The sequence below is a fragment of the Euleptes europaea genome, chromosome 11 (assembly GCF_029931775.1).
Source record: "Euleptes europaea isolate rEulEur1 chromosome 11, rEulEur1.hap1, whole genome shotgun sequence".
NCBI lineage: Eukaryota > Metazoa > Chordata > Lepidosauria > Squamata > Sphaerodactylidae > Euleptes > Euleptes europaea.
This window is the reverse complement of record NC_079322.1, coordinates 50098216-50169894: the sequence shown is the minus strand read 5'-3', so window position 1 is coordinate 50169894 and position 71679 is coordinate 50098216. Positions and strand designations below refer to the sequence as shown.

The 71679-nt window shown below is 45.7% G+C and overlaps 2 protein-coding genes across 2 annotated transcripts in view; one reads left to right on the top strand and one right to left on the bottom strand.

The window, feature by feature from the left end:
• The window catches only part of DLX5 (distal-less homeobox 5), a 4507-nt gene extending 2287 nt beyond the window's left edge, over positions 1-2220 (bottom strand). The window contains exons 1-2 of the mRNA XM_056857645.1: positions 1866-2220; positions 39-223 (exon numbers count right to left, since the gene is read on the bottom strand). Coding sequence (XP_056713623.1) covers positions 39-223; positions 1866-2220 — 540 coding nt within the window. The remainder of the gene's footprint in view (positions 1-38; positions 224-1865) is intronic.
• A 41686-nt stretch (positions 2221-43906) lies between these two features.
• SDHAF3 (succinate dehydrogenase complex assembly factor 3) lies at positions 43907-68479 on the top strand. The gene is made up of 2 exons (XM_056857828.1): positions 43907-44089; positions 67999-68479. Exons 1-2 carry the CDS (start codon positions 43907-43909, stop codon positions 68200-68202), a joined length of 387 nt encoding a protein of 128 aa, XP_056713806.1. The 3' UTR covers positions 68203-68479.
• Positions 68480-71679: the final 3200 nt, after the last annotated feature.

Below are 71679 nucleotides of genomic sequence, written 5' to 3'. Positions count from 1 at the left end.
AACCGGCTGGCGACGGACGCCCAGGCCGCGGGCCTTACCTGTGTCTGGGTCAGCCCCAAGGACGCAGCCAGCTCGGCTCTTTCCGGCAGAGCTAAATACTGGGTTTTCTGGAACCTCCTTTGCAAGGCCGCCAGCTGAAAACTGGAGTAAATAGTCCTTGGTTTGCGCACTTTCTTTGGTTTGCCGTTCACCATCCTCACCTCGGGCTCGGCCACCTCTTTTTCTACAAGAATTGGTGGGGGGGGGGAGGGACAAAAGAGAAAGGAAGGTTAGACCTGGGCCAGACCCGGGATCCCGGCAAGGCGGCGGGCAGGCCAAGCTGGAAGACGCTGACACCCACCGGGCGTCTGCAAACAACCGGCCGATCGGGTTGAGGGGCGGGACGCAGGAAGGGGCCGGAGGGGAGAAATTGACCAGGAAATTGACCAGGCAGGGAAATTGACCAGGTGGCTTTCGGGCCAGGAGACCCTGCTGGAGGGCAGGCCGGGCCGGCCGGGCCAGCGTCTTAAAGATTATCTTGTCCACTCTTCCCCAAAAAATGTTTAAAGAGGAGGAGAGACGCTCGACTAGGTTTTGGCCCCGGCGTTTCCCAACAGTTAGCAGACCCAAGAAAGGGTTTCCTTGAGACGGGTTTCATGCGGCCCCGGAGGGACACGCTCTCGGCTCTCTCCCTCTCCCTTTGGGCCAGCAGTCCGGTCCGTTCTCGCAGCCCAACGGAGGAGGCTCTTCGGGCCGGGGAGGCGCGATCTCCAGGTCTGGAGAGTTCAAAGGGACCCCCAGCCACAAGGAGAGCCTTCTCCTTCGCCGCGGACGAAAGGAGCCAGATCCGGTCCCAGACAGAGAGTCGATTATACAAGATAATCTCGCTGCCGATCGGCCGAAGGGGGAATTTGGGGGGGGGGGAGAGAGACCGGTTCAGATGCGTCTGGTTACTTTTACAACGCGCCACTGGCCTTTTCCTTTGATTTGATGGGAGAGACCGAAATGTAGAAGCACCAAGAGAGGAGAAGCAAAATCTTTTTTTTTTTAAATTAAGTTTGAGATTATTATTTTTTAAGACCTTTGTGCATTACTGAAGAAGGGCGAGGCGGCAGTCGGTCGGAACCGCCGTGGGTCGCCGGGCATTTGCGACAGGCCGGTCCTTCGCACAGAGGTCGTGTGTGGGGTGGGAGGGGAGGGCGGGGGCGGCCCAGCGCAGCCGGAGGTGGGGGGCTTCCTGAGTTTGCCGCCGGAGGAACCGCAAGGAAGCTGCTTAACCGCGCGGCTCGGTGTGTGGTATTAACTCCTCTCCCCGACTACGAGTCAATATTAGCACGGTCGCTCGAGCTGTTTAGGGGAGGGGGGGTTGACATCGTTCCAGTCCTTTCCCCCCTCCGCATCCTCCTTCCCCCTCCAAAACTCGGCCTGCCCCCCCTCCAGCAATACAGATCGTCCACCCCACCCCAAAACTTCAAGCCTTTTGAAACAATCTCTCTCTTTTTTGCTGCGGGTGGTGGAGAATTGTGGCTATTCTCTCTCTTCTCAACTACTAACTTAGAACCCAATGCTGAAGGGGCGGACAACGCATCGGTGTCCTTTCCCCATTTCCCCAACCGGCAGCTGTCCAATCCGGAATCGGGTCTAGGAAAGGAGCCGGGGTGGCATTTTATCCTTCCACTCGCTTTGGAACGAGCCTTTGCAAAGCAGGAGGCTGAAAATAATTCCCCCCCACCCCACTCATTTCGGATTGAAGCTCCCAGTGGGACGAAATGGAGAGCGGCCGCACGCCGCCCCGGGCAGGCTGGGCGAGGAGACCCCTTTCCCGACCCCCGTGCCGGGCTCCTGTCGCCCACAGCCCCCCCCCCAACGGCCCGGCCGCCTCTCACCTGGCTGAGCCGCGCTCTGCGCCCTGTTGTAAGCCCCTCCGTACTGGTGGTAAGGGCTGGCGTAGCCGTAGTCCGCGTAGGCTTTGGCGGGGTAGCTCCCGGACCCGTTCATGCCGTGGTACTGGTACTGGTAAGGGTTGAGCGCCTTGCCGTAGGACGCCGCGGAGGGCGAGCAGTAGCCGTGCGGGGCTCCCCCGGGGGAGCCGTAGTAGTCGGGGTCGGTGGCCGAGGACTCGGGCAGGGTGGGCGACTCCTGGGGCGGGTGGTGCATGGCGGCGGCGGCGGCGCCGGGGAAGGGCGCCTGGAAGTCGCCGGCGCGGATGGCGGGGACTCGCCTGTCGAAGACGCCGGTCATGGCTGGGGGGCGGGCGGGCGGCGGGCTCTTCTAGGCAGCCATGGCGCGGGGGGAGGGAGGGAGGCAGGGCCGGGAGGAGGGCGCTCTCCGGGGCTGGCGCTGGCTCTGGCAGACTGCTGGCGGGGAGCGGAGAGGCTTGGTTAAATCCGTAATTGCGCTCTTACGCACAGCGGGGTGGATCGGGTTCCATTGGCCAGAGCCAGCAGCAGCAGCAGCGACACCCTAACTCGCCCGACGAGTTTCGCACAACAAAGCGCGGCGGCGCCTTCTTCTGCTGCGCCCTGGCCCGGCCTCTGGGGTTTTTTTTCCTTCTTCTTCTTCTTCTTCTTCTCCCTTTCCTCCTCCTCCTTCTTTTTTTTAAGTCTCATTCAAGCCGCCTTTCCAAGGGAAGACCGACAGCCCCCTTTTCTGGGGGACTGGGGGGGGGGTATTGTGGGCAGGGCCGGTGCTACCATTAGAAGAAGAAGAAGTTGGTTTTTTATATGCCGACTTTCTCTACCACTTAAGGCAGAATCGAGCCTGTTTGTATAGTGAATTATGCGTATAATGGTAGCATATAATGAATTATGCCTTCTCTTCCCCTCCCCACAACGGACCCTCTGTGAGGTAGCTGGGGGTGAGAGAGCTCGAAGAGGACTGTGGCCAGCCCGAGGTCAGCCAGCGGGCTTCGTGTGGAGGAGTGGGGAAACCAATCCAGTTCACCAGATTAGCCTCCGCCGCTCATGTGGAGGAGTGGGGAACCGGAACCGGTTCTCCGGATCAGAGTCCACCACTCCAAACCACCGTTCTTAACCACTACACCATGCCGGCTCCCATGCGGTGACCTAAGGCGCAGACCCCAGAGGGGCGCAGAACTGGCTTGAAGGGCACCCTTTTAAACCGATTCGTTTCTTGGAAGAAAAAAACGCAACTGACAATTTATATCTTTTTATTGTAAGAGAAGTGCCGCAACAGTGCTATGGAATATAATGAATTATGTCTTATAAAAAGTGTAGTGCTTTTATTTTTTCTACAAGACATCTGTTTTGAAAAATTGGTTAGCGATGGGGGGGGCGCAAGTAGATAGCCTTGCTTGGGGCGCAAAAAATGACTGGCACCGTTTGGATTGTGGGAGAAGAGCGCCGCCAAGCCTTCCGCAACCCGAGCAGAGAAGTCAATAGCTGGGGGAGCGGAGGGGATTCTGGTGTGTGTGTGTGTGGGGGGGGTGGTACCCGTAGGCCCCCGCCCGCTCCTTGGGACCACCTCTTTCAAGACAGGAGGAAGGAGGGGGTTCCCCTCCCCACAACAGACACCCTGGAGAGACCGCCGGGCTCTGGACCTCTCGGGAAAGCCGCCCGTTTTCCGCGCAAGGAGTAACCCCTCCCTTTGAGGGTCTGCAAAGGGGGCTCCCGAATGAGTTTGAAAGCGCCCCGGGCAGGATGGAGAGCGACTTTCCCACCCTCTCTTGGTTCAGCCGCGGAGGGCCCCCGAGTACTCGGCCTCAGTTCTTCCGTCTGTGAAATGGGGATAATAAAGACCCAGGAGGCAGAATCGAGGGGAATTGGGAAGGGGGGCGTCTCTGCACGCTGAAAAAACATGTGCATTTAATGAGTGTCTGTGATAATGGCTGGAAATTCGGCTCCCCGGACTACTTTGGGCCCATAACTCCGGATTTTAAAACCGTGGTAAATCCGCAGGAAACTTTCCCCAGCCACTCCGAAACAAAATCAAGGCTAGCTAGGGAAGGTGCCGGGGTCTGACGGAAGGGCTGTAGCATACCGGGCTTTGCCTACCGTTGCGCGTAACCTGCGCCCATAGATTTGGAAGGAGGCGGGTTGGGACCCAACACTTAATGCCACCTTCGGTGAGGCCCTCCCCCACACATTGTCCGTGGAAGACGCGGGGAGGGGGAGTATTGGGGTGTATGGCACCAGGGGAGAGGAGAGACCCACTGAGTTCCTGGTCGTGTACGAGGCTCCCTGGCGCCCCTCACCGCGATACCCACCCCCCAGCCCCGGGGGAGGACGGGGCCAGCTCATTCCCCCGCAGGAGACGCGCAAGGCGGGGGTCGCGGTGGTGCTCCGCGGGGTGTTTCATTCACAGCGGCTTCCCGAGACGCTGAAGTCGTGGGCTGACTCGGCGCGTGTCTCTTGGAGCCTGTTTTTTTTTTTTTTTAAGGAGGTGGGGAAGTCGTGGGAAGCGTCTTCTCCAAAAGAGGAAAGGGGAGGGGAGGGAGCGATTTGGGTTGCTACCGCAGCTGATCTCGGCAGCGTCTTCTCCAGCCCACGCTCTTGGAGTCTCCCCGACTATGCCCCCGATTTCATTCTTTTTTTGTGGGGGCCCATAGACTTCCTTTTCCAGCTGGATGAACCCCCACCCCAGCAAGGACGCGAGCTCGCGCGGTTCCTGCCCCCTCCCTCCAACGCCAACAACAGCTCCGAGAGGCGATTTCTATCGGGAAAGCAACGCGAGGAAGCATCCCCCCTCCCAACCGAGGCCCCGATTCTAATCGCCCCACCCCACGTCTGCTTGTTTGTGTTAAAATTTGCTACAGTTTGGCCTAGGACATGTGTCTTTGGGGGGTACTTTCACACATGCCAAATAATGCACTTTCAACTCCCTTTCAGTACACGTAACTTTCACACAGACCAAATAATGCGCTTTCAACCCACTTTCACTGCACTTTGAAGGTGGATTTTACTGTGTGAACTGGCAAAATCTACTTGCAAACGATCCTTAAGGTGCAGTGAAAGTGGATTGAAAGCGCATTATTTGGGCTGTGCGAAAGTGCCCTTTAACGATCGTTTGCAAGTGGATTTTGCCAGTTCACACAGTGAAATGCAGCTTCAAAGTGCATTGAAAGTGCATTATTATGTGTGAAAGTGCCACGCCCCCCAAGTTCACCAGCATTGCCATAGATGGGATCTCTTGAACACCCACCAGAAGCTGCGATTGCAATCCTCCGTACGCTTATGTGGGAGTAAGGCCGATTAAAGTCCGACGGGACGAGCAAGGGACCGGCCTGCGCCCTCCTTCGCACCCATTTTAGGGAAGGGGTGTCCTAGAAAGCATTTGGAAGCGCCAGCTTGGCAATCCGATCACAGCACAGCCGCCCTCCGGCGCCCAGAGAATCTCTCTATTCTAGAAATAGTTTCAACCCCCTTTCACAATTGCTGGGGGGGGGGGGGAAGGGAGGAAAAGATGAGGATTTTTTTCTTCTTCCTTTCACTAGACACCAGGCAAACAAATCCCAGGCTGTTTTCAGTGGCCAGGGGTGTTCGAGCTTCTTTTTTTCCCCTGCCCTGCAGGCTGTTTACTCTCCAGATTTAGACTGTTTGCTCTCTGAAGATCGCCTAGCCAGCTGGGTCAGTCCCGCGACTCGGCCGCGTGTGCTGGACTTGAACGCCTTGTTGGTTTTGGAAGTGGCCGCTGCTCTTATAAAATCACATTAGGCAAATCCCTAACCGTTTAATTATAGGAATCGCTTTACCTAAATCAATGGCAAATATATTTTTATGAGAGAGAGGGAGGGAGCGAGGAGGAGGAGGAGGAGGGTCTACGGGGGTGGACGATGGTGTTAAGCGTCTGTGCGACACCCAAGTGAACACATGAATACATGAAGCTTCCTTATACTGAATCAGTCCCTTGGTTCATCGAAGTCAGTATTGTCTACTCAGACCAGCAGCGGCTCTCCAGGGACTCAGGCAGAGAGGTCTTTCACATAACCTGCTTGCCTAGTCCTTTTAACTGGAAAGGCCGGGGGTTGAACCTGGGACCTTCTGCATGCCAAGCAGATGCTCTACAAACTGAGCCACAGTCCCTCCCTTGGCTTTTCTTGGGGGGAAGGGTGGCCAGATGTGGGGATGGGAAACCATAAATTCTTGCGAGGTGCATTTTCACAGGCCTGGGCAAGACAGAAACCTTGGGGAGAACGCCTTGAGAAACAAATGAAGCTACTGGGCCCCAAAGGGGATGCAGCAACCCGATCCCTCGGCCTACATCCACCTGGGGTCCACCGCAATCTCTTTGGCCAGTACTGAATGAAAATCTTCTCTCTGCAAAGCTTTATGGTTTCATTCCAATAGGTTATAAACAAAACCCAAACGGGCTCTTTTTCTCCCACCCCAACGGCTGACCTGAATTCGCTTCAGCGCACCACAAGGCCAGTCCCAGAACTGGGGCCCAATCTCGTTGACTTCGGTGTGACTTACTTTCAAGTAAGGGCACTTTCACACATGCCGAAAAATGCACTTGCAATCCACTTTCAATGCACTGTAGCAATCGTTTGCAAGTGGATTTTGTCATTTGACACAGAAAAATCCAGCTGCAAAGGGCATTGAAAGTGAATTGAAAGTGCATTATGCAGCATGTGTGACAGTACCCTAAGTGTGTTTGGGGCAGCAGTGGCCAAGGTTATGGGATTGCTTCGGATGTGGAGTACTGCAGCATGCCTTGCCTTTGGATATACTCCGGATCCCAGAGATCCGCATGCTTCCTGGCTATTTTCTTATCCGGTTGAAGCGGTCGCAGTTCGCGACGAGACTTGTGTTCGAAAGGTCCATCGGAATTCTAGTTGAGGAGAGCGAGTTGATCTGATTCTTATTTCATGGTGGGGAGGGGAACAACCACGGGGTGGGGCGCCCAGCCACACCCCCTACCAAGCATCTTTCACCTCCTGGTAATAAGCGCCTCTGTTTGCGGGGCTGCTCACTTGGCTCCGAGTAATTTGCACTTCCCTGCCGATCTCCTGCCCCATCTCCGCGCCAGCCCCCAACCCGATTGCTGGACTTTCTTTCGCTTCCCTCTGTGGTTTATATTGGGAACATCCGGAGCGGAGAGTCCAGGGAGCTTTCAGCAACCGAGCCGGAGCCCGGCTTGGTTTTGCACAATCTGCTCATTGTTTGGGGATCCGGGGGGCGGGTGGGGGGAGCTGCTGGCTGGCTGGCTGGCTGGCTGAAGTGGTCAGGGCAGGAGCCTGTGGCGGCGGCGCTCTGGGCTGGAAAAGCATTCAAATAAACCCCAACTCGTGTTCTGCTGAGCTGGTAGTTTGCTTTATTGGAGCAGCCTCTCGCGCCCGGGACAGGAAGGAACCTCAGTACCATCAAGACACGTAGGAAGAATAAGAGTCTTTTTTTTCTTTTTAAAGAAACTTATTTTCAGCATCCCCCCAAAACTGGGAAGAGATGCTGAAGCCTTTACTAAGAGTGCCATCTCGTGGCCGAGAGGCGCGTTGCTGCATGCACCTCCCCTTGCAGAGGTATGAAGTTCTGCAAACCTGGAGTCAACACAGGCGTTTGTAGAGGTAGTTGAAGGGCGATTCTTGTAATGGTGTAATGGCTAAGAGCGGTGGACTCTGATCTGGAGAACCGGGTTTGATTCCCCACTTCTTCACATGAGTGGCAGAGCCAATCTGGTGAACTGGATTTGTTTCCCCACTCCTACATGTGAAGCCTGCTGGATGACCTTGGGCTAGTCACAGTTCTCTCTGAACTCTCTCAGCTCCACCTACTTCACAGGGTGTCTGTTGTGGGGAAGGGAAGGTGATTGTAAGCTGGTTTGATTCTTCCTTAAGTGGTAGAGAAAGTCGGCATATAAAAATCAACTCTTCTTCTTCTTCTTCTACTACTACTACTACTACTACTACTACTACTACTACTACTATCCGGGCATCAGGTGCATGGGCATTAGGTTATGCTTACCCTTGCAATTGCATGGGCTGGCAGTGCCATTTGGAAGGGCCTAAAGGGCTATCTCAATCATCCATCTGACCCAAAAGGAACAAGATAAAGAGAATGTGCCTACTGTCCCATGCATCCATTGGTGCCATCCAGATCAGAATGTGCCAACAGCAGGGTTGACTGTTGAACAAAGAACTCCTGGTGGTGACTGTCCTGAGACAGACCCTAGCCCGGTCTGTCCGGGACCACTATTGCCGCCCGGGGGGGGCACCCCACTTGCCGCACCCGCCGCAGACCCGCGAGGAACCAAGATGGTGAGGCAAAGCATCCCCACCGTGACCACCTTACCCGAAGAGGCTGAGCCAAGGGAGAATTCTCGGCCTCAGACCATTCTGAGGGAAAGTCAGAGTCATCCTCTCCCTAGGTCTAAGCCAGGGTCTCTCTTCTGACAAGCACCAGTAACGAGACCTCTGACCTCCCAGGGCGGCGCGCCTCACAGTGACTCAGGCCAATTGGATAAGACAGGTCACACGTTATAAAGAAAAACAGAAAGTTACCACAAATTTAGCAGCAAACATTCAACAGTCTCAGTGTTTGACTGTGTTGATCAGAAGGGAGCCAGACACAGGGTCGGTTTGGTTCAGCCCTCAACCACTCAAATGCCTGCCGAGCACGTTTTCACCGGGTCCTTGCAAAACTGCACATGTGCAAACATGGCCTTGGGCCAGTCACAGTTCCCTCAGCCCACACAGAGGCAGGCAATGGCAAACCACCTCCGAACGTCTCTTGTCTTGAAAAGCCTACAGGGTCGCTACAAGTCAGCTGTGACTTGATGGCACTTTCTACCACACACACACACACACACACACACACACACACACACAAAAGGCACCCAAAAGAGAGAGTGAGATATAATTTAATCTTTTGTTAATTTAACAAATCTTTTTCTAGCTTCTTTTTTTTTAGGCTCCCTTTGAGCTTCAGGCTGTGGCCAAATGGCCCTCTTGGCTACCTTTTTGACTGCCCCTGAATTCAGCATGGAAACTACATGTGCTGCTCAAGTGTTACAAGGTAAACCCCTCCCTTTCCACGAGTAATTTTTTCCCCAAAAGGGGGTCCTAATCCAAATGATGGCCCATGTGTGGAAGCCCATTTCTGAATGAAAACGACCCTTTGGGTGCTTTATTCTTTAATATTCATCTACGTCTTTGCACAAGAGAAAAACAAGCCTACACAAGTCACCAAAATGATACATCAAAGGCCTTGGTTAAGTTATAAGGAGGCATAAAGTAGACTCAGGACATTCCTTGGCCACAATGACTGGCAGGCGGCCTTGACTTTCTGGCTCCAGATCTCTTTCTAAGGCATGCTAACTCAGAGTCCCATCATAACCTGCAGTCAGATCTGGCCAGGGCTGCCCACACAAGACATTGTGCTGATTCCAGAGTGAATCCCATCTGACAGGTGAATCCCAGGATGCCTTGCATTGTAAACAAGCTCTGATAAGAAGAACACAGAACTACCTTAATTGAGGCCCAGACCAAATCCATACCTCAAATCAGAAAATATACCACCAAGTCTAAGAAGATACCTGCTAAGTTGACTCAAGTCAAGGAAGCTACCAAAAGCAAAAAGTCTTCTTGTAAAAAGTGGAAGGTTTCCCCAAGTCAACAGAAAGGAGCACCATTTCTGGCAAAACAAATGGAAGTTGACAATAAGTTGACAGAAGCTTTCTGATATTGGTCCTTTGTTGAGCTCTTGCACTGAAAGTGGACATAGTTTGGCTCTTTAATTGTAAAAGTTTGCACACCCTTTTTATGGAATGGGGTCTTCACAAGCTACTTGCATTTGGTAAATCTAACAGAGCCTTTTACAATTTCTTTGTAACTTATTTTTTTATCATCATGATAAAAACATCTCAGTTGACATCAACCATAATTTTCTCCTGAAAAATTATTCCTTTGAAATGAAAAAAAAAACACACACACACCAAAACAAAACACTGACTGTAAGTTTTGAAAAAAGATAAATATTTGGCATGTAGAAGAAAAATCTTCACACAGAAAACAGTTTATGAGATACATTGATAACTTTTGTGTGTAGCACAAAAAAAGTTCCCAACGATGAGGCTGCAAGAAGAATGCTGGCACATTTATTTGTTTGTTTGTCGATAGCGTCTCTTTCTTCATGGTGCTCATCGAAAGGAAATAGGGATTGCTTATCAGAATTATCTACATAATAAGAAATTAAACCTGAAGATAAATATTTTTAACAAAAAGAAATGTATATAAAAATAGCCACACAACAAAACACTGCTATTGCAGAGATGTTGACTACATTAAAAGAACATACAAGATTTTCACTTTTAGGCCCAACTATTTTAAGGATATCAGCCAGAGATTCAGTAGTGGTTTATAAAAGAGAATAGATTAGGGCTGTCAAAAAAAAAAAATTCGGTACAGTTCGGATTCGGCCGAATTTGGCCCTTGTGGGTTTGGTACGTGCCGAAGTCCGAACTCCCCCACTTCGGATCCGTTCAATTCGGCGAGAATTCAAAGTTCGGAAAAAATTCGGCCGAATAAAGCCATTAAAAACACAATCGCGCCTTTCTGCGGCTCTGGGGGGGCATTTTTGGGGTTAGAGGTCCCAAACTTTTGGCAGAGCTTCAAAGGACGTATATTGAAAGACTCCCCAAGTTTTGTAAAGATTGGGTCAGGGGGGGCTGAGGTATGGGCCCTGAAAGGGGTCCCCCCCACCCTTAATGTGCATCTCTCAGCAGAGCTTCCCGCCCACGCACAAAGCTCCCAGCCCCGACAACAGCTGAGAAATTAGCAAAACAACTGCAAACACAACCTTGTTAAACAACACCTTTGCAACACACAACTGAAACCTCCCCCCTCAAACCAGGGAGCGAGAGACTCGAGGGGGAACACACACCCCAGGCAGAACCGACGAAAGCCCCCTTTGGCTTCCCCCCCACCCACAGAAACTGCTCCCTCCCCCCACACACACAGACTCTGCTTCCCCACACACACACACACATACACAGGAGAAAAATTATAGATTAAAGCCCCCAAAGGGGTCTTACTGTGGCTGTCTTCTGTTCCATCAAGAGGGGCTGAAGAGAGGACTTGTAATCCAAGATGATTCCAATTAGGCACGGAACTGGAGAAGATGCACAGGATCTGATCCATTCATCCCAATAGGGAAAAGGGGAAAGGGGAAAGCCCATATCTCGGGACCCCCTGACCCAATGTTCACAAAACTTGGGGGGTATCTTAAGAACACTGGTCTGAAACTCCGCTCAGTTTGGGATCTGCACCCCCAAAAATGCGCCCCCTGCAGCCATGGAAAGAGAAAAGGGGGGGGAGGCGATATTTCTGCCCCCACTGAACCCATCTTTACAAAACTTGGGTAGTATCTTAAGAATAATTCACTGAAGCTATGCTAAAAGTTTGGGGGCTATATCCCCAAAAAAGCACCCCCTGCAGCCACATAAATGGAAAAGGGGGGAGGGAAAAGGGGGAGAGCCCATATCTCGAGACCCCCTGACCCAATGTTTACAAAACTTGGGGGGGGGTATCTTAAGAACACTGGTCTGAAACTCTGCTCAAAGTTTGGGATCTGTATCCCCAAAAATGCGCCCCCTGCAGCCATGGAAAGAAAAAGGGGGGAGCCCATATCTCGGGACCCCCTGACCCAATGTTCACAAAACTTGGGGGGTATCTTAAGAACACTGGTCTGAAACTCTGCTCAAAGTTTGGGATCTGCACCCCCAAAAATGTGCCCCCTGCAGCCATGGAAAGAGAAAAGGGGGAAGGCGATATTTCTGCCCCCACTGAACCCATCTTTACAAAACTTGAATAGTATCTTAAGAATAATTGACTGAAGCTATGCTAAAAGTTTGGGGCTATATCCCCAAAAAAGCACCCCCTGCAGCCACATAAATGGAAAAAGGGGGGAGGGAAAAGGGGGAGAGCCCATATCTCGAGACCCCCTGACCCAATGTTTACAAAACTTGGGGGGTATCTTAAGAACACTGGTCTGAAACTCCGCTCAAAGTTTGGGATCTGTACCCCCAAAAATGCGCCCCCTGCAGCCATGGAAAGAAAAAGGGGGGAGCCCATATCTCGGGACCCCCTGACCCAATGTTTACAAAACTTGGGGGGTACCTTAAGAAGCTTCATCTGAAGCTCCAGTGAAAGTTTTGTGTCTGTACCCCAAACAATACGCCCCCTGCAGCCACAGAAAGGAGCGAATGTGCACAAGCACCCCCCCACACACACACACGAGGATTTCGCTCTCTCTCTCTCTCTCTCCCTGGCCGGGCCGCACATCAGCTGATTCCTCCAGTACTCAATCCTGACTGATTGGCCAGAAGAAGACCCAGCTTGCCCACCAATTGGCCGGGGGAGGAGAATGCTGCTTACTGACGGTTATGCTGCTTACTGACGGCCGAATTTGCCAAATTTATTCGCGAACTCTCGAACTCGCTGAATTCGGCCCCCCCGGTTGCCCGCCAGTTTTGAGTTCGGTTCCTCCCGAACTAAAAACAACCGAATCAGGGGAAATTCGGCTGATTTTCAGTTCAGGCCGAATCGAATTGACAGCCCTAGAATAGATATCCCAGAGACATATATCTTAAATTGAACCTAACCCAAACTTTGTATACAGGGGTTGGACTTCTGTTGCTGACTCCGGGAAGGGGGGAAGAAGAGTTGTTTTTTATATGCCGACTTTCTCTACCACTTAAGGGAGACTCAAACCGGCTTACAATCTCCTTCCTCTACCCACAACAGACACCCTGTGAGGTAGGTGGGGCTGAGAGAGCGTGATCCAGCTGGCTTCATGTGTAGGAGCGGGGAAACAAATCCAGTTCACTAGATTAGCCTCCGCCGCTCATGTGGAGGAGTGGGGAATCAAACCTGGTTCTCCAGATCCACTGCTTCAAACCACCACTCTTAACCATTACACCACTCTGGCTCTCAGGGAGGGGAGGGAAGGCAGGACTCCTTGGGTTGGATCAAACAACCTTTTCATTGGTAAAAAAGGGAGAAGGGGGGGTCCCCCTTTGACCATGAAAAGACTGTGTTGGAGATCAAGACCTAGATGGGCAAAAACCATGTGGGTGGGGATTGTAGTAAAGAGGGGGATGGGGTGACATGGAGTGAAAAGCTGGATCCAAGCCCTTGCATGCAGTCCAAATGGCCAAAGAAGGCTTGGCATAGCGGTGTGGAAGAAAGATCAGTTTCAATGGCATTGTTAGGCCCTCCTGAAAAAGAAAGCCTCCTCCAGCCTGGACACTGTGACACTTTATTTCCTCTAATCTCATTGAAGGCACACAAATCTCTCTGTGTTATATTCTATCCAGTCACTAATGACTTGTGGTGACCCTATGAATTAATGACCTACAAGATGTCCTATCACTAACAGCCTTGCTCAGGTCTTGCAAACTGAAGCTAATGCTGAGAGAGTGGGGCTGAGAGAGTGTGACTAGCCCAAGGTCACCCAGCTGGCTTCATGTGTCGGAGTGGGGAAGCAAATCTAGTTCACCAGATTAGCCTCTGCCACTCATGTGGAGGAGTGGGGAATCAAATCCGGTTCTCCAGATCAGAGTTCACTGCTCCAAACCACCAAACCACCGCTCTTAACCACTGTACCACGCTGGCTCTCCTTAGCCTTCTGCTGTCCTTTGCGCACTGTTCATGGTGACCTCCTTCAAATCCCATGGCTTTCCAGCATCACCTAGACACTAAGGACACCCACCTCAGCTTTGCTACCTCAGAGCTTCTCCCTTCAGTTCATCTCTGCATCTCCAGCCTCCTGCCTGATTAGTAACACATGAATGTTTCATTGGCATCTCAAATTCAGCATCCAAGACAGAGCTTCTCATCTTTCGGACTAAACTTTCCTCTCCTTGGGAGCTCTCTGTATTCATCTGACAATATCGCCATAACACCCTTTTGCTCGGGCACGAAGCCTAGGCTTTCTCTTTCATTACTCCTCCCCATTTGCTTCCTGCATTTAGGACATTGTTAAATCATGGTTCCTTTCTCTGCATGACAGTCAAAATATGGCAATTCATAGAATCATAGAGTTGGAAGGGACCACCAGGGTCATCTAGTCCAACCCCCTGCACAATGCAGGAAATTCACAGCTACCTCCCTGCCACACCCCCAGTGACCTCACTCCATGCCCAGAAGATTGCTGAGATGCCCTCCCTCTCATGAGCTGCCTAAGGTCACAGAATCAGCATTGCTGACAGTTGGCCTCTGCTTAAAAAACCTCCAGGGAAGGAGCGTTTACCACCTCCCGAGGAAGCCTGTTCCACTGATGAACCGCTGTTCCTCTATGCCCTACTCACACATTGGCCATCTCCCACCTTTATCACAACCTTCTCCTTTCTACCCTTCAGCAGTCATACCTCTTTCCTTTATTCCAAGCTCTGTTGCCAAAATCATTAATCTCTCTCATTATACCATGTGCCATCCCTTCACTGGCTACTTGCTTGCTCTGCTTCCACATCCAACACAATCTTGTCACCTGCAAAGCCTTCTATGTCTCATCTTTCCCTCTAGGTATCCTTTTATGTTCCTGCTTGCCAGCTTTGTTCTTCCAGCTTTGGCACAATCATAGAATCAAAGAGTTGGAAGGGGCCATACAGGTCATTTAGTCCAACCCCCTGCTTAATGCGGGATCGGCCTAGAGTAGACCATCCCTCTGCTTAAAGACCCAGTGATTCCACTCTCTAGGGTTGCCAGCTCTGGGTTGGGAAATTCCTGGAGATTTGAGAGAGAAGCCTGAGGAGGGTGGAGATTGGGGAAGGGAAGGATCTCAGCAAGGAATAATGCTGTAAAGCCCACCTTCCAAAGCAGCTATTTTCTTTGGGGGAACTGATCTCTGTTGTCTGGAAATCAGTTGTAATCCCAGGAGATCCCTAGGCTGTACCTGGAGGTTAGTAAGCCAATCTTTGCCCCTTTCTTCCCTGCTGTGCCTGGAATTCTTTCCTGAATACCACATTTCTCCCTTTGTTCAAACACCTCCCCAAAACCTTTTCTGTGAAACCTTTGTTGTATCTCTTTCTCATGATGCCCTATTAAAATAAAATCTGACCATGTATTCCTCTTCCTCTTCTTAGCACTAGGTCCTATTCCCATGCCACTCTTTAGCTTCAAGTTAAAAAATGTTAACTTAAAAGCTGCCTTGAGCAGATAACTGAAGGGGCAGCAGACAGAGTTTGTAAATAAATATATTTCCTAAGCTAACAAACCAACTCAGAAACATGGGAGCTGCTTGTATAATTTTGTTCTTCCCAGCACTTGGTAAACATGCCATGCCTAGGATGTTGCCCCAGCCGCTAAGCTAAAAGCCTAAGTCTGTGGCACTTACTCCTGAGTAAATGGGATTCCACTCTAACAATGTGATACTATACTTGATTACTCAGGAGTAAGGGTCCACAGAACATTCAAGTCACTAAACCCTTTTCGGACTGCAGTCGACTAGTGCAGTTCTCAGCAGAGTTACGCCCTCTGAAGTTCATTGAAATCTATGGGCTTAGAAGGGTACAACTCTGCTGAGGATTGCACTGTAGGGCTGCTAACAGTCCCCATCACTGTGCTAGAAGAGACAACAACTGCTCACACACTTAGGACATTTACAGCCATTCCTGAGAATTGGGCCGAAGGTTCTTTGGAGGTGGCGTGACCTCACTGCCAACGTAAGTGCATGTGATTGCGCGATTACACACACTTATGCTGGCGGAGAGGCCTCTCTGTGGTGCAGGCCACGGCATAGAGAGGCTGTGCCAGCGCAGGGGGGGGTTCCAGGGGCCAGCCGGGGGGAGGAGCCGCCGGTTAGGGCTTTTAGCCCCATTAAAAACCAAAAAAGCCATGAAACAGCTTTTTTTTCGTTCCCCCCCCCCCCAGCATGCGCGAATCAGCTTAGGAAGAGGCACCGCTGCACTTCTTCCCCGTCGACTCCGCACACCATTGTTTCAGGAATGGGCTGTTAGTAACATTGTGCTTTGCATTTTGGAACCTTCTCCTCCACACCTCTACACATTTGTGTAATTTTGGTACATTCAGACACAACCAGAAGGGAATAAAGATACCTTCTACAGCTGTGTTTACTATCTTTCATGTGTCTTTTCCCCCCTCATCGGCACAACCAGCCTGAGATAAGAGGGCCCCTGCTGTGTAACACATCATAATCAGTTGCGCCCCCGCTACCCACCTGGTGTACTCTGAGGCCTACAGAAGACAGAAGCAGTAGAATGGAAAAGTCAATAGTTTTATTTCCGCTAAGGGACATTGGAGAGGGCAACAGATTCACTGGTTCCTTAAAAAGTATGCAAGGCCTTGCAGCAGGAGTCTCGATTGTAGAGGAAATAAAAGAAATGGGCGATCTGTCCCTCCAAGGAGTCGCATCTGTTTCTTAAGACATCTATGACCTGGATAACAATCTAAACCTTTGTGAATTTGGCTTTTGCAAAACAGATGACAAAAGGCACCACATAATCGAACTGGGGAAATGTGTTGTCATAACAATGATATCTGACATATTTTTGTGTTTTTTAAAAAAATACATACTTTGCCCACAAGAGAAACACTTGGCTGATTTTTTGATGGAAGGTGTGGAGGAGTGGAGAATCAAATCCCGGTTCTCCACATTAGAGTCCACTGCTCCAAACCACCTCTCTTCACCACCACACCACACTAGCTCTCCATTGTCTGTTTGGTTGCTTGAAATGTGTTCCCAATGAACAACTTGTTGTCTTCTCAGAATTCTATGAGTTGCTCTTCTACTTCATTTCATGCTCCTTGCCCCAATTTTCTGATAATATTTGATTCCGCTTTGGTTCCTGCGTTTGCATTCTAGTCACCTGTGATTATCAGCACATCTTGTTCAGTTGTGTGATCAATTTCTTCTTGGATTCTTGCATAAAAACTTTCAATTTCTTCAGCATCTGTAGTTGGGGCATGAACTTGGATGGTGGTTATGTTGATAGGCTTTCTATGAAGCCTAATTAATATTATTCAGTCAGACTTCGCATTATAGCCTCTGGTTGCTTGTGGTACATCTCACCTTCGAGCAACTCTTTCTTCTGTGTTTGTCATTTCCCAAGTAAAACACTTTGTAATGTTCTGACTGACAATGTCCTAATGTCTTTTACATGCCAGGACATAATTTGGTATAGGGTTATGACCAGGAAACTACATGACAATTAGAATACTTAGAAGCTGAATCTCAAAAGTATGACTCCCAACTACATCCTTATGAAAGAATTAAAGTGACTGTCAGTACCATCTTAAGCAAAGTCACACCCTCCCAAATCTATTGAAATTAATATGCTCAGAAGGGTTCTTCTCTTCTTAGGACAGCACTGCAAGTAACCATATCATCAGATTTGTTCCCTAGAAACTGTCTGAATAAACTTATTTTTAGCTGACCTTGGTAAAGAACAGCACTAATCAAGATTTTAAAAAACCAATCTTCCTCACTGATTTTTGAATATAATCGAATATGGCTATTCAAAGAAATGGCTAATTTGTAGGAGAGCGTTATAAAAGCACCCCAAATCATTATATGACATCCAAAAGTGGGGAAAAGAGGATGAGGAAAGCTCATCCTCTATTCTCAGAACAAGAATCCCAAGGACAACGTTATCAATTAGAAATGAAAAGATCAATTTGTGCTATGTTAAGTTGTCTTCTTGATATAATGGCTGAAAATGGAAATGACTATAGTTGAAACTGAGGATTCGTATAACAGAAAATGAATTTTCGCTGCAATCCATAGTCCATTTCCTTCAGATAAGTCTTTTTGCTGACTATAATAAACCTTATTCTGAAGTAAGTGGGTTACGAATTGCAGCATCAGTTAGTGAAACAGATTTCTAATCAACCTAGGAGATTCTCTGCAACTTCTTTAATCGGTCCCGTGATATGTCTGCTAGAGTCACCTGTGGCAACGGAAGCCAACTCTTGTCCCTGAAAATTGGGTAAAAGAGGGAATGATAGCAGCCTGGAGACTTAGGTCATTTATGCATGGGCACTTGGACTCATGTTCAGCCCTGGTCTGACTCGGTTGTTCCTTGGAGCTCTGCACGAGTTCTGCGTCCATTAGAAATGACTTCACTGCCAGCCCTCACAATGTCCAGGTCTTCCCATTCCTCTGTTAATCCAACTTTTCCTTTTAACCGGAGCTCAGCCTGGCTGAAATCTCCATGCAAAAAAGGGCCACAAAAAGATTGACTTCTCTCACAGCCAATCACAAAGCTGCGTGTAAAGAGGTGGAGATTCAAATACTTCCTGCTTCCTCAGAGCTCTTTCTGAGCAAAAGAAAGGCATTTTGGATTTCTCCCCGCCCCCATTCTTTCAGATTGCTCTGTTTTTTGTTTTTAAAATGCTTTTTAATGCAGCAATTGGGTTTGAGAGGGGAATCTTCTCTCACAGTGAGCATTGCAATTGCAAAGCAGCATTTTAAGGGGCGGGGACTTGATTTGAGCTTGGAGGCTGCTGGTGCAGATATTTCCAACAGGAAAGTGTGGGTCCAGCCAGCAATGAACTTCAAGCAAAACTCCCATGCATAAATGACCTTTCTGTGCAATCTTATGCAAAGGTATTCCAATCCAGGCAACTCTGCACAGGATTCCACAGAGTGCCACTAGGAGATGGGAGGCCTTTGTCTAACGCCCCCCCCCCCCACACACACACACCATGAAATTGACTAAGGTCTTTTATGCATGGCTGTTTCGCTCGCCGTCCCCCCTCCGACGACTTCTGGTCTTTGTGTTGATTATGCATGCCGTTTCCTACCGTCAGAGGTTGCCTCGTTCTCCCCATGCGTTTCCCTGCATTTTGCTTGCGTTTTCCAATTCGAGATAAAACAGGTCTCTGAAAACACAGGCAAAACGCAGGGAAATGTAGGGGGAGAGGCAACCTCTGACTGTCAGAAACGGTATACAAAGACCCGAAGTCATCGGGGGGTGAACGCGAGGAAAACAGCCTTGCATAAAAGACCTAAGTGACCTTGATCCAGTTACTCTCTCTCAGCTTAACCTACCTCACAGGGCTGTTGTGAGTTTAACTGGAAGAGGGGAGAACCACGTATGCTGTCTTCAGGTCCTTGAAGGTGCAAAGTGAGGGGGGCATCGCCTTTGGAAGTTTTAGGAGGAACTTTAACAGAGTGTCGGCTGCAGCCTTTTCTTGGGGAGGTGGGTTAATCATGCTTTATTGTACTCAGCATATTTTAAAATTTGGAATTGTAAGCTGCCTTTAGCTGTAAGGGAAAGGTAGAGTATAAATATTTTAATAAATCAAAAAATCTGTCAAATTGATAAGTACAGTTTGTTATACAGTAAGAAAAAATATACTAGAATTCTCTTTTTGCCACAGCTTGTGAAGTTCCCCACCCATCTTTGCATGTATGTGTATGTATGTACTGTTATGTCTTATGGTGACCCTAGGAAGGGGCTTTCAAGGCAAGTGAGAAGCAGAAGTAATTTGCCATTGTCTTCCTCTGCCATTGCCTTCCTTGGCGATCCCCATCCAAGCACCAACCCCGCTGAGTTTCTGAGATCTGACAAGATTGGGCTATATCATACCCTTCCATATCTCCTGCCGTTGCATCTAGTCATCCTAATTTCTAAGGCTGAAATTGCATAAGCCGTCTCTAATGTGAATAAATGATTCTTTGCAGAGTCAAAAGTTGATTCTGAAATTAGCAAAAATGTTTTTTTAAAAAGTTAAGAAGAGTAGAATTAGGTGGACAAAGAGGCCTATGCTACCTTACAAACATATGCAACTTTTAGACACCTTTAATGATCATGGCTTCTCCCAAAGTCTCTTGGGAACTATTGTTTAGTGTGGTGCAGAAAATTATTTCAAGAGATCCCCAAGTTTTCCCCCTGTCACATGACTAATGTTCTTTGGGCAGAGGGAATGGCTAAGTCTTTGTTTAGATATGCCCTATCAGAGTCACTGAGATAATTTCTTAGCCCCAAATCAAAGCATCAGACCATTGCCCAAATTTTGATAATGGCCAGCATGGGACATCTCATGTTATACATTCACTCGTATTTTTCATGTAATATTAGCAAACGAAAATGTGAGCATATATTTTGTGATCCTACTTCGTGATTAGACAAGCTGCCCTCTCAGCTGCATTCTCAACCACAACCCTGTCTAACCAACCAACTTTATGTTCATGTCTCCTAGCGATGAAGTAACACACCATACTCGCGCATCAACAACCCCTTTCAAACATTAGTACTTCCTAAAGGAAGCGAGCAGAATTAGGGGAATGAAAGTTGAACATATCCATTTTGATTGCTTCATACAGTTTTGGAGAAACTTCTTGAAAAGCAAACTATTCTTCAAGACTACATTTCTCCCCTTTTAAGGATTTTGCAAGTGGCAAACCGTTTTATTCATTTTAAGATGTTACTGAGGAGTTAGACCATTTAAATATTCTGAAAGTGGAGGTCTCTGTATTTATAAATCATCTTGTCAGATTTCTTTTCTGTTACTGAACAATACCGATCATCCACGATTTCAGTATTGTACTGAAATCTATAACTGGGTGACTGAAGCACTAAGATTCCACCCCGCCCCTGCAAAAAGGGTGTCAGCTTTTCTATGTATTTGTGAACACTGGCAAGGAGAACATTGGCGGAATGACAGATTGAGATTGATCGCCCCAACAATTCAGATAGGATGGAGTGTCATTTTATCTCTATGAAAAGGCAGCTGCAGAGCCTTTCATGGAGAACTGAATGTGGTGGGCTTATTTTTATACAACTTTTCATATCCCTGAAGGAAAGGTGACCATTATTTTCAAATGAATCACAGACCTTAAAAGGACATCTTGAGGAAGAAACAAAAGGATATGACTAGCTGAAAATGGAGGAGGTCTTTTTAAAAATAAACACACACACACACAACAACTACCAGGTCCTATGCAAAAAAGGGGGAACATACCCATTTGGGATAATTTTGATGTTGGATAAAAGAGGTATTTGGCTGCTAAAAATACTAGTCTCTCTGTTAAAGATTTGAGCGCTTCTGTCATAACAAAACAGGGACCCAAATTGTGGAGCAGTTTCTAGCTTTACAATTTGTTGAGTGGCTGCAGAACACACACCGCTATCACTCCCTTTCATTCCTGACATTCTTATGTCATCTTTGTAGCTTGGCACCGACAGCATTTCATTTTGATATCATTCTATTACCTCAAGTGTTTTGCATTACGAATCCCGAGAGTTCCTTGTGAGGATGCTATAGAAGGCACTGTGGTGGAACAGATAAGCAAATGTGATTACGGAACTAAAATCTTGTGGAGCTTGACTACCACATGCTCCAGTTTTCCTTTAAAAATTATTTGAACAAATGATGAAAAAAACAACAACAGATATTACTGCTGACTGTGGCATGTATTGTGTTTGGTCACATGGGTCTTCATGGGGACATACCGGTAGATGTACCTGATAACTCACATGTTTTATTTGTGCTTCATGTGTTTCATGCGCTTTATTTGTGTTTCATGAAATTTAGAATGGCTGGAATGAATGCGAGGGACTGCAAACCCTTGAAAAGTCCATTGATTTCAATTGAGCCTTCCTGGTAGCTAAAATAACCCAAAGCAACATTTCTCAACCTTGGATGTTAAAATAGTAAGAAACCACACTTTATCATCTTCCGCTAATCTGGATGGCCCAGGTTAGCTCGATCTTGTCAAATCCTGGAAGTTAAGCAGGGTCAGCCCTGGTTAGTACTTAGATGGGAGACTGAGGTTGTCCAGGGTTGCTACACAGAGGCAGGCAATGGCAAATTACCTCTGACCATCTTTTGCCTAGAAAGCCCCATAGGGTAGCCATAAGTCACCCACAGCTTGATGGATGTGTGTGTGCCCATACATATTTCTCAAGTGTGGGCGCAACTGTGGATATCTAAATCTGTAGATCGGGCCCACACACAGAGAAAGGAGATTTTCCTCCAAACTTGGCTCCCCTAGGTTTGCAGAAAAGTCTTAAAAGTTAAAAAAATTATCTTGATAGATTTAACCTCCCAAAAAACAACGTTATCTGCACATGCGCAGATTTGCATTGTGTAGTGGTTAGGAGTGGTGGACTCCAATCTGGAGAACCAGGTTTGATTCCCCACTCCTCCATATGAGCAGTGGACTCTACTCTGGTGAACTGGGTTGGTTTCCCCTCTCCTACGCATGAAACCAGCTGGGTGACCTTGGGCTAGTCACAGTTCTCTTAGAGCTCTCTCAGCCCCACCTACCTCACAGGGTATCTGTTGTGGGGAGGGGGAGGGATGGTAAGCCAGTTTGATTCTTCCTTAAGTGGTAGAGAAAGTCGGCATATAAAAACCAACTCTTCTTCTCTTTCTGCACTGGCAGAGCTGTCCCCACCACTGTGAAGTAGGGCTGTCAATTCGGTTCGGTCCGAACTGAAAATCAACTGAATTTCCCCTGATTCTGTGCTTTTCTGTTCGGACGGATCCGAACTCAAAACTGGCGGGCAACCGGGGGGGGGGCGAATTCAGCGAGTTCGGGAGTTCGCGAATAAATTCGGCCAATTCGGCCGTCAGTAAGCAGCATAACCGTCAGTAAGCAGCATTCTCCTCCCCCGGCCAATCGGTGGGCAAGCTGGGTCTTCTTCTGGCCAATCAGTCAGGATTGAGTACTGGAGGAATCAGCTGATGTGCGGCCCGGCCAGGGAGAGAGAGAGAGAGAGCGAAATCCTCGTGTGTGTGGGGGGGGTGCTTGTGCACATTCGCTCCTTTCTGTGGCTGCAGGGGGCGCATTTTTTGGGGTACAGACACAAAACTTTCACTGGAGCTTCAGATGAAGCTTCTTAAGGTACCCCCCAAGTTTTGTAAACATTGGGTCAGGGGGTCCCGAGATATGGGCTTTCCCCTTTCCCCTATTGGGATGAATGGGGCAGCCGAGCCGATCCTGTGTGCATCTCTCCAGAGCAAAACGTTCCGTGCCTAATTGGAATCATCTTGGATTACAGCCCTTCCTGATGGAACAGAAGACAGCCACAGTAAAACCCCTTTGGGGGCTTTAATCTATAATTTTTCTCCTGTGTATGTGTGTGTGTGTGGGGGAAAGCAGAGTCTGTGTGTGTGTGGGGAGGGAGCAGTTTCTGTGGGTGGGGGGGAAGCCAAAGAGGGCTTTCGTCGGTTCTGCCTGGGGTGTGTGTTCCCCCTCGGGTCTCTCGCTCCCTGGTTTGAGGGGGGAGGTTTCAGTTGTGTGTTGCAAAGGTGTTGTTTAACAAGGTTGTGTTTGCAGTTGTTTTGCTAATTTCTCCGCTGTTGTCGGGCTGGGAGCTTTGTGCGTGGGCGGCAAGCTCTGCTGAGAGATGCACAACATTAAGGGTGGGGGGGACCCCTTTCAGGGCCCATATCTCAGCCCCCCCTGACCCAATCTTTACAAAACTTGGGGAGTCTTTCAATATACGTCCTTTGAAGCTCTGCCAAAAGTTTGGGACCTCTAAGCCCAAAAATGCCCCCCCAGAGCCGCGGAAAGGCGCGGTTGTGTTTTTAATGGCTTTATTCGGCGAATTTGTTTCCGAACTTTGAATTCCCGCCGAATTGAACGGATCCGAAGTGGGGGAGTTTGGACTTCGGCACGTACCGAACCCACAAGGGCCAAATTCGGCCGAATCCGAACTGTACCGAATTTTTTTTTTTGACAGCCCTACTGTGAAGTCCTCAGGTGGTTGGATACATACCCTTGAGGTGGAGCATTAACACTGTGTTGGATCCGAGTGTTTCTGTTTGATCTTGCTTGATTCTCCTTCTCACTGTGGCAGCCCTTGTCTCATGTGGCTTTTGTCTACGTAAGCTCCCCCAAAATAAAAAGGGCCCCTCCTTCCACCACCAGAAAATTTGGTAGGATACAACCCAATGTTGACGAAAACAGTTTCCCACTTGGAAATGGAGGCAAATGGCTCTGATTTTCTGTTGAGGTAAACTGAAAATCCTACACTGAAGTTGGGGGACCAATGGCAGTTTGCATCAGGCACAAGATTAATTCCAGTCCTCAGTGTGAGATTTCACCTTCTGACTGCTTTCTGCCCTAGGGTTTTAAGATTCAGATTATACATTTTTTTAAAAAATAGCGTATCAAAATAATTAACAACTAAAATTTCCATGCAAACCTAGAAATGTTTCCTGTTCATCAGAAAGTTGAGTCACTTTGTAAAACCTAGATCTGGGATGACTGCCAGGTGTTTGCAGCTGTATTCATGTTACATTTTAACCTCAAATGGAACTTGCCGGCTGTATTACAAATATTATTATATATTGTAAATTGGAAAACCTCTAACATTCTTTGAGATACGAAAAAAGAGATCCACTTCTACTTTTAACTGTTCTGCTAAACTGCTTGAAAAACATACTTTAAAAGTATAATTTCTTGATTAAAATGATGGCCATTAATTATTTTTCAAGGAAGTTTCATGGCAGTTAAGTCACGATGGAGATCTTTCTCTTTTCCTCTTGACATTTGTAGTAATTGTTACTAATAGTATTTTCCAGCTCATTTTTTATATGATTGGCTCTGCCTTTATTGAAACAGAGGTCCTTCCAACTTTTGCTGAAGACACTCGCAGCCTTTCCAAAGGACAGGAGAAAAAAAATACATGCACATTTTATTTTTACTGCCAGCAATCCTGATTAGGGATGCACTTCTTTTGTATGTTAATGGGAAGTTGCCTGTCTTTTTTCCATAGTAAGAGTAACAGCGGTTCCGGTAGATGTGTACTGGGGGGGGAAGTGACGCTCCTTTTACATGTGCTTTAAGAGGATGATAGAGCAGGGCCGAACCTTCTGGGGTCTTATCTGGACTCTTGGCATTGTATGTTCTCCTAGGGCACTGTGTGTTCTCCTAGTCCTGATCTCTTAAGCATCCATGAGAATTTGGAGGTGACTTCTCCCAGGAGACTGAAGTGGACAATCAAGTATGTGCATGTGAAGACACAGTTTTGAGTATGGAACACACAGGGAGAGACGCAGACAGAGGCTGCTGTGTGTTGGTTGAAGTACCTTCGGGTACAGAATCTCTCCCTGGGAATCTGTTCCTTAAAGGAATGTCTCCGCCTGTACTATATCTTTGTAAATAAAGCAACTATTACAAAAAAAAAAAAACCACTCAATCATAAGTCTACAGCGCTCTCTCCTCCAAAGGGAACAAACCCAAGTTGAATTGCCTTTGAACTTCTCCCAGTTCAGAGAACTGGGGTGCCCGTAACGACAAAACTGAATCAATGGGCAAAGAAAATATATTTGAACGAGTGGCATTTTGCACTAGGGCTGTCAATTCGGTTCGGCCCGAACTGAAAATCAGCCGAATTTCCCCTGATTCGGTGGTTTTTAGTTCGGGACGAACCGAACTCAAAAATGGCAGGAAAACGGGGGAGCCGAATTCAGCGAGTTCGGGAGTTCACGAATAAATTCGGCAAATTCGGGGCGCAACAGCATAACCGTCAGTAAGCAGCATTCTCCCCCGGCCAATCGGTGGCCAAGCTGGTTCTTCTTCTGGCCAATCAGTCAGGATTGAGTACTGGAGGAATCAGCTGATGTGCGGCCCGGCCAGGGAGAGAGAGAGAAAGAGCAAAATCCTCGTGTGTGTGTGGGGGGGTGCTTGTGCACATTTGCTCCTTTCTGTGGCTGCAGGGGGCGTATATTTTGGGGTAAAGACACAAAACTTTCACTGGAGCTTCAGATGAAGCTTCTTAAGATACCCCCCAAGTTTTGTAAACATTGGGTCAGGGGGTCTCGAGATATGGGCTCTCCCCTTTTCCCTCCCCCCTTTTTCCATTTATGTGGCTGCAGGGGGTGCTTTTTGGGGGATATAGTCCCCAAACTTTTAGCATAGCTTCAGTGAATTATTCTTAAGATACTACCCAAGTTTTGTAAAGATGGGTTCAGTCGGGGCAGAAATATCACCTCCCCCCTTTTCTCTTTCCATGGCTGCAGGGGGCGCATTTTTGGCGGTGCAGATCCCAAACTTTGAGCGGAGTTTCAGACCAGTGTTGTTAAGATACCCCCCAAGTTTTGTGAACATTGGGTCAGGGGGTCCCAAGATATGGGCTTTCCCCTTTCCCCTTTCCCCTTTTGTGATGAATGGATCAGCCGATCCTGTGCATCTTCTCCAGAGAAAACCTCCCGTGCCTATTTGGAATCATCTTGGATTACAAGTCCTCTTCAGCCCCTCTTGATGGAACAGAAGACAGCCACAGTAAGACCCCTTTGGGGGCTTTAATCTATAATTTTTCTCCTGTGTATGTGTGTGTGGGGGGGGGAAAGCAGAGTCTGTGTGTGTGTGGGGAGGGAGCAGTTTCTGTGGGTGGGGGGGAAGCCAAAGGGGGCTTTCGTCGGTTCTGCCTAGGGTGTGTGTTCCCCCTTGAGTCTCTCGCTCCCTGGTTTGAGGGGGGAGGTTTCAGTTGTGTGTCTTCTGGTTTTACCCTGTTGCAAAGGTGTTGTTTTACAAGTTGAGTTGCTTTGCAAACTGTTGTCGGGGCTGGGAGCTTTGTGCGTGGGCGGCAAGCTCTGCTGAGAGATGCACATTAAGGGTGGGGGGACCCCTTTCAGGGCCCATATCTCAGCCCCCCCGACCCAATCTTTACAAAACTTGGGGAGTCTTTCAATATACGTCCTTTGAAGCTCTGCTGAAAGTTTGGGACCTCTAAGCCCAAAAATGCCCCCCCCGAGCCGCAGAAAGGTGCGATTGTGTTTTTAATGGCTTTATTCGGCCGAATTTTTTTTCCGAACTTTGAATTCCCGCCGAATTGAACGGATCCGAAGTGGGGGAGTTTGGACTTCGGCACGTACCGAACCCACAAGGGCCAAATTCGGCTGAATCCGAACTGTACCGAATTTTTTTTTGACAGCCCTATTTTGCACCTAATCCTATATAATTTGGAGGAAGTAAACCCAACTTGCTGGGGGTAAAGTGTAGACGATGGGGAAAGGCAATGGCAACTACCCTATAAACATAGTTTGCCCAGTAAACCTTGTGATGTGACATCACCCCATGGGTCAGTAATGACCTGGGGCTTGCACAGGGGACCACCTTTACCTCTAAATACAAACAAGTTCAGTGGTATCTGGCTCTAAGATGGGGCTCCATGCATACATTTATACAGTTTGATTCTGCCTTAAGTGGTAGAGAAAGTCGGCATATAAAAACCAACTCCTACTCCTTCTCCTCTTTCTGCACAGGTTAAGCTGTCCCCACCACTGAAATGGACTAGAGCACATGTGAAGCTTGAAACATATCCTTGGTCGTGCCTCCAAGCTGTGACCGGCGTCCCTGTTTAAAGCTTAAGCATGCATGCTTTGAGGAGCTGTTTAAGAGAGAACCAAAAAGAAAAAGGACCCAAATGAAACCATCAGTTTTGCCATTCCTCCTCCTCCCTTTGCAGTTTCAGGGCTATGACGCTGGTAAGAGAACTCCTTAAAACTGACCCACGGGCAAGTTGTGTTGCTGCTCTTTTAGTTGTACGAAGGTAATTCTGTCACCGCTGTGACATCCCAGTGACACCTAGTGGCCAGCCAGATTTCTTGTAGGATTGTACTTTGAACATAACATATGAAAATGAAAACCGTGGCACTGTAAGATAAGAGTTACTGTGCTTACAATTCTACTTATGCTCCAGAAAAACCATGGAAAGGTGCAAATGAAGGCTACCATCCTACCTTCTGTGCCTTGTGAGCTGTACAGTGTGCATTATTATATTATTGTTTTATTTTTATTACAATGTTTATTTTTTAAAATGTTAATTACTTTGTTAATAATACCCCACCTTTCTCTGCAATGGAAACCCAAAGTGGCTTACTTCACTTTCCTCTCCTCCATTTTATCCTCACAACAACCCTGAGAGGTAAGCTAGGCTGAGCGTGTGCGACTGGCCCAAATGTCAATGGCAGAGGTGTAGGGTTTGCCAAGCCCTCAGTGGGAGCAGGGGATCCTCTGCCCCCAGGTCCCATTGCCTGCTGCCACAGCAGCGGCAGGAGAAAAGCTAAAAAAGACAAATGAGGCCTTGTCAATTTATAGGAAGTTCTTATCATAGAGTTTCTGGTGATTAGTAGAGCTACCTTTTGTCACTTCTGGGCAGCTGTAGGAATCACCAGGAATGCTAGAGAAAGAACTTCCTATAAGTAGATGAGGCCTTTTAAAAAAATATATATATATCCCAGGACACTGACCCCCTCATCTCTTCCACCAATTGCCAGCACTGTCTGGCAACAATAGGAATTCAAAGATCCTAGATCTTAGTCTGACACTCTAACCCCTGCGTCACACTGGCTCTTCTTTGTACTCTGAAAACTGCCTTAGGGAGTGGATAATGTAAGTTATCAGTTATAATCTTTAAAAGTAACATTATCAACAACAGGGCTAAGAGCTAGGGTTGCTAGCCTCCAGTTACTAGCTAAGAGCTAGTACTTGGTTAAGAGCTAGGGTTGCCAACCTCCAGGTACTAGTTGGAGATCTCCTGCTATTACAACTGATCTCCAGCCGATAGAGATCAGTTCACCTGGAGAACATGACCGCTTGGCAATTGGACTCTATGGCATTGAAAACCCTCCCCTCCCCAAACCCTGCCCTCCTCAGGCTCCGTCCCCCAAACCTCCTGCCAATGGCGAAGAGGGACCTGGCAACCCTACTAGGCAACTCTACTAAGAGCTGCAGTTCAGTAGCAGAGCACCTGGTGTACAGGAAGAAGGCCTCAGGAACAGTCCCTGGCATCTTCAATAAAAGGATCTCAGGTAGCAGCTGTTGACAAAGACCTTTCTCCACCTGAGAGCCAGGAAAGTCTCCACTAATCAGAACAGACAATACTGAACTAGATGGACAAATGGTCTGATAGTGTCAGGCAGCTTCATATGCTCACAAATAGTCCTCTTCTCTGTGATGGACAGGGATACCAGGGGTATGTCCCACTGAAATCATAGGACAGTTTTAATGGGATTTCTTAATTTAAAATAAGATAGAGAATTGGAGAAAGCCAGCGGTGGTGACATTTGGGACGGGACGGCCACTCCACTCCTTCAAGGTCCTAGACTGAAGGACGTCTCTAGTTCTGCTCATGACTGTAATGAACAACAGTTCAAAAGACCTTTGCCCCACACTGCATGCCAAATGCACAAATCCCCTTTTTTCATTTTTTTTTAAAGGGCAACTGTTTGACCTTGACTGGTAACATTGCTGTAATTATGATGAGCAAATGCAATGAATGGTCTAAAAATATAAGGGTTTGGTTTTTTTTGCATGTGAATCCCCAATAGATCCAAGAGTGGGCCTTCCAGTCTTGCTGCCGATCCAGGCCTTCCCAGTTGAAATCTCTTTGTGCTACCCCCCCCCCCCCATGAAACCTAAAATGCCCTTGAGAGCAAAGAGATGGGGGAGTGTTAGTGACATCTCAGTTATGTCACCAAACAATGCTCTTCCTATAAGGCTGCAGTCCTCTGCAAAAGTGGACGAAGAGAGAGAAAGACAGCAGGCAGGATATAAAGTCAAAAAGGAGAAACAACATAAGCTGGGCAAATGCAGAAGCCTCATCTGGTTATTCGAGAGATGTAAGATGCATGGAGGTTGAAATAATAAAATCAAAATACACAATCACAATGCTGGAAATACTACAGAGAATTCCAGGAACGCTGGCACAACATTTCAGACTCCAGTCTCCTCGCATCTGCCTCAGGGTTTGAACTTGACTTTAGATCCTGTTTGTAGCTACAACATCACAAGCTGCATTGGAGTGGGTGGGGTGGGGGGGAATAAGTTCCTCTTCAAATGGCTGCTCTCCGATTTCTTTACCAACATCATTCAGAAAGTGGGGGAACAAAACAGAAGCGCAGACAGGGATGGAGTCTGCCGGTGGATGTGACCTCTTGATATTTTAGTGTTCAATGGCTGCATTGTTATCTTGGGGTGGAGTGAGGAGACCACAACCTAGACAATCGTAACGACATCTATGAAAGGCTTTTTTGAAATTAAAAAAAGAAACACGTTAGGGGGTATGAAATTTCATGTGAAATGCTGGGGCATCTTGTTATTTATTTTTTTGCAAGATCAGAGTTGTGGTCAACGACAGACTTGTGGTCTGTCTGGGAGAAAGTCCTGGGTTTGAGAGGCTGTGGGTCAGCTAGATGGAACTGAACCCCTCTGGAAACACAAACACAAGCTTGATGAGTTGTGGGATTGTTTTATGTCCTAAGGTGTTTTTTTTTCTTGTTTTTTTTTTTTTGTTTGTTTTTTACAGAAAGAAAACTAGAAATAGTTAGTGGCTGTACTTTGGGGACGTTGGCTATTTCCACATGAGGATGATTCCGCAGCATGGGTGACACACAGCGTCCCCTTGCTTTATGTAGGAGTTTTCACACAATGTCATGCTCTTTCCGAGCACGGCTTGTGGGCTTCCCGGAGCTTTCCCTTCTAAGCCAGAGCATTCCACTTACAGGGCACTGTCTTAGGTTTGCCAGCCTCCAGGTGGTGGCTGGAGATCTCCCGCTATTACAACTGATCTCCAGGTGACAGAGATCAGTTCTCCTGGAGAAAATGGCCGCTTTGGCCATTGGACTCTATGGCATTAAAGTCCCTCCTTCTCCAAACCCCGCCCTCCTAATCAGGCTTCGCCCCCAAAATCTCCAGGTATTTCCCCACCTGGAGCTGGCAACCCTACACTGGCTGCAAGCAGAGAGTCCACGTGAAAGCTCTTGCCGCAGCCAATCCTGAGGGAAGTGCAACCAACTTGGCCATTTCCCCCTGATTTCTAAAATTAAGTCAAAATTTCTAACCCCCAATTTTCCATTTATTAAAAAAAGAAAGATGCAGTGAAGTCATTGTAAACCTTCTTTGCTTCAGCTTACAGAGCACAGGCTGCAAGCGGAGCATCCATGTGACAGCTCTTGCCGCAGCCAATCCTGAGGGGTGGGGGCAGAGCTCAGCACTGCCTCTAAAACAATGATGCTCAGCTCGGGCATCTCCCTTCCCTTTTAGCTCTTTAACAGGACTTAAAAAAATAACTCAACTCATTATCTCAGATATATATTTGTTTTCATTATAGAGTGTATGTATGTGGTATGCAAATACGCTACAATGATGTCTATGGGCGAAAATGCATGGTCGCTTTAGCCTCCTTTATTCCCTGTTTCAGCCAGGATCGAACACATGCGTTTTCACCGAACGTGCGTTCGATCCTGGCTAAATCCTGGCTGAAACAGGGAATAAAGGAGGCTAAAGCGACAGTGCGTTTTTGCCCTATGTCACAACATTAACATGAATCTTTAGGTTGATATTCTTTCCTTACTTACATTAGTGTAGGCATTTAATGTTCCAGCTTACTCTACAGGCAGAGAAGGCTGGGTTGGCTTGAAATGCTGGCTCTTCTCTCACTTTGTACCAGGAAGAAGGAAAGAGCTGTAGTGAGTGGCATAGTCTCATGCTCGGATGGAACACCTCCTGGTCAGTGGGAAGGAGTTACCAATGCTGGCCATGCAAGGTATAAAAGGTCAGGCTCCTTGGTATGGACTGTGCGGCAGGCATACTTAGTTTAGGTGGTGCTGGGTATAACCAGTTAATAGTTGTACCAAAGCCTCCTGGGAAAAAGCAGGACAAGAATGGCAGTCTCCATTGGAGAATGTCCAGGTCAGAGGCTAACCTGATGTCTCTTAGCACCAAACAGAGCAGAGGAAATGTGTGTTGATTGATTGCTCTCAGTCTTTGGAGGTACTTGTGTATTCCTCTTAGTGCTGGAGCCACACAACCTTTATCATCTAAAAGTATATGGCGGTACACAATGGCTGGCACTTCTTTCGTCTGAATCCTTCTGCAGACTTTTGCTATCTACATTTGAAAAACCGCTGCGGAGCCTTCCTAGGGATGAGCAACTGTTTCCTATTTCATTTCTTTTTCAATGTTTTGGTTAGCGGTTTCAGTTCTCTGGTTTTTTTGCTATGGGATTTGTAGAATCTTTTGTAATGTGCACTGTACTCCACTGCACAGATGTACATGTTGTGCGCTAGTACACAATTGTACAGGTACATAGGTTGTACGTTTTCGGATGCAATTGCTACAGTATTTATATGTTCAATATAGGCATCATTTGTGAGGGAAGGCTGCATGGTATAGCCCGACCTTATCAGATCTCTGGAGTTAAGCAGGGATGGTACTTGGATGGGAGATCCCCAAGGAAGTCCCCTGTAGAGGAAGGCAATGGCAAAACCACCTAGAATCATAGATTCATAGAGTTGGAAGGGACCACCAGGGTCATCTAGTCCAACCCACTACACAATGCAGGAAATTCACAACTACCTCCCCCCTTCACACACACCCCAGTGACCCCTACTCCATGCCCAGAAGATGGCCAAGATGCCCTCCCTCTCATGAACTGCCTAAGGTCATACAATCAGCATTGCTGACAGATGGCCATCTAGCCTCTGCTTTAGAACTTCCAGGGAAGGAGAGCTCACCACCTTCTGAGGAAGCCAATTCCACTGAGGAACCGCTCTAACTGTTAGAAAGGTCTTCCTAAAGTTTGGATGGAAACACTCTTGATCTAATTTCAACCTGTTGGTTCTGGTCCGACCTTCTGGGGCAACAGAAAACAACTCGGCACCTCCTCTATATGACAAGCCTTCAAGTCCTTGAAGATGGTTATCATATCACCTCTCAGTCATCTCCTCTGCAGGCTAAACATACCCAGCTCCTTCAACCTCTGCTCTCATTCCCTTCGAAAGCCCCTTGCTGGGGTTGCATAAGTCAGTTGCGACTTCACAGCACTTATTTAAATGTGGTGTAGTGGTTAGAGTGTTGGACTAGGATCTGGGACACTCCGGTTCAAATGCCCCTATGGCAGCTTGCTGGGTGACCTTGCTGTCACACGCTGTCGTCCTCACATACTTTGCAGGGTTGTTGTGAAGGGGGAAATGGCAGAGTGCAGAATGATGCCAACTGCTTTGGGTCCTCACTGGAGTGAAAGATGGGACATAAGTGAAGTCAATAAATAAATGGCTAATTCTGATTTACTGAAGAACAAATAATGTTGAAAATGCATATACTTTTATGCAAAAAAACAACAACAATCAATGAAAAAGCAAAAAGAATGGAAATGCGGAGGTCAAATGGCTAGGGATGAGAAAGTCCAAGGGACCCCTAACCTTTCCATCTAGAGGCCAAGCGTAGACTATTTCCTTGGCCTCTAGCAAATGTGTTTCTAAAAGATTCAGAGGCCAGCGAACATTTTCTTCTTCAATGGTGGTGTTCAAGCTATTTTTGACTGCTTCAGCAGGGTTTTGCTTTGATTCTCCTGAGGTTAGATGGGTGGTTACAATACTGGCAGAGTTATACAAACACGGCGTTCACAGCTCAGCAATCTTTGGATCCACATTTGGAGTTCAAGGTGGGTGGCATGTCTGCAAATGCCAATAAAGAGGCTAGAGCAAGGTTGTTACAGAGACTAAATGACTCAGTAACAGTCCCTTTGCAAACTTGGAATTAAAGGGCCAGAAGACTTTCCCTGATGACTGGAAAGCGATTAGCAAATCTCACTCGAATGGGATTTTTTAAAATGCTTGTTTTCATCCTATCTATGACTCACTCAAAAGATGGAGACAGGTGGCCAGCAGATAGGCCCATTCATACACAATGTTATTTCTCATTTGCTCAAGCATAAACAGTTTCAATTTTTTGGGGGGTGGGGTGGGGGTGAAATTCTAGGGTTACAGATGTATAAAAGCCCAGAGAACACATGAAGCTGCCTTGTTACTTAATCAAACCATTAGTCCATTGAGCTCAGCCCAGTCATCTCTGTCTGCCAGTGGCTTTTTTTCTGATCTCAAGCAGAGAAAAGTCTTTCCCACAACTCCCACCTGAGATCCTTTAACTGAAGATGCCAACGATTGTGCCTGGAACCTTCTGCATGGAGGACACCCCACATCCCAAGTCCTCAGCCAGCATTTGTATTTCTGGGCTGTTTGATGACCCGTGAAAGACAGGTGGAGGAGGAGGTTGCCGCTTGGAAGATGGCAGACGGAGGGTGTAGTCTGCTCCGTCTTCAGAGGTGTTAGCTGATTTGTGAGATTTTATACGATTCATGATTCAAAGAGACTACAGCAAAAAGTAAGTTCATTTGTCGTGCTTCAGATGGAGGAGGAAGAGAGATTCCGACCATCTCCATGACTCTTTAGCAACGGCAAGTGTGGTGTAACAGGGGCCTGGTCTGTGAAGCAGAGTCTCTGGGCCCCACCACACATTCAGTGATATCAAAATGGGACCAACCTTCTCAAGTCACTCTCCTTCCAACCTCATAGGATCTATTCTAGATGTTTCTGATTTAACAAGTCTCCCAACAGAATTGTTCAGGAGGACTTTTTAATAATGGCAATAGGGCTATATTATAACACAAAGGTTCAAAAGGGTGATGAAAAAAAAAGGGAACCAACTGTGGACTACACTTCTGTGCATGGTATATATTCTCTATTTGCCATATGTATTTTCACTACATTGTTCTCTACTGACGTAATCCCACTTTTTGGCACTGTGAACATATCATATCTAATACTTACGTTATGTTTCAGATTTCTGTAATCCAAGTAGTTTGTTACCAGATGTCTTATTCTGTTGATTGCACTGATTTACATAATGTAATTTGCCTTGAGTCTCAATGAGAAGGGAGGACTATAAATAAATAAATAAATCTCAGATACCCCACCCTTCCAACACTCTAAATCTGGCGGAAAGTTATCCGTGATTCTCTCACAATTGTACCTAAATCTGAAAAGTTTTCAAGCCTGGCAATGCTCAGATTTGGTACTCAAACTGCATAGTTGATACCTTCCTCTGTAGTATGTTCACTTTCTTTTTTTGTTTCTGAACTAGAAGGATATGTAGCTTTTGACTAAGTTTCAAGCTGCCTTTCTTTTGCTAAATCTCTCGTTCAGGTCTCTTCCCTGGTTGCTAAATTAAAAGGGTTATCGCTTTTCTGTGATTGAATGACTTTTACAGTTGAACTTTTTCAACCCCTTTACCAGGAATCTGGTTGCCAAAACTGAAGCAGCCACACAAGAGCATTAAGGAAAATGTAAAAACCTAGAAAGGGGAGGAAAGTAAACCAAATAATATTACAGTGTATTTACTCAGAGCAGCAACCTTGCCAAGGAAACCACATAACTTGCACTTATGTATAGCTTATAGAAAACACGTTTAATTAAAACAAGAGACGAGGCAATAAACTTTCTTTTAATGTCCCTTAAATGCATGTTACTGTTATATTTAATTTCCTTTTTGGAGTATCATAAAGTTGATCTTAAAACTAAAGCTGGACAGTTATTTTGTTGAACTGGTAGATTAATCGAGCGAAGGCATAGCTATTTAACTGGTAGGGGCAGGTTTTAATTGGCGAGGGAACGAGGGGCCTAGAAATGGGCACACTAGGACTCCCCCAACTTCTTTCAACGTGTGGGACCTTTGGGAATCTTGAAAACAGGTAATGGGTGCCACCCCAAAAATGGCTGCCCTGAAGGGGACGGCCAAAAACAAAATGGCTGCCATTGGGGCTGGGGCCAATGACAAAATCGTGGGAGGTCCCAATCCAAGAGTCCTATGATAGAGGCAGATATGCCTAAATGGGTGCTGCATGCAGACACAAAGCCGATGCCTTCTGTATTCTTCTGAATATTCTTCTGCTCCAGCGAGATGGAGGAATGCTAGGCCTGGTTGTGTGCTTTAGGGAAGAAGCCGTACTAGGAAACACACTGGGCAGGCACCATGGCAGCCATTGGCGCCACGTTGGGGACCACTGCATTGCACAGAGAAGTGGATGGACAGACACATAGCATTTATATGCTAAGGTTATTTTGGTTCTGATGTTATTGCAATATAAAATTAAAAATAAAAGTCTAAAAATGACCTTCCTTTCTAACAAGAAATGGTAGGTTACTTGTTAAATGTCTTGCCCTTCCTTCAATACCGTCATAAAGAATGCATGAGGGATTCTGTGGCATACCTTTTGGATCGGTTTTTAAACTGTCTGATCACACTGTACACTGCTTCGAGCATTGAGGAAAAGGTGCATAGAAATACAGGAAACAAACAAAATTGGCCACATTAGCCAGGGCCAACTCCAGGATGGAATGAGGTTGGGTGTTTGCCATGACTGCATGGGTGTAGTGGTTAGCATTTCAGACTAAGACATGGGATACTCAGGTTTGAGTCCCCACTCTACCACAGAAGCTCACTGGGTGCTCTTGGGCCAGTCACTCTCTCTCTCTCTCTCTGTCTTACCTACATCACTGGGTTGTTGTTGAGAGGCTGAAATTGAAGAAGGAATAATGGTGTAAGCTGCTTTGGAGTGGTGTGTGTGTCTGCTGTCAAGTCACAGCTGACTTATGGCAACCTCAGGTTTCCAAGACAAGAGATGCTCAGAGGTGGTTTGCCCATTGCCTGTCTCTGTGTCACGACCCTGGTATTCCTTGCAGGTGCCCATTCAAATACTAATCAGGACCGACCCTGCTTAGTTTCTGAGATCTGATAAGATCAGGCTGTGTGTGTGTAAAGTGCCTTCAAGTCGCAGCCGACTTATGGTGACCCCTTTTTGGGGTTTTCATGGCAAGAGACTAACAGAGGTGGTTTGCCAGTGCCTTCCTCTGCACAGCAACCCTGGACTTCCTTGGTGGTCTCCCATCCAAACACTAACCAGGGCTGACCCTGCTTAGCTTCTGAGATTTGACGAGATCAGGCAAGCCTGAGCCATCCAGGTCAGGGCGAAAGTGCAGGTAGGCTGAAAATATTAAAATGAATCAATCAAAGTGTCCTGAGAGCAACCACATTCAGATCAGGGCGAGCATTGGGAGGTCAGCCAAAAGCAAGGGCTCTGGAGCTGCAACGTGGAGATTGAAATCAGGCAAGACCTGACTTTTCACCTCCCCTCTCTTTAAAAAACAACAACAAAAACAAATAAACCAAGTATAAATATAGAGCAGTCAGCAGTGTTAGTGCATGACACCATCATTCTGCGTTGCTCCCCTCTGGCACCCTGCAAGCCTGTTTCTGCAACTGGAACTAAAATGAAGCTGCAATGGTGACTTTTGCTACTTACTGTACTGTACAGACCCTGACCTGGATGGCCCAGCCTAGCCCAATCTCTTTAGATCTCGGAAGCTAAGCAGGGGTTGGCCCTGGTGAGTATTTGGATGGGAGACCACCAAGGAAGTCCAAGGTCACGACGCAGCGCCAGGCAACACCAAACCACCCCTGAACGTCTCTTGCCTTGAAAACCCCACCAGGGGTCGCCACAAGTTAGCTATGACTTCACAGCCAAGAAAAATACTGTGTTGAGTACCACTCACACAGGGACACATGAGGAAGAAGCAACTGCAGGCGAGCAGGATCATAATTCCATCTGGCCAACTTGCACTGAAAAATATCAGCCGCGGGCGTTCAAAGGACACGTCCTTCGTCTCAGGCACAGACAGGGCCTCCCAAGGCACATTGCTGTCCCCCTGCAGCTGCAACACAGCGTCAACGAGGGGATCCCACGTCACACATGTCATGCTCCGTGACTGGCACATCCAGCCCTTGAGGGGGTCATGTGACCCTTTGAAACGGCAGCTCAGGTTATGCCCTCTCATGTTTACCCTTTTGGTTTCCAAATAAAACACTGTGTTTGCACTACACACAGGGCTTATATGTTCTTGCCAAACAGTACCTTCCTAGCCAAGCCTATAATTAAACATCTCCTGTTAAAATAGAATTTGGGTGGCAGAGGCAACTCCCCCCCCCCCGAATTAATATCCTTCAAGACGTTAAGGCTTAAATTGCACACAACCCCACCCCCAAGCACGGCTCCTTTGTGCAAACAGCCCCCAATCCCTTTAGAGTTAGCACTCTGCCTAACTGGTTTTTCAAGGGCCACATCCCATTTTCATCTGTGCAGTCCAACAAATGGGAAGCGAAAAGGACAAGATGCTGTTTTGTTTGACTGGAGGAAATGCACGCTGCAGTACGGGAAAGGGAGAGGACACAAAATTCTTTAAGTAAACTAAAATAAAAGAACCATCAGTTGCAGGAACGGGGGGCAAGAATGTTGGTGGCTTGCAAGATGGGGGAAATGTCACTTTTCTCTTATTTGAAGGCCCAGCGAGACCCATGCGCCTATGTTTTAGTGGTGCAGCATTCTAACAGATCTAAGTGCTTATGTTTATCCTTTCCTGCGCCGCTTTTCCTTCCCTTTTATTGTCTCCCTGTGTCAATTATTAATTGTAAATGTTTCAGTACCCGGAACGTAGTCTTCTGTTTTGTAAACGGGAATGTTTAACTGCATAGGAGCTTTGCCATTAAGAAAGTTGGCATCTGGTGTCTTCCCATCTGGGGTTAAGGTTGGGTGGCCGGATATACTTACTCTTTCGGCTTTTTCTCCCCACTAAAACCGGATGAAGGGTGTGTGTGTTGTCTTTTGACAAGAGCCGATCTCTCCCTGCTCCCTCAAAGCTCCACGGCGTTTTGAGGTGGAATAGAAGAAAAACAACAAATTGTGTGCAAATTTGAATCTACAAATGTAAATTGGAATATGCAAAAACTGGTACCATTTCCCCCTCCTCCCACCTTTTGGCCATTTATGCATGGGAGGTTTTACTTTGGATTTGCCGCTCCCTAGATGCCTCCGCATAGGGGGGCTTATTGTTGAGTTTGGAGAATTCGGATGGGGAAAACGTGCATCGAGAGAGCAGCGAATCCTGAAGTGGCAAAACTTATTGCATTAATAAACCAAAAAGAAAACATGGAATTTGTGGGAGAATGGGAGGCATGGACAACACACTGTGTCAATGAACTTAACTTGGGAAATATTAAGGGACAGGTTTTGATCTGATTCAAATGGTCTGAAGTAATTAAAGATACCGAAGTTAAAGATTAGATTTTAAGATAAGGGATCTGTTTTGATCTAATTCAAATTGTTTGAAGTAATTAAGATACCAAAGTTAAAGATTAGGTTTTAAGATAATGATAAATGTGGGTTATTAGAATGAATTAGACTTTAATTACGAAGAGAGAAATAAAGATATTAAATGGATAATAGAGGAGGGGAGAGGGGAAATTATATATGTATGTATGTATGTATGTATGTATATGTATGTATGTGTGTGTGTGTGTGTGTTAAGTGCCGTCAAGTCGCTTCTGACTCATGGCGACCCTATGAATGAAAGTCCTCCAAAATGTCCTATCTTTGACAGCCTTGCTCAGATCTTGCAAATTGAAGGCTGTGGCTTCCTTTATTGAGTCCATCCATCTCTTGTCGGGTCTTCCTCTTTTCCTGCTGCCCTCCACTTTTCCTAGCATGATTGTCTTTTCCAGTGACTCTTGTCGTCTCCATGACGTGACCAAAAGACGACAGCCTGTTTTTTTATATATATATTAGTGCTAAGATAGAAATTGTTCATATTATATACTACGATTGGAATGATATAATTGAATGTGAATAAGTTTGAAAAAAAATTGAATCAGATCAAAACCTGTCCCTTAATATTTTCCAAGTTAAGTTCATTGACACAGTATGTTGTCCATGCCTGCCATTCTCCCGCAAATTCCATGTTTTCTTTTTGGTTTATTAATGCAGTTTAGTGACCAAAATACGACAGCCTCGGTTTAATATATATTAGTGCTAAGATAGAAATTGTTCATATTATATACTACGATTGGAATGATATAATTGAATGTGAATAAGTTTGAAAAAAAATTTTTGATCAGATCAAAACCTGTCCCTTAATATTTCCCAAGTTAAGTTCATTGACACAGTATGTTGTCCATGCCTGCCATTCTCCCGCAAATTCCATGTTTTCTTTTTGGTTTATTAATGCAGTTTAGTGACCAAAATACGACAGCCGCATATTAGTGCTAAGATAGAAATTGTTCATATTATATACTACGCTTGGAATGACATAACTGAATGTGAATGGTATAATGAATGTGAATGATATAATGAATGAATGTGAATGATATAATGTGAATGTTATAATTGAATGTGAATAAGTTTGGGGGGGGAAATTAAAAAAGAGAGCGCGAGAGCGCGGCGCCTCCAAGGCGAAGCCTCCCCCGTGCGTCCAGGGCCTTTGTCCTCCGGCCCGGCTCTCTTCCGCCGGGCGTCCCGGCAAAGGGGGCGGCGGCTCCTCCGCGGTGGGAAGCCCGAGCGCGCTGGGCGGCCACCCGGCGAGGAGCCAACCGCTCGCGACGCCCAGCCCGCCCGCCGCCGACGGCGCCTGGCGCTGCCCACCCGGGGCGGAGCGAGCGGCCACACCGCCCAGCGACCTCGCAGCGCCCTGCGGGCAAGGCCGGCCGGGAACTCGCGAGCGCCTTGGAGCGCCCCGCTCTCCTCCTCCTCCTCCTCCTCCTCCCGAGGTACCCCCACGCAACCGCGGCCACCAGCGCCGCCTCCCTCCCTCCTTCCTTCCCTCCCCGCGCCGCGCCTCCCAGGGCGCAACGGTGCGGTGGGCTTTTAAGGGGTGGGTGGGACGGAGCGCGGTTTAAGGGGTGGGTGGGGGGCGGAGCGCGATCGGGCCGCCCTTCCTAGCCGTGGCCGCCCCCTGGTAGATCGATGCCGCTGCCCACTGGGGCGGGCGTCACCTTCTTTCCTCCACGCGTCCTTATGGGGCGGAGGGGGGGCGGGGCTCGACGAGTGGGGGAACGCCTTTCTTCGCAGGTTCATAGCCCGCTTTTGTGTGTGTGTGTGTGTGTGTGTTCAGTGCCGTCCAGTCGCTTCCGACTCGCGGCGACCCTATGAATGAAAGTCCTCCAAAGCGTCCTAACTTTGACAGCCTTGCTCAGGTCTTGCAAACTGAGGGCTGTGGCTTCCTTTATTGAGTCCGTCCACCCCTTGTCGGGTCTCCCTCTTTCCCTGTTGCCCTCAGCTTTTCCTAGCTTGACGGTTTTTTCCAGTAGTAGAAAAGGGCAAGAGTCCAGGAGCACCTTAAAGACTAACAACAATATTTTCTGGCAGGGTATGAGCTTTCGTGAGCCGCAGCTCCCTTCTTCAGATACCTGTCTTTTCCAGTGGCTCTTGTCGTCCCATGACGTGACCAAAATACGACAGCCTCAGTTTAGTCATTTTAGCTTCTAGAGTCAGTTCAGGCTTGATTTGGTCTATAACCCACTGATTTGTTTTTTGTTTTTGACAGTCCACGGGATCCGTAACACTCTCCTCCAACACCACATTTCAAAGGAATCTACTTTCTTCCTATCAGCTTTCTTCACTGTCCAGCTTTCACACCCATACATAGTAATAGGGAATACGATGGCATGAATTAATCTAGTCTTGGTGGCCAGTGACACATCCTTACACTTCAAAATATTTTCTGAGCCTTGCTCAGATCTTGCAAATTGAGGGCTGTGGCTTCCTTTATTGAGTCAATCCATCTCTTGTTGGGTCTTCCTCTTTTCCTGCTGCCCTCAACTTTTCCTAGCACAACTGTCTTTTCCAGTGACTCTTGCCTTCTCATAATGTGCCTAAAATACGATAGCCTCAGTTTAGTCATTTTAGCTTCTAGGGTCAGTTCAGGCTTGATTTGATCTATAACCCACGTTTTCCAGCATGCTCCCCTCTATTTCCGCATCATTTAAGACCTTGACTTTTATACCAAGTGGTTCTGAAACTCTGGATCTGCCTTGTATACGACGGTACATTTGCAACCCAGTGCTCTGTGCGTAAGGATCTATAGAGCGAGGAACCACTCGGAGGCTGTGGCCAACGGCAGGATAAACGTTAAATAAATAAATAATGCCAGCATCAGAAGAGGCCCTAAGTACAGTATATGAGATATCCAGGATAGGATTTCCCATGATTTTTTCCCTAATCTGATCCTCGCGTTCCTTCTCCAAACCAACCAAACAGCCAAAGAAAGAGGCAAGAGCAGAAGATGCGGCTGTGGCAGGAAGTTGCTGCATGTCTCCTTTTTCTTTGTGGCTTCCGTGCTCAACATAGCCATTTTGGTGCTAGCAGTCCTAAACATGCACTTTTGGAAGCAAAGTACTTCTACGGTTCTTGTAGGTTATCCGGGCTGTGTGACCGTGGTCTTGGAATTTCCTTTCCTGATGTTTCGCCAGCAGCTGTGGCAGGCATCTTCAGAGGAGTAACACTGAAGGACAGTGTCTCTCAGTGTCAAGTGTGAAGGAAGAGTAATATATAGCCAGAAAGGGGTTGGGTTTGAGCTGAGTCATTGTCCTGCAAAAAGTATCAAAGTTAATGTGCTAATCATTGTCCTGTAAGTATCAAGATAATGTGCTAATGAGGGTGTGGTATGTTAATATGGAACCACTGTATCCTGAAATGATCTGTTAACATGTGAAATCCAAAGCTAATCCGCATGGCTATTGTGGACTGTAGTCTTTGTTAGTACTTCTACCTTTGCTTGCTATAAGATCCTCTGCATCCTTAGAACCTTGTACTCCTCCTCAGAGAGAGGCCTGCCCCACAGTTTGGGAATAAAAGTTTAGTAATTCTCACTTTTTGAAGTGGGACTCATTTCAAGTGGGAGACAGCGTGGTGTAGTGGTTGAGAGCGATTGTTGGAGCGATGGAGTCTGATCTGGAGAACCGGGTTTGATTCCCCACTCCTCCACATGAGCGGCGGAGGCTAATCTGGTGAACTGGATTTGTTTCCCCACTCCTACACACGAAGCCAGCTGGGTGACCTTGGGCAAGTCACAGCTCTCTCAGCCTCACCTACCTCACAGGGTGTCTGTTGTGGGGAAGGGAAGGTGATTGTAAGCTGGTTTGAGTCTCCCTTAAGTGGTAGAGAAAGTCGGCATATAAAAACCAACTCTTCTCCTCCTTCTCCCCCCCCCCCTCTATCTTTTGGGGACCTGCCACTGCCATGCTAAAGACTGCCGGCAGTGCAGATCCAGCAGCGGGAGGTACTTCTGGAAGCAGAGAGTGAGCTGCATCCCTGGGCATGAATGGAGGTGCAGGGTGGAGGAGAGGAGGAGGAGGAAATGTGTTGGGTCCAGCTCCCCTTCTCTTTCCCACACTGCTAGGAGGACAGGGCAGTGGTCTTCTGTCTCCCAGCTTGTCTGACCCTTGCAACCCACCTACGAGATAGCTGCAAACCATCAGTGGGTCACAGACAGACCCAGAGTTTCAGAACCACTTGGTGTGAAAGTCAAGGTCTTAAATGATGTGGAAATAGAAGCTGCATGATGTAAAGAGAGCCAGCATGGTGTAGTGGTTAAGAGCAGTGGTTTGGAGCGGTGGACTTTGATCTGGAGAACTGTGTTTGATTCCCTACTTCTCCATGTGAGCGGCAGATGCTAATCTGGTGAACTGGGTTAGTTTCCCCTCTCCTACACATGAAGCCAGCTGGGTGACCTTGGGCAAGTTACAGCTCTGTTAGAGCTCTCTCAGCCCCACCAACCTCTCTGGGTGTCTTTTGTGGGGAGGGGAAGAGAAGGTGATTGTAAACTGGTTTGATTCTTCCTTAAGTGGTAGAGAAAGTCGGCATATAAAAGCCAACTCTTCTTCTAAAGCTTGACCAGTGTCGTCTCTACCCCAACCCTCTACTTGACAGACTTAACCCAAGAAGCTTCTGAATGTAATATCCAGGACCCGTGAGGGAAACAGGAAGAGAACAGTAACTTTTCTTTATTCCCAGGGATAGGGGAATAAGGGGGCTTCCGAAAAGAGGATAGAAACAGGTGTGGCAGTCTTGCTGGACCCACTCATTTATAAGGTGACACTTGATAATTGAGGAGGGCCGAGAGCAGTTGGCAGCCATGTTTCCCCCAGAAACTGGACTCTTAAGACACAGCAGTCTCCTGTTTTGATTTCTTCCAGCCTGCTTCTCTGGCAGTCTGCCCTAGTCATACCCCCCTCTCTCTATACTCCATGCTGTTTTCACCCCAGGCCTGCGGTGCTCTTTGGCTGCCCTGACCCCCCTGAAGTCCAGCTAACTTGCCTTTGAAATGGTTTCCCTAGAGCCGACGCCGACAGAGGAGCAATTCAGAAGCCAGTGGCCCTTCTTAGGGGTTATGCCTAGCGGTGTAAGCCATCACATGTCTCGGGTAAGGACTCTGTACCGGACGATTCTGCAGTTACACCGTTCCTTGCCGCTGGAGCTGAAGACCTTGGGAGATCAGTACGTGAAGGATGAATTCAGAAGACACAAAGCTGTCGGCGCTGCCGAGGCCCGGCGCTTCTTGAAGGAATGGGAGGCAAGTCACCTCTCTATCTTTTGCTGCGCTGCCTTGCTCTAGGTTGCGTGGTTTTTGATCTGTGTGGCTTATAACGCATTTATCTCTCCTTGTCTGTCCCTTCTCTTATTTCTGCCTTGTAGATCATGAGGATTACTAGCAGTGTGGTATAGCGGTTTGGAGCGGTGGACTCTGATCTGGAGAACCGGGTTTGATTCCCCACTCCTCCACATGAGCAGCAGAGGCTAACCTGCTGAACTGGATTTGTTTCCCCACTCCTACACACGAAGCCAGCTGGGTGACTTTGGGCACGGTTACAGCTCTGTTAGAGCTCTCTCAGCCCCACCTACCTCACAGGGTGTCTGTTGTGGGGAGGGGAAGGGAAGGTGATTGTAAGCCTGTTTGATTCTCCCTTAAGTGGTAGAGAAAGTCCGCATATAAAAACCAACTCTTCTTCTTCTTCTAGCAGGATGCTTCATAATCATTATTGCAACAAGCTTTATAATCATAACCATGACATTTGAACCCAGAGCTGCATAAATTTAAGAGCCTGAGTCTGCAGCTCTGGGGCCTGAGAGCTTTCAGGCAGTGATTTAGCATGCCCGTTACCACCTGCTTCTGGCCAAAGTGGGGAACTGCAGAGAACTGCTTAATAACAATAGGGCAAAGCATGCCAGGTGATACTCCATGACGCTATATAGGTTTCCAGGTTATGTTTGTTAGTGAATTACTTGACTAACACATCTAAGAAGGTACAACCTTCCTCTCCTCTAGAAAAACTTTTGATCTTCTTTGAAGAGTTGTAGTCCATCATAAACCACGTATGTTTTGTTTATACACCTCCCTCCAGCAGTAGCATATACGTGAAAGCCATTGTGTATAAGCAAACCAAGTAACTTGTTCTTGTAGGTTATCCGGGTTGTGTAACCGTGGTCTTGGAATTTTCTTTCCTGACGTTTCGCCAGCAACTGTGGCAGGCATCTTCAGAGTAGTAACACTGAAGGACAGTGTCTCTCAGTGTCAAGGGTGTAGGAAGAGTAATATATAGTCAGAAAGGGTTGGGTTTGAGCTGAGTATTGTCCTGCAAAAGTATTGTCCTGTAAGTATCAAGATAATGTGCTAATGAGGGTATGGTATGTTAATATGGAACCATTGTATCCTGAAGTGATCTGTTAATGTGTGTAATCCAAAGCTAATCTGTATGGCTATTGTTGAATGTTGTCTTTGTCTGGAGGTTTTTCAGGGCAGGAAGCCAAGCCTTATTCATTCTTAAACTCTCCTCTTTTCTGTTAAAGTTGTGCTGATGTTTATGAATTTCAATGGCTTCTCTGTGCAATCTAACAAAATAGTTGGTAGAATTGTCCAGTCTTTCAGTGTCTTGGAATAAGACCCTGTGTCCTGTTTGTGTCAGTCCATGTTCAGCCACTGCTGATTTCTCAGGTTGGCCAAGTCTGCAGTATCTTTCATGTTCTTTTATCCTTGTTTGTATGCTGCGTTTTGTGGTCCCGATGTAAACTTCTCCACAGCTGCAAGGTATACGATATACTCCTGCAGAGGTGAGGGGGTCTCTTTTGTCTTTTGCTGATCGTAGCATTTGTTGTATTTTCTTGGTGGGTTTAAACACTGTTTGTAGGTTATGTTTTTTCAAAAGTTTCTCCATCCTATCAGTGACTCCTTTAATAAATGGCAAGAATACCTTTCCTATGGGAGACTGTTTTTCTTGAGTTTTCTGATTTTTGTTTGGTTTAATGGCCCTTCTGATTTCATTCTTGGAGTAGCCGTTTGCTAGCAGTGCGTGATTTAGATGATTAGTTTCTTCCTTGAGAAACTGTGGTTCACAGATCCGTCTTGCACGGTCCATTGATGTTTTGATTATTCCTCTTTTCTGTCGGGGGGGGGGGTTGGAGTTTTTGTGTAAGTAGCGATCTGTGTGAGTTGGTTTCCGGTAGACCTTGTGACCTAACTGAAGGTTTGTTTTACGGATGACAAGGGTATCAAGAAATGGGAGTTTACCCTCAATTTCCTTTTCCATGGTAAACTGAATGTTTGGATGGATATTATTAAGATGGTTTAGAAAGTCCATTAATTTTTCTTCACCATGGCTCCAAATGGTAAATGTATCATCTACGAACCTGAACCAGACTGTAGGTTTGTGAGGTGCTGATTCTAATGGTGTCTTTTCAAAATATTCCATGTAAAAGTTTGCTATTACTGGACTGAGTGGACTTCCCATAGCTACTCCATCAATCTGTTCATAAAATTCTTGATCCCATAGGAAATAACTTGTTGTCAAACAATGGTGAAATGGTTCCATATTAACATACCATACCCTCATTAGCACATTATCTTGATACTTACAGGACAATACTTTTGCAGGACAATACTCAGCTCAAACCCAACCCTTTCTGACTATATATTACTCTTCCTACACCCTTGACACTGAGAGACACTGTCCTTCAGTGTTACTACTCTGAAGATGCCTGCCACAGTTGCTGGCGAAACGTCAGGAAAGAAAATTCCAAGACCACGGTTACACAACCCGGATAACCTACAAGAACCAATGAACTCTGACCGTGAAAGCCTTCGACAATATCAAGTAACTTGTGTCGGTGGAGGAGGAATCCACATTTCATCCTCACAGTCATGCTATAAAGTAGGTTAGGCCACCCTAAGGGCTCCCAGGGTGCTCTAAGGCAGAGTGAGGCTTTGAGCCTGGATCTCTTCAGTTCCACACATGAAGCCAGTTGGGTGACCTTGGGCTAGTCACAGCTCTCTCAGTCTCACCTACCTCACAGGGTGTCTGTTGTGGGGAGGGGAAGGGAGGGTGATTGTAAGCCGGTTTGATTCTTAACATAGGAGAGAAAGCCGGCATATAAAAGCCAACTCTTCTTCTTCTAAGCCAGCACTTCAACTACTAAACTACAATTGCTCAGGAAAAGTATGTACTCACTTCCAGTTATCAGTTCCAGCACTCTTGGAAGTTGAAAACTAGTGGCACATGCTTGATGTGACATCAAGAACATGCATATGAGTTTAACGGCCAATAGAATTCACTCCAAAAGTTTTGCTATATGGTGTACTTCCAGCCTGTCGAGAGTGAAATAACATCTTACTAAAGTTGGTCAGTTGTGTGTGTGGGACCCAACTGTAAAGGGAAGGAGCGGTTGAAGGAGGAAGCTGTAGTCTTTGGGGTTAGTCTAACCGCTGCTGAAATAAGCGATTCTCTGTTTATTTCTTTGCACATGGTTGATGTAGTGCAAAGTCTGATTGACTTCCTTTATTTAACTTTATAAACAAGTGAATTAAATGCCTCCCCCCCCTTGCCACTAGTTGGGTGGTCTTGATGAAATGGGAGGAGGCACTACAGAGAGAATGTGCATTGCCATTTGAAGTGCAAAATGGAGGGTCAAGCGCTGTTGTGATTAGGGTATTGTAAAACAACGGTTCTGTGTCCATGCAGATTTCCTGTGGTAACGGAGTAGATGTGTGCTTGAGTCCTTGAGGCAGAAAAATGAAACAAAGGATGGATTGTCCAAACACATAAACCCAGCCTCTGCCTCAAACCCTTTAGGAAGGAAAACCAATGGCCTTTCCCAGACAAGGGTTAAGGTCTTCTTGGCTTCAAGAATATTGACCCGAGGAGGAGGCATCTTTTAGCAAGGCTGCCGGGGCTTGACTAAACCAAAATGTGAGCAATGGGAGGGTGAGATTTTTACAACCAAGAAAGGGTCACCGTGTCCCCAGCTAATTTCCCACTCTGTCAACTTGTGCTGTCTTAGGAGATGCAGAGATTTCTTTCTCAAGTACAGGAGAGATGTTGCAATTTTGTTGTCTGTCTCATTATATAACTTCGCAGTTTCTGAGGATTGCCACACGGTGGCATCAGAGACCTGTGCCAAGCCACTATCGCTCAAATGACTTGAAGCACCAGCCTGGAAGGGGCCGGGATGGGTGACGGCAACAGATGCGCTGGCATGTTATCAGGCAGAGCAGCAGGATGTGTAGCGTGCACCCATGATTTTTGCTGGTGCATCGCACACAAAACTTCCAGGGAAATGGGCGGAAAAAGAGACTGGGCGAAAGATTCATTTGGCTTTTTTAAAATCATTTTAGATTGCATTTTCTGCTACTTGAAACAAGAGTGTGGCTCACGACTGTAAAATTCTGGTTACGCCTCCACTTTAAGGCAGATTACTCTTCCCTTATCTATTATATGCTCATGGAGTCACATGCTTCTAAGTGGCTTCAACATATTGAGAGCAAAATTAAATCTATTTGCTTTAACTTCGACTCCTTGCTTACGCTTACCGAGGGAGAAGCTTTTCAAAGGAGAAAATGCAGACTCTTAGATATAGGACTTCAAGAACTAAATAGCGCTGCTAATAAAACAGTCTCCCCATCAAATTTAGGGGTATCCTTTGACTTTTATCAGCCCTCCCCATACTTATCTCACTTGTGTGATTGCATTTGCGGGTTACAGACACATACCTGATGTGTATGTATATAGTTAGGGGATATGCAGGGGAACGTTGGAGCTTGAGTCTTGGGCGAAGGCTCCAAAGCCCTACTCACGCGATTGGCCAAAGCCAGCGCGCGTCATTGGCCCTAAGCCGGCACGTGCCATTGGTACCCCGGGGTTGTTTCCCCCCTATCATGGATCGGGGGGGGGGGAGTGGCCACAAGCGGCCAGAGGAGCATATAAGCAGGGCTGTTTCTACTGTGTTCGCTAGTTCTGTTCTGTACTGCAATAAACGCATTGTGTTGGAACTCCGTCTCGACCTCGTGTGTCCTCCCCACGCGAACTTAACACCTGATTTCTATGAATTATAGAACATGTGCACTTGGGTTTTGAATCCTAGGTCACAGTAGGGAAGATTGTGGGTTTCCCACAAGTAGATGCATAACATCTGGCACCCAAGATTTCCACCGTCAGCTTAAAGCATCCCTGACAAGTGTACTTGTCCATCGAATGACTCTCATCATGCCTCTGAGTTCATTAAAGTCTGCCCTATTAAAATGTGACATACATGTCTGGCTATGAACTTCCTTGCCCCCCCACAGCAACAGGAGTTCTGGGAGGACATGGTCACTTCCCTCTAAGGTCCCCACCACATTCACTTCATCTACCAACTCTTGCCTGTTGGTTAATATTAAGCTGAGTATGGATGAGCCCCTCGTGGCTTCCTCCACCATTTGAAAAAGGAAGTTGTCAGCCAGGCAAGTCAGGAAGTTGTGTGACTGTGGACAATTAGCAGATTTTGTCTCCCAGTACACATCAGGGAAGTTGAAATCACTCATAACTACAAGGCCATGTTGCTTGGATACGCTGTCAAGCTGCTCAAGGAGGGCAGCATCCACCTCCTCACCCTGGTCAGGTTGTCTGTGGCAGACTCTAACCACAGTACTGTTTGTCCTTCCTTTCCTTATCATTACCCAGATACTTTCTTCTGGGCTGTCACCCGCCTCCTCCAGTATTTCCTGACAAGCAAACCCTCTCCTCACACGCACTGGGCTGTCACTCACGAGGAGGGGCCATGCCTTAGTGGTAGAGCATCTGCTTAGCATGCAGAAGGTCCCAGGTTCAATCCCCAACATCTCCAGTTAAAGGGACTGGGCAAGCAGGTGATGTGAAAGACCTCTGCCTGAGACCCTGGAGAGCCGCTGCCGGTCTGAGTAGTCAATACTGACTTTGATGGACCGAGGGTCTGATTCAGTATAAGGCAGCTTCATATGTTCATGTGTTCACTCCGCCTCCCCTTAGACCCTTTCTGTTTTTCTTGAACAACTCTTACCATCCACAATTACATTCTGGTCATGGGAATCATCCCACCTAGTTTCTCTAATGCCAGCCAAATCATATCCCTCTGCCTGCATTAGAAGCTGAAGCTCTTCCTTCTTATTGCCCAAGCTCTGGACATTGGTACATGGCCTCTCCCCTTGTCATTGCTACCGCATCTCTCAGTACAATACTGTAATTGTTATAGCAGCAATTAGGACAGGAAATTTGAAGCTAGGGTTTCAATATACCATCTTAAATAGATGCTTTGGTGGCTAAATATTAATTGCAGCCGTACTTTTTGCTAGTACGTGTCCCAAAATTAAAGCCTGGAAAAATATTATGAAAAGCTTTCCAATATGAATTGCTGTAAGGCATTGTGGGAAAGCCCTATTATAATTTCATTGTCACAGAGGTGGTAAATTGCCACTGTCCATATTGTACATCTAAAACTTTGTGATAATGGTCTCTAGCTAATGAGCATCTAGTACCTCCATTCATCCATTTCTGGCTTCTTTTCCTTGGGAGAATATTTATTGCTTTTGTATACCTTTCTTTCTTGTTCTTTAATGTTTGGTTATTAAAGTAATGATCCAAAGTAGTCTCTCTGGAATGACTCGCTTTGATTTTAAATTGATTTTTGAGATAGGCTTACCTTATTGCATTTCATGGAGAAAACATTTATTTGATTTAAATTGATTTTAGATCAGGCCCACATTGTGCTTAATTCAAGGAGATGGAGGAAAATACAATGTACGTAGTTAATCATTTGTTCAGGTAGTGCGTTTAATTTATTAAAATCTTATGGTACTACTAAGATGATTGCCTGGGTCCATGACCAACATGATGGCCAATGTGCTGGCTGATCCAGGCTAGCCTGATCTCGTCAGATCTTGGAAGTTAAGCAGGGTTGGGCCTGGTTAGTACTTGGATGGGAGACCATCAAGAAAGTCCAGGGTTGTTATGCAGAGCCAGGCAACGGCAAGTTACCTCTGTTTGTCTCTTCCCTTGAAAAGCCCATGGAGTCACCATAAGTCGATTGCAACTTCATCACACTTTCCAGCACCATTGTATCGGATTATTCTGCTTTTATTTCACTGTCTTTTTTTATAGGGTTTTCCTGGCTTTATTTTGGCTCTTTAGGAGCCCGTTCTCTTTTGTCATAATGGCAGACAAAAAAAACAGAGCAGTTGCTCCTTACATGTAGCTGTGGAGGTTGTCATCCCGATGGTTGACCTTTCATCCCACCTCATGGTAAAGCTGGCGTTACGAGTATCCTATTTACCAGATTGTACCATCTCTTAATGGCAGACCTTTGCATCTTTTACCTGATGAGGTGGTTCTGGAAGAAGCTTAGATGTCTTTAGCATTGTACCTAGGAAGGAAGTACTTCCTCCTTCCAAGAGTATTGAACTTATGTATTTCATTGCTGCAGGATATGGTTTAGTTAACTTTAAAAAGACATCAGACAAACTAAGGAAGGAATGATCCGTTGGTGGCAATAAGGCACGATGTCTAAATGGAACCTCTGCATTCAGAGGCAGTAACTCTCAGAATACAAGCAATAGGAAGCAATGAAAGAGGAGGGCTTTCAACTCTATGCTTCCAGGGACAATTGGTTGTCCACTGTGTAAAACAGAATTCTGGGTTACATGAGCCCTTGTTTGGATCTAGCTTGCCTGCTCTTACGGTCTGATGTTCCTAGGTCGAGTCATCCCCAATCCCACCTCTAACACCCTGCCCCCTTCGTGTGCCTATTTGTTAGACACTTTAATTCTGCATCTGGTGGATTACGGTGGTTCCGTGCAGAACATTGCTGATCTACTGTTTTGTGCTATTACACTGCAAAAGGGCATAATGTTGTACTTCACAGAAGTTCTTCTGTACTGTACAAGTGTTCCCATTTCGAAAGATTAATTCCATTTATCTTGAAATCTCAAAATCAGGGACATGTATATGGATTATCAAAATATTAGTGTCTTGTATAAAGTTTAAAAAAAAACAGTTACTTGACATTGCTGTTAAATGAAGCATATTGCTGGAACCATTGACACATTTATGAAAATGTTTTAGTTCTAATACCTACATTATATATATTTTTATTAATCTGCTCGTGGTTATGGAAAAAGAAACCCCTGGTACAAAGGCCATCACCATTACTAAGACTGGACTAGTCAGTTTCAGTACTAGACTTCTGTGGCAATTCAAGATGTTAGCTGTCAGTTTTGGATGCCATTTTGTCTGACGCGCCAATCTCTTCCCATCTTCACGCTATCAAGCTTTCAGGAGCTGTCACTCCTGTGCAGGCATCTTCGGATCAGGGAGCTCTCTCAGCAGACCCTGAATGCAATTCTAAAAGCTTTAACAGATACCTCCTCTGAACTTCCTTCTCTGGGGTCAGTCTGCTTCCTACCTATTAGAGGAGTAACCCTCTGAGCCATTACCTTAGCAAAAGGAGGTCTCGGAGCAGGGCAGTCTAGCTATTACAGATGGAATAACTTGAGCACTCCACAGAGACAAAAATATATTAAGAACTATAACTCAGTTCGTTCCTCAAGAGAATGTAGGACTTCTCTAGGGCATCAGAATTCTTCCCAATTGCTGCCAGCAAATATATCAGTGGACATTTTTTAAAACTTGTTATATCAACCACTTGGGATCCATGCATGAGCAGGAAATATATGACATTCAAAACCGAAAGTTTCAATTAATCAGTTTTTTTTTTTTACAGAGCCAGATTTATTTATGTTGTGGTCACAGACCTTAACAAACCAACTACACCCAAAATAAAATAGAATAAAATAAAATTCAACCCACAGCTGTATTAGTTCAATATCACAATCACACCTACTACACATTGAGATAAAGATTTCCCCCATTAAAATCGTTTACCAGGATATTGTGGACCATATCAAGCCCTTGCATTACCTGTCTCAGACCTATTAAGACTTTTCCTTAGTTTAATTGCTATAATGAAAAAGAGGCCGCTCTCTGTAGTAGATCAATGTACATCAGCCAGCAAGAATCTTACTCGCTCTTCTTCCGAGACCAACATCTGTGGTATGCACTGAATCAATCTAGGTCGTATCATGGTGTACAGGGCACAGTGAAAAAGAACATGGGGCAGGTCTTCTACCTGGTCAGCAGAACAGGGGCAAAAACCATTGACCATATGGAATTCTACCATGTCTACCTTTAATAATTTCAATTATTTAAATTGGGCTTGTTTCTTTGTCATTTAAATCATAATTTACATCTTTTTTTAAAAAAAGCATCTTAATTTTAAACCAATCTACCCTGATGCTCAGAGAATTTATGGGCGGCATCTGTGCAAATGCTGTTTGCCTTTGCTGATGTGAATGCAAAAACGGTTTGTGTGTGTGTGTAAAAGTGCTGTCAAGTCACAGCCGACTTATGGCGAACCCCTTTTGGGTTTTTCATTGGCAAGAGGCTAACAGAGGTGGTTTGCCAGTGCATATACCCAGTGTATTACACTGCAAATGGGAACACACGAAAGGGAGGGATTTGTGCAAGTGTTGCTTAGGTAAACCGTCTCAAGAGGGCGTGTTTTGGGTACCTTTTCCATTACAGAGATAAAATATTAGGAATCCATTAACTCAGTGCATAAGCAAAAAACTACACGTGAGCTTAATTAGTAGACTAACAGAGAGACAGTAAGAGTGTAATAGATTTAATTGCATTGTGAAAGGAAAATTAGTTTGATTTTCGGCTTTTTTGCCTTTAAATGTATTCTGTCAGCCTCTTTTTTGGGTGGGCTGGTCATGACCTAATTAGCATATTCCATTTGCTAATTGAAGCCTTTCAGAGAGAAGAAGAGTCTATTGCTTTATCTCTCCCCCCCATAATTTTAACCTTTACATTGCAACCGTTCGGGGCCCCAGTCTGCTATAGTGTGGAGGAAGTGGGGGGGGGGTCTAACTCTTTGCCCCTGTGCCATTTCTGATGAACTGCCCCCTTCCCTGAAGACCATTGTGTGGCCCACGGGAAAACAGACCTGCGCCCATTCCCTTGTCCTCACATTTGGCCCCAAGCTGTGCTACCTTTAAAGAGACTTCCTCCATGAAGGTATGCATGAGGACCGAACTTTTAGGCGCACCTGGAGGCAGATTGCAGTACAACCAGTGGGCTCGATTCCAAGTCAAAGCTTTCAGAGCTGCAGTGGGTGTAACACTACTGCTGACTTGAAGCAGACTTTGCTGGATGCCAAACTGAGTTCTGGTTTTGGGAAGACTCGCCGTCTATTACTTTTTTGTGTGTAACGGACCCAAAAAAAAAAAATAGATAGTCCAAACTGGCCCAGGGCACAGATACCAGCAGGCGAGGAATAAGTTTGCATTGGATTTAAACTTCTGGGGAAGTTCTCTTCCTGAGCAGGATTAAAGGGGGGTTGGCAAGATTCAGCTCCACCAGGCACTGGGAGGGAATTTATGTGTAATCCTTTGCTGAGTCAGTACAGCCTAAACCCATTGAAACTGGTAGGTTTAGACTGGAGTAACTTTGCATAGGTTTGCACAGTTAGTTTGAGGGCCCCAAAATTCGATTTAGTGCCAGGTTTCACCACTGGCAGGTGTGAAGTAATAAAGGCAAAAGTGCTTTTGAGTATATGTTGAGTGTATTTTTCCTACAATTGAGTAACAGGAGGGAGAGTTTTCAGGAGAGAACAGATGGTTCCTAGGGAAGTATAAAGCCAAACCCATATTTAAACATGGATGATCTATTGGATTTTGTAAACGCCATAGTAAAAAAAATCAGCATTTAACAGTGCAATCCTATGCAGAGTTACTCCAGTCTAAGCCCAATGAAACGAATTGGCTTAGACTTGAGTGACTCTCTTTAGGATTGCATTGTAATACTCCTAACAATTAAAAGATTTTTGCTGTATTTTTAAAGACTTGATATGCTGGGTTTTAAATGTTTTCCTTTCTTTTCTTTTCTTTTTGGTTTATTTACATAGTAATTTACAAAGTTTATTTACATAGTAATTGTCTAGTTTTAAATGTAGCTATTGTGATTCCTTTAATGAGCTGTAGGTCTCTTGTAACATTAGAAAAAAAGCAGGATACAAATATTTTAAATAAGACAGAAGTAAATTAGAAGCTACAACTCTGACAAATCCGAGACAATACTAGAGACTATCCACTACCAAAATGCTTTAAAGCTTTATCTTAATTTAACTTTCTCCCAGTGATTACAGTAGTTCAGTTGAGACATCACAATAAGTCATGGTTGATGAAACTCAATATGACGTCTGAGTTGAAAAACCGTGCTTTGTGACTGATCAGCAACCCAGAATTGGAAACCATGGTCTGAAGTGGGCTATGGTTGATGTGAAGGCTGAATCGATAGACTGTGTTTATGGCCATCACTGCATCACCTTAGATTGCTGCATCATGAAAGCAGAACTGACGAAACTGAGGACAACAAAAGTTAGCAAGATAAGCCGCTCCAAATGATGGTTTGGAAGACCGAAACATAGACTGTGTTCTAAACCAGGGCTTCTTAAAAATTTTCCACTCGCAATCCCTTTTCGCCCGAGAAATTTTTACGCGACCCCAGGTATATAGGTATATAAAACAGGTATACAAATCAAACATTTACCAATAATTTTACGCGACCCCCACATTCAGTTACGTGACCCCACATGGAGTCACAACCCACAGTTTAAGATGCTTTGTTCTAAACTATGCTTAGAGCAAACCATGGTTTGGTGCGATATCTGAACTGAGCCACCATCATCCTCTTTTAGGTATTCTACTCCATTATCAAATTGCAGGTTACAACCAGGATTTTAAAAAATGGTTCTGGTTTGCTGAAGGGCTTCAGTACTCCCCAGGGTTTTTTTTTTTCTTTGAACAGCACAACCTGCTTGAGACTCACTCCAGTTTCAAAGTGGTTTGCTGGGCCCCGTGAGGGGGGGGGAGGCACAGCTGTTTGAAAAAGAGAAGCCGCACGTCTCACTTTGGGACACACAACAGCATGATTCCTTCTCTTCTGGCTTGTATTTAGCTTGGTCTGTATCTTGGCACAGACTGGATCAGGTAAAAGATAGGTAACAGAGAAGTTTACCCTTCCCATGTGAATCAAAACTCACAAGTAGTATGAGTCATAACTGTTCTTAATTCTAGGCTACAGAGAATGCATTATTTTACTAGCAAAAAAAAAAGTGTTGCCATGGCAGCAGAGGCAGCAAAGAAAGACATTGAAATTTCAATTTTATTTCAAAGATGCATTCATTTTAAACACTTCTTTATTTATGACTACTGGAGCGGCATGGTTTTTAAAGGTACTAGGGTTGGCACATTGTTCGATCTCTGTGAAGAGCTTAAAAAGGCTTTGAAAGAGTTTCCTTTTTTAAAAAAATGGCTGAACGCTACAAAATTGTATTGAAGTACAGATATGGGATTTTGCATACCAATTAATACAAATTTACATAACATTTTATCTCGGGCTTTGCCTACACCTTTTCATGAAAGTCATCATTCCGGGGACAAAATATTATGGCTTGGATCCTAAGCACCATCAGCAGAGTTGTGCTAGAGGAAAGCAGTTTCTCCTTCCCTTCTCCCACTCAGCCTTCTTTTCACCTAAAATTGTGCTCCTGTGGGTCAGTGAACCCCCAGAAATGGGGTGGGGTGGGGTTCCAAAATAGGAGAGGAATCAAGAAAAATTGCCCTCCCCTCTGCAAACAGAAATGTCTTTCCATCAAGAAGACTGAGAGGTGATATGGTAACCATCTTCAAGTACTTGAAGGGCTGTCATATAGAGGAGGGTGCCGAGTTGTTTTCTGCTGCCCCAGAAGGTTGGACCAGAACCAACGGGTTGAAATTAAATCGAAAGAGTTTCTGTCTAGACATTAGGAAGAATTTTCTAACAGTTAGAGCAGTTCCTCAGAGGAACAGGCTTCCTGGGGTAAGCTCTCCTTCTCAGGAGGTTTTTAAGAAGAGGTTAGATGGCCATCTGTCTGCAGTGCTGATTCTATGACCTTAGGCAGTTCATGAGAGGGAGGGCATCTTGGCCATCTTCTGGGCATGGAGTAGGGGTCACTGTGGGGGGGGGAGGTAGTTGTGAATTTCCTGCATTGTGCAGGGGGTTGGACTAGATGACCCTGGTGGTCCCTTCCAACTCTATGATTCAATGATTCTATGTTACGCTGATGGAACAGCAACTTCGGGTCCGAGCCTATTTTCTCCACATGAAGTCAGCATCAGAAATATTTAGGATTTGAATGCCGCACTTGCTTTTACTTTTTCAGTCAGCTGTTGCTCACTCCCACGTGAATTTCAGCAAATTTATTTCTTTAAAGTTATGTCAGATAAATATAAACTGAGAGCCAGTGTGGTGTAGTGGTAGAGTGTCAGACTCAGATGGGCAGCCTTGGGCCAGTCACGCACTCTCAGTCTAACCTACCTCACAGGGTAGTTGTGAGGATAAAATTAAGAGGAGGGGAATAATGTAAGTAGCTTTGGGACCTCATGAGGAAGAAAGGCAGTGTATAACTGAAGTAAATAAATGCCAACACTTGCTCCCCCACACACATACAACGAAAAAGGCTTGAGATAATGTTCAGGTTCTGCATATGATGACAATTATATTTGGTTGGCAGCGGTTTCTTTTCCCTCGTCTCTAATAAAAAGTAAAAGATCAGTACTGTGACTTGTTATATCTTTTGCTGTGGTATTTTCATATATATAGCTGGCCTTCCTCTACAATAAATCTGTGTGAAAGCAACGGCATTGCTGAACCCCCAGTGGAAATAAAACGTTTCTTGCCAAATAGGTACACTGAATTTAGAGCAAAGAAATGTGTGGAATATGGCTCGAAAGTGTTGTCTGGAATTAGTCATATTTATTTTCAGCGGGGCAACTGGGAAGTTGATGATGTTGGTGAGAAATTAGATTTTCAGTGCATGTTTTAAAATGTATAGGAAGTGATATACTTCTGCTCGCTACGGCTGTTATTTTTATGCCTGAAAGTACATGCAGTTGACGTTTCTGAACTGTTGTCACGATGCCAGTAAATATTCTCCGGTTGCCACTGGCCCATACAAAGGCTAGAATGTTTGTAAGTTGCTTGACACAGCTGGCCTGGTCTCCAGACTTGGAAACGTGTACTAGAGGGCCGGCTTTTCGATCTTATGTAGACTCTGGATGAGAAAACTCTGCCTTGTTTGTTTGGGGCTCATCTAGCTGTTTCACAAGAAATGTGCAAACATTCTAATGCATTTTTTTTCCATAAATGCAAAGCAGCCAAGCCAGTGCGAATGAAAGAGCAGCTGGGGATAAGAGCTGAATAACTGTCCAGCAGTTTTCAGCTCAAAATTAGCCCTCCCCAAATAATGTTATAGCCCAGGCTAGCATGATCTCATCAGATCTCAGAAGCTAAGCAGGGTCGACCCTGGCAGGTATTTGGGTGGGAGGCCTCCATGGAATACCAGGGTCATGATGGAGAGGCAGGCAATGGCAAACCACCTCTTACAAATACAAATAAACAACAAAACCATTTAAAACATCGACTTAATTACTGTTATATTATTAACCTTTAATGTTCAGTAATGTTATGTAAAGAATTCTCCCCTCCTCTGCTTTCTGGAGAGGGATCAGTCATCATGCCCAGGGTCAATAAAGAAACCTGGCCTAGGAGTATCCAACGAAGCTTTGCTAAAAGAAACACCAAACTTTGAGTCAGCCTTCTAAAACATGGGAAAACAAAACACAGTTTTTCATCCTTAGCAGAAGTCTTTGATGAAGTTCTCTCCGGTCTGCATGATGTGCCCTCCTCCAGTTTCTAATGCTGGTTGTATATTTGTGCAGCGCAACTAATCTGATTTGGGATCTGCTCGTCTTTGTGGGCAAGCACAAGCATACACATGGGTTTATCCGACTGACTTGTTTAGCACCTTGCAGAATAACCTTGTCCCCCTCCCCCCCCGGGAGGGGGGCTGGCATATACTTTGAAGATCCGGAGTACAGACAGGTTACTTTTCAAAGACCCGGATGCCTTTGAAGCAAGACGGTTTTTCTATCAATGGAATTTTCAAGCAGATCCTCAAATTAGTCCGGATCTACATTCATGTTTTATTTCAGTGAACGGGGGCACCTGCTTCCGTGACATCCTTGCTGTGAACTAGGAGTTTCATACCTGCTTAATTTAATAAGTGACTGTGGAAGACGAAGGCTTGATTTAATGTGACGCAGGCTGAGGCCGGTGGGTCTTCGCGTTCACACAGCATCTTATCTGAACTGGGCTGCATAGCTTTTTAGCAGTGTAGCAGGCCAGTTTAAACGTATTCATAGACCCACAAGAGAGTCTTTTTGCTTCACCAGCTAAACCCGGGTCTTAGAACTGCATTTCCTTGAAGTAGACCTAAGAGTCTTTGTCATTGACCTTAAGGAAATATGGACTGTCCAGGAAAGAGAGAATGATTTATTTATGGAGAAGCAAAGGGTAGAAGGAAGGGGGAAAAAACAGTACTTATTCCTTTCACCAGCTGGACATGCGGGTAAATGTATGCGTGCAGTGCATCTCTTGGCATGCTATCCAGGTACATGCCGAGACCTAAACTATGTCAAGAGGCTCCAGTACTTTACACACCACACAGAAACACAATAAAAGTATTTTTAAGCTAGTTTTGTAAAACTAGTTTTGTAAAACTTGAAATGTTTAGAATGTTTAGAAGCTCCTTATAATCCAAGGCCCTCAACTATAGTTTACTTAGTTTGTAGGTGAATCCAGCTCCCCCCAGATTATTGCAGGTCCCTAGTTGCATTTCCTGTCATGCAAGTGAAGACTCATGTACGGTCACTTAAAAGTGATCTACTTAGTGGCAGTGCCTGTGTTATTGTGAAACTTTTTGTCCATTCAGCTCATTGACCATTTTCACTGGTCTGAGTCTTGTTAAATCCATAATTCTCCACTTTTGAAGGAGGCCTCCCCAAACAGTCTGGCAGAAGCAAAATGTGTTTTCCGATAACTCCCTGTTTCCGTGCACATTGCGACTGAACTAGAGGATGGCACCCGGCAGTTTCCCCCCTTCCCATCATGCTTCCTGCTTAGATCTTTATACATAATTGTAAGAGGCACATGTCCCTTCTATCCGTGTTGCCCATTTTATAAGGATTGATGAGCTCCGGTTGTGCAATACTGATAGAGAGGGAAGAGTTTGTTCGGTCTTCAGCCAGTCTCTTCTGCACAGAGCCTATATGTACTCGGCAATGGCAATAGAAAGGGTACAGATCGCACAGAGAGGATAGATATGTACAGCTTCTACATATGGAGGTTCCATAGAGAAGTTCTGATGAAGGCCTTGAGGTCAGATGGGGCCAGTTCTCTTTATGTTTTATCAACAGAGGCATCACAGACAAATTGCAAAATGCCATAGTTCCTCTGTACGCTGCATTGGTCAGGCTGCACCTGCAGAAGTGTTTTCACTTTTGGAGGCCACACCTCAAAAAGGATGCAGACAGAATGGAGCGGGTGCAGAGGAGAGCGACGAGGATGATCAGGGGCCTGGAGACCAAGCCCTACAAGGAAAGGCTGAGGGGAATTTTAGTCTGGAGAAGAGGAGGTTGAGCGGGGGACATGATCCTGCCTTAAGCAGGGGGTTGGACTAGATGGCCTGTATGACCCCTTCCAACTCTATGATTCTGTGTTTCTAGTGAGTCCAATTTTGACTCCCCTGCACCATGGCTTGGATCCTGTGACTATGTTCTGTATGTGTGTGGCTCCAACTGCATCGCAGCGTTCTTTCTCTACCACAAGACCAGTGGTTTTCAATGAGTCCTTGCGCATATGGAAGTGCTAGTGGCAGAGGAAGCAAGCTTTGCAGAGGCCAGAGCAAAGAACACGTGGGACATGGTCATAGCCCATGGATTCGTCGCCTGAACAGGGCTGTGGTGCTAAAGATCAGTGGGGCAAGTGTGAGGCTTAATTATGACAGCTTGATAAATTATATCTTAATGCAACACCATCAGCAGTGTAGTGAAAAGCGAATCTCCACTGTAGAGCAATTAAAAATGCAACTCTTCATTTAAAATCAATGGGAGCCTTCTGTGGTATGTGGGTTGCATTCAACGTGACCGTTTCTGAAGCAGAGGGTTGAAGCAATTCACTGAAAAATCATTGTGTCCTGTATAGAAGGGATTTTTGATGTGATGTTGAGCACATTGCTTTCACTAACAAAGGCAGCTTGAAATAACCCGATGATAAATTGCTGCTGGTGAGTTGGTACACGAGTTCAAATTGAAATGCAAAGTAGCTGTCAGTTGAAATTAGGTGTCCTAATAAATTATCTGATTTGATCTACTTAACAACAGTCATTTGATCCTTTTAATATGTTGTTTTGAATTGGTTAGGGAGTGTAGGTTGTTGCTGAAGTATACTGGCTGCAAAAGAAAAAAAAATTAAGGTAGCAAGTTAAATTGTGGGGCTGGTAAAGTTTTCCCTTGTATTAACCTTTAGTTTTTTGAATACAGTAGTAAAAAGTAGAGCAATGATTTTCAAATATACTGAGTAAAAATTTTGTTTAAAATGACTGCTTCAGAATTCATCTTTTGCAGGTTGTATTAACTGTATTTAAATTTTTTTAAAAAAAAATCAGCACTGCAGCCAAGACACAGCACAATAAAATTACTAGCAACTAATTTCTTAAATGTATCTTTTCCAGATATCAGCTGAATACGGAGTTATGTAAGGCATATGTCAAATATAGTCCTAAAATCACTGCCCCTTTTTTGTAATACTACGATTTAATTGCATGAACTTCAGTGGATTTAAAGCTGCTGAAATAAGTACTTTGGTTTATCTGGTTTGTCGATTAGGCTAGCCATAATTTTCTAAAAAGGAAAATTAAATTATAGCAATGGGACTTAATGCCACATAATATGATTTGGGTGAGCGGCTGCTCTACTAAATAGGCTTCCTCAGAATTACAGTTGTTGGCCACAGTTTAGCACACAATTCCATATGCTTGCAGAACACCGCAATCATTGAGGTTGAAAACCAGTGCAGTTACAGTGTGCATAGCTGTGCTGAGAGCGGAGGACTTAATACTGTATCAGTGTTGATACCATGAGTTGGCGTGCCCATCAACTGACTACCTGTTATTCGACTATGGTCCAATTCTGTCAAGGAACCCCGTGGCGCAGAGTGGTAAGCTGCAGTATTGCAGCCCAAGCTCTGCTCATGACCTGAGTTTGATCCCGACGGAAGTCGGTTTCAGGTAATCGGCTCAAGGTTGACTCAGCCTTCCATCCTTCCGAGGTCAGTAAAACGAGTACGCTGCTTGCTGGGGGTAAAGGGAAGATGACTGGGGAAGGCACTGGCAAATCACCCCGTAAACACAGTCTGCCTAGTAAACGGGATGTGACGTCACCCCGTGGGTCAGTAATGACCTGGTGCTTGCACAGGGGACCTTTACCTTTTACCAATACTGTCAGCTATTCCATGAATCCAAGAATGCCAGTGTGTAGATGGCACCTTGCCATTTAAGCTTCATTAAAACGTCTTCTGTTGTTAGTGACGGCAGGAGCGAAGGGTGGCTGCCCCCTAGCCCTGCCAAACTTGGCCAAACCAAACATCATCCTCTTGGCCAGATGCTATAACAGTGATGGTGAACCTTTTAGAGACCGAGTGCCCAAACTGCCACCCAAAACCCACTTATTTATCACGAAGTGCCAACACGGCAATTTAACCTGAAGAATCCCCTTGAAGGAACCATGCAAAATAACAGCGGCAGATTAGCTATGCACATACTAATGGCTATGCAAACAGGAACAAAGGAGCAGGCGAGTGGGAGGGGTGGAATTTCTCCTTTTGCTTCGAGACTGTGAATAGGCAGTTTTAAAGTTGCATTTTTAAAAAGAGCTTTGAGTGAGCATCAAAACTGACCATGCATAAATGGCCAGGGTGTCTGTTGTGGGGAGGGGAAGGTGATTGAAAGCCGCTTTGATTCTTCCTTAAGTGGTAGAGAAAGTCGGCATATAAAAACCAATTCTTCTTCTTCAAAGTGAAACTTTATATTTGTAACTGAACCGTCAGGAAAAGAGGTAAATGATTGGTGGGGGACACCTGGCAACCCTAAGGCAAATAGATGAAGCAAAACCTGGTCTATGTTCAGAGGGTTCCGTTCGAAAAGAGGGGTATGATTTTGTCCCGAGTCCACGGCCTGGGATGGGCCCTTGGGACTACTCCCCAATCCCAACACCGAGCCCTACCCTCCAGGAGACCATCGCCCCCAGGAGGAGAAGCTCTATGTACCTGGCTGGGAGGAGGAAGAGACGGAGGCGACCCCGCCCGCAGGCGGCGCCTCCAAAGCCGGGAATGTCTGTGGAGGCGCAGAGACGCCAAGCACCAATGTTGCCCCTCGAGAGAGAGAGCACCGGGGACGAAGCAGGGACGCCCGCACACGAGGGGGCAAGCTCCTTGGGACCCGGGGACATGGTGGAGGGTGGGATTCGGCGCCGCGTCCCTGCGGGAGGGGGAGAGAACGGCGCGGGGGGAGATGGCGTCCGAAACACTCAGCTGGAGCAAGAGGGGAGGGGGAGGAAGGCAGCAGCTGCAGGAAGGAGGGAGACGGGAGTCCGCTGGGCCAGACAGGGCGAGGAGCAGCACCACACCAGAGCGGAGGAGCGAGCTGCACAGAGCCACCCGACGCTGGCGGGAACATTGAGTGGGAGGGGCCAACCCCAGGCGGGATGGGGCAGTCGCGCGCGGCAGCGAGACCATGGGAACAGGGGAGGCGAGAGTCTGATGGCCCAGGGAAGGCGGGGCCCAGAGGGCTTAAGGGGGTGGAAAGCACATAAAGGCGGAAGTGGAGGCAGAGGAGGAATGAGACAGTGTGCCGGGTGAAAGCCATAACACCCTCTGCTGGGAGGAAAAGCAGAGGAGAGCGTCCTAGGCAGACGTGACGGCTCCGCGCATGCCGGCAGAGAGGGCTACGCGTGCCGAATCGGGCACGCGTGCCATAGGTTCACCAACATGGTGCTATAACCAGGGCCCGATTTAGGTTTGATGAGGCCCTAAGCTATTGAAGGTAATGGGGCCCTTTATATGTCCAGCTGTCCTTTGTCAACAACAAATTGTCACTGTTTTTTGTGTTGAATATATGCTATATGGTAATTTATGGACCTAATAGGTATCTAAAGCCATTTGCACATAACAAAATATGTATTTTATCAAAGTAATTGTTGAACTGAAATACAATTAAGAAGAAGTATATTAATAGTGAAATAACTATTATTTCCTTTAAATTTTTTGGGTGGCCCCAAGAGAGTGGGGCCCTAAGCTATAGCTTGTTTATCTTATACGTAAATCTGGCACTGGCTATAACTTTAGGCCTCTCCAAACAGGAAGAAAATGGCCTTCTGCCAACTTGCCTTATAGCCTTTAAAAATTCTTTTGTTTTTAATATTTGCTTGCTGCTTTGTTTTGTCCTTGTTCTGATTTGATGTTTTTTGGGGGGAAATGTTGAAACTGTAGGCTGCTCCCAATGTTCCGTGAGAGAAGCCAAAGAGAGGATCTGTCTGGTGAATCATTCACATTTACTTAATACTGTTCGTTAACAGTAATAATTCATTACATTAAAAATTATTAGTTTCATTGCTTAACAGTTTACTTCTTCTTTTTTTGCAATTCACCTAAGGATCAAAGCTGTTAATTAAAGTGACTTTCTGCTTTAAGAAAGTGGCTTTCTGCTTTCTTCTTGACTGGTATTTGACTCTCCAATTGACCAAATCCTTCTTGATCAGTCAAATGGTGAATCCTAGTGTTAGGGATCCGCTTTTAGGTCTTCAATGGATCAAAGATCAAATCGAACATACTCAAGTGGATTTGGAAGCAGATGGCCAGTTGATAGTTGCAGGGACTCAACAAAGGACCATACTTACTAACCAACCCGAACGTTTCATGAACTGAAACCCAAAGTGTTTTTTCAATATGTGAAACATCAGCAGTAAAAAAAACGCTCCCACTCTTCAGCTTCAGTAGATGACCCCAAGTTCTAGTATTATGGGAGAAGGAGAACAGTTTCTCCCATGTCCACCCTCTCCACGCCATGCATAATTTAATAAACCTCTATCATGTCTCCCTTTACTCACCTTTTTTCTAGTTTATGATCTATTTGGGGGTGGGTAGCCGAACCAATTAAATGCTTATGGTTGGCATTACCTGCCACAGTAAGCACGTATATACGGTGTCCATCTTTTAAATTAATTGGGTTGTTTTATGGTTTATGGTTTTATATATTTTACTGTTCTATTGTTATTTTGGAAATTTTAATTGTTGTAACCTGCCCTGAGCCCGGCCTAGTCGGGGGAGGCGGGCTAGAAATATGAAAATAGATAAATAAATAAATAAATAGGTTAAACAGCCCTAAGCATTTTCACTGATCCTAATAGGGCAGCTGCTCTAGTCCCCTGCTCTTTTCTGGACCTTTTCAAGCTCTACAATATTTTTTATCAAGTGTGGTGACCAGAACTGAACACAATATTTCAAGTGTGCTTCACCGTAGATTTGTTTCATTCTTTATTCCTGTTCTAATTATGGGTTCACATTTTTATCAGGCTATCCACTACCACCTCAATGTCCCTTCCTTGGTCTGTTGCTGCCAGCTCAGAACCCATCAATGTATAAGTGAAGTCGGGATTGTTTGCCCTAGTATACATCACTTTACACTTGATCGCATTGAATTTCTTTTGCCATTTTAGTGGCCATTCCTCCAGTTTGAAGAAATCCATTTGGAGCTGTTCCCAATCTGTTTTTGTCTTAACCACCCTAAATAACGTGGTGTCATCTGCAAACTTGGCTTCACTACTAACTCCAGGTCATTTATGAACAGCACCACTCCCAGAACAGATCCCAGTACAGACCCCACTGCTCACACACCCCCATTGCAAGAACTGACCATTTATTCCTACAATATACTTCTTGTTTTTCAGCCAATTTCTAGTCCATAAGAGGACTTGCCCCATGACTCTGAAGGTTGTTCAGGAGTCTTTGTCGAGGGACTTTGTTTATTTGGACGTCCAGAAGGCTTTTGACAATGTATTTAAGCTCATTCCTGTCCACGTGTTTATTGGCACTTTCTAAGAATTCTAAAAGGTTAGTGAGGCAGGACTTACTTTTGCAGAAGCCATGTTGGCGTTTGTTTTTTTTAATTCAGCAGGGCTTGTCCTTCTATGTTCCTGACAATTGTATCTTTAATAATGCTAATAATCAACTTACCTGAAACAGACAATAAGCTAACTGGCCTGTAATTTCCCAGATCCTTTAAAAAAAATGAGTGTAACATTGGCCACTCTCCATTTCTCCTGTACAGAGGCTGGTCTTAGGGACATGTTGCATATCTTAGTTAGAAGATCAGCAATTTCTGTGTGGTGCAGGAGAGCCAGCGTGGTGTAGTAGTTAAGAGTGGTGGTTTGGAGCGGTGGAGTCTGATCTGGAGAACCGGGTTTGATTCCCCACTCCTCCACATAAGCGGCGGAGGCGAATCTGGTGAACTGGATTTGTTTCTCCACGCCTACACAGGAAGCTGGCAAAGGGTGTAGTGATCGCCGCTGGCACAGACAGCTTTAAAAGGAGTTAGACGAATTCATGGAGGATAGGTCTATTGGTGGCTACTAGCTAGGAACCTTCTGAATATCAGAGCCAGGTGCCAACGTCAGGGGAAGTCCTCTATGCCCAGTTGTTGGCCCTTCAGAGGAACTGGTTGGCCTCTGTGTGAGACAGGATGCTGAACTGGATGGACCACTGATCTGATCCAATGCAGCTCTTTTTATGTTCTGAGAGGTAACTGTGCTTAGGATTGTACTGTGTAGGATTGTAAGCAGGTGTGTTAAACACATAGACCTTTGGCGGGGGGAGACTTCAAAATCATATGACTTTAGCTGGGAGTGTTCTTTGGCTACTCTGTTTGGATCATTGACTCTTTTTTCATTTTTAGTCTGCAGTGTAATACAACACAGCAATTTCTTAGTGTGCCGGACCTTCTGGCCTCTCTTTGTATGATTTCACCACCACCATTATTATTTCATTTGTACATCTGCGTATATATAGCTCTGTTTACTAAGTGCAACACTTCAGGCATTTGATGAAGCAGGTTGTGCCTCACAAAAGCTTGGGATGCAGTAAATTCATTAGTCCTTAAGGTGCCAAGTAACTCCCAGTTGTTTTGGCGACAACAGACTCACCTGGCTACTGCTGCATAAGGGGCGTAGAGCCTTGCCTTTGCAATCATACCCAGTTGAAAAGCTGCATTTGAATGGTAGGACCATAATGTAGATTGGGGGGTCAGTCTCCTCCCCTGTAGCATGCAATCTTTCTTTGTGTGGTATTAGTCTCCACTCATTGAGAGGAAATTGAAACTGTTCAAGACTTTATTCCTTGGCTCCACCATCAACCAAAAGGGAGACTGCAGCCAAGAAATCAGAAGGAGATTGAGACTGGGAAGGGCAGCCATGAAGGAGCTAGAAAAGATTTTGAAGTGTAAGGATGTGTCACTGGCCACCAAGACTAGATTAATTCATACCATCGTATTCCCTATTACAATGTATGGGTGTGAAAGCTGGACAGTGAAGAAAGCTGATAGGAAGAAAATAGATTCCTTTGAAATGTGGTGTTGGAGGAGAGCGTTACGGATTCTGTGGACTGCCAAAAAAGCAAATCAGTGGGTTATAGATCAAATCAAGCCTGAATGGACCCTAGAAGCTAAAATGACTAAACTGAGGCTATCGTATTTTGGTCACGCCATGAGACGACAAGAGTCACTGGAAAAGACAGTCATGCTAGGAAAAGTTGAGGGCAGCAGGAAAAGAGGAAGACCCAACAAGAGATGGATGGACTCAATAAAGGAAGCCACAGCCTTCAGTTTGCAAGATCTGAGCAAGGCTGTCAAAGACAGGACATTTTGGAGGACTTTCATTCATAGGGTCGCCATGAGTCGGAAGTGACTTGACGGCACTTAACACGCACACACACACAGTCTCCACTCAAATGGTCATCTTCAATTTGATAGCGTATTGGTGGGAAAGGATTGGAAAAAGCGGTTCAGTGGCAGGTTTAGGGTTGCTCTTAGAAATGGACTTTGTGGACTTAAGCTTGCCTGTTTTCAGTCACTCAATTATTTCCTCTCCCCCCTTAGAACTATGCCACAATGCTCGGACAGCAAACTAGTCAACATGAAGACAGCTCACCTGAGAAGCCCCGCTTGGGATGCCACCTCCCAGAGGAGAAACTTGAAGAGCTTCGAGATGAGCAGCTCGGACAGCTACAGCAACTCATGCGAGAAGCTACCAAACCCAAGAGACAGTTTAACGTTTCGGATGATACAGAATACAAAAGCTAGCGTATTTCTTTGAATGGACTTTTAAGTACAAATCTTGGTGCTTCCTTTTTGCTCTCATTTTGAAGAAAGCCTCACTGTGGAAAATAAATCAAGTTGACGTACATCTTTTCTCTTTTTATTTCCACCTCCAGGGACGTGCATGGGAATATTTAGAAATAGATACTGTCCCACTTGTATTAATTATGGCCTACGCTACCACTTAGCATAACTGAACACTTGTTATTTCTCAAGATTTTGGCTGTTAAGTTTGTCACCTGCAGGGAGAGAGTAAAATGGAAGGCTTTGTGCTAGGATAGGATTTTAGGGGAAAGCACTATAGGATTGAATAAATGCTGGATGTAAAGGTGCCACTGTTTTTCAAGGCCTGAAGTATACCACAAACCTCCTTGTTCCTCTTTTATAATAATATAGTAAAATGGAACTTGTGTGTAGAGAGGCAAAAAGGTATATGGCAGGAGCTGAGCCTGTATAGACTGGTAGGTTTCAGTTGTCCTACTGCAAGTTTCAAGAAGATTTTCAGTGGCTATTGGGAGAAGGCTAGCACTAGCAGGTAGATGGTCTCCCTCAAAAGTATGAGAGCAGCTGCAACCAAAAACGGGGCAGCAGCTGGACTTGTAATGTTTTTTCCTCCCTTGCCATAAGTGGAAAAGCAACTGGAAGTAACTAATGGGAGAAAAATGCCCTTGTCCGTTGGGACAGGGAAGATTCTGGACCTTGGCTAATCAAAATCCTGGATGGCACAGCTCCCCCCACGCTCCAGAGAATTGCTGGCTTGACCACTGTTCTGTGAAGTCGTAGAGCTGAACGAAACATTCAGGTTTTTAAAATGGTGGGTCTCTGCGGCTTCATGGAATAGCTTTTTAAAAAATAAAGGATAACCTGAATGAGCTTAGAATGCCACCACAGGGGAAGGAAGGGCTCCTGTCTTCCCCCCAAGCCATTTCCTCAGCATTAAGACGCAGTGCTGGGAGAAGTTATTTCACTGTTTTAGCCATCTGAGTTTTCCAGGAGAACATTAACCAAGGCTCTTTTTTGGGGATCTTTCAGAGCTCCTCACATTCATGGCCATAAATAATGGCCCAGGTTAGTAAGACAATTACCAAAGCTCTCAGAATCTCCTTACAATGCAGACTCCTCTAAAACCTATCACAACTAAAGCCATTAGCCATTTCCTGGTCTTTTGTTAATGAGCAATAAGCAGGTCTGGGACTCAGGCAATCCTGCTCCCTTGCTCATCATTGTGCTGGTGCCTCACCTGGCAACCCTACACCAGGCCTCCATTTTTTTTAAATCTGGAAAGAAGTCCAATTTTTTTGCAAATTTAACTACACATTTTCTTAAACAATCAACAATTTTACGTTAGAGTTCTTTAAGAACTCTTTTGTATATTTTTTTGTATATAGAGATCAGTTCACCTGGAGAAAATGGCTGCTTTGGCAATTGGATGCTATGGCATTGAAGCCCCTCCCTTCCCCAAACCCCATCCTCCTCAGGCTCCGCCCCAGAAACCTCCCGCCGGTTATGAAGAGGGACCTGGCAACCCTGCAAAGCTCTCAAGAGTCAAAAGCAGCCATTCATCTCATTTGTCCTCTCTCCACCTTGGAGTTTCTAAACCTCAGTTGAATCTATGTTAAGAGGCCTGGTTTGCGGGAAGCAAACTCATGCACTCATTTGGTCATTATGGCGTTTCTTGCAAAGCTTCTGAAATCTGGAAGCCTTACTTGTGCTCAGGATGAAAGGGGAGAAGGGGAGAAGCATGTCACCCTGACAAGAAGCTGTTTTCATGCCTGTTGCAGCAAATCTTGTCTAACTGCAGCGTGTTTTGGGTTCTGAATGTACCCTTAGTCCCTATGTCATAGTTTTGATTTATGCTACCACAGTAGCATGGGATTTGCCTCCCCAGAGTACAGTTGCTTGGGTTATGATCTTTTCAGCATTTGTATATGAAAAATCATTTCTTTCCACCCTATGACAGAGCGGAAATACAAGTGGTCATCCTTAAAATGCCTTTTATCTTTCTTCTCACTATGTCCTTAACATATTATCTTGACCTTGTTTAAAAGATAGTTTCACAGTGAATTCATAATTAAAAACAGTGGTTTTGGTATTGTGAAACAACCCTAATACATATAAATATATACAGTAATGCTAAAGAAGATGAGTGTGAAATGTTCACTCTTTATTAATGTCAAAAGGGAAGGATTCTGTAAGTTAGTAAAGTTAAGTTCTGAATTTATTTTTAAAGTATGTTAATCAACGTTAAAAAAAGATTTTATTGTTACAGATATTAGAAAAACGATTAAAAAAATTAAAACAATTTCAAAACAATAATTACAATTATATCAAAAGACAAAGAAAATAAAGAGTGTACATAGAATAGACAATGATATAAGAAACAATAAACAAGAAATTAGCAGTTATGAACAGTAAATAGTAATATAATAATGAACATTAAATAGTGATTATTGTAATAATCTTAGCATAAATCATAAGATAACCTATGCAATACTTGATAAACTGGATAATGGTGTTGAACAATATTATAAGATGAATTGTAATGAAAAAGAATATTTTTAAAAACTTCCAGTGGTGATTGCTATTACAAATTTCTAAAAATACCTCCCAAATATTGAAAGTTGACCTAGCAAAATAAGACCTTTTTAGATAATAATTTGCAGAAAGATACAACAGGCCTTACTAGATGGGTATGGAAAGTTCAAACATCTTCTGCTTGCACATTTGGTACAAGAAAATTCCATTTTCTACGCACTCAGTTGCAAATAAATGCTGGGCAAACGCTATCTCCCTAAGGCAGTACTGAATATTCAATACACACTTTGAAGGTAGGGATGCTCAAACGTCTCTTTGCTTGGAGTAGCCCAAAGTTTTTTTTAAAAGCCAGGTCTTCTTCCCCCCAGACATTTGAATGTGTTTATAATATGATCAAATACATCTACATGGGCATGTTCTTCCAGTGCTGTCCCCTGCTCTCCCTTGCCCAAAGCTCATACCCGCAGCAAAAAAAGGCGCTTCCTTTGCCCTTTTGATTCTGCGAAGGGGGGAGGGAATAATTTGTATGGCTTGTTTGACTAATAATCCTTGCTCTTTATGGTTGCACAGTTGAGTGTGTTTGACATAGTGTGGATCACTATCCCATGGGAACTATTGTTGGATCCTGCAAGTTCTGAGGATATACAACAAAAATAAGGAGCTACAAAATGTCAGAGCTCTAACACATCAGCAAAAAGTACACTGATTGTATCCTCAAAAAAGAGCTAAAGATAATCTCGACTTTTTGATTAATGTCCCTGAATGGAAAAAAAAGTGTTTTGAACATCTGTTTGTCATTCCAATACTTTATATTTTAGGGGTGCATCTAAAGGATATAGGTGTGAAGCATCTCTGAGACATCACTGCGGATGAGCAAAACAACTCTTCCTCCCTCCAATTCTTTGCAGGCTATTTTTGTATTTCTTT

What these genes read in the sequence shown, in the direction of transcription:
- SDHAF3 (XM_056857828.1), top strand. Translation starts at nt 43,907, where the DNA reads ATGCCTAGCGGTGTAAGCCATCACATGTCTCGGGTAAGGACTCTGTAC. An exon ending in GCTTCTTGAAGGAATGGGAG is followed by an intron (nt 44,090 to 67,998) that starts GCAAGTCACCTC and finishes CTCCCCCCTTAG; the next exon opens with AACTATGCCACAATGCTCGG.